Below are 50,579 nucleotides of genomic sequence, written 5' to 3'. Positions count from 1 at the left end.
GCGTATAGTCCAGTGCGGTTTATTTGTTTTTTTATTTGGGTTAATAAGTAACACTTTATTTGACGGCGGCGTCACAAGTCTTCCATAAGACGGTCATAAATATGACATGACACTATCATGGGCATTAATGAATGCTTATGACAGATGTCATTAAGTATCATCCAGCAAATTATGTCACTAACTCCATTTATGTCCAGCTCAGATCTTTAACATTCATTCCAAGGTGAGCTAATTTGCCTGATGACACAAAATGACATCAGGCATAAGCATTCAATAATGCTCATTGCAGTGTTGTGTCATCATTATGATGGTCTTATGACAGTTTTATTGCACCACTGTCAAATAAAGTGTTACCAAATACCACAGCTAGCAATTAATGAAACGATTGGAAAAGTAACTGAAGAAATATTTAGCACAGAAAAATGAATTTTGATTGTTAGTTACATCTGTAGTGCTGCAATGCATGCTAGGAGGCATGTTGGATGACAACAGTGTTAACAGCAGGTGGCAGCACTGGGTGACTGTCTCCCCCCAGGGAGCAGTGATGGTCAAATGAAGCTTCTTGAAGCTTTGCAGCCAATCGGTTCTAAGCTTCATGGTGGTTCATTTGGTCTTAGACAGACTTATGATGCTGCTGTCAAATGAGTTTTACTGGTTAATATCTTTTGGTGTAAATATCCTATAATACAGAGAGGACGGCTGTGGCTTATAGTCCAGTGCGGCTTATCTATGAACAAATGCAATTTGCGTCATATGCTAATTTAAAGGGTGGGGTGGGGCCGGCACCCACTGGTGGCCGAAATAATTCATTGCACTTTCCTATATATGATTTAAAAATTAAGTGTTTTACAGTAAAATATTGTCCATAAAGTTGTAAAGCAATAAAACAACAAAAAAGTACGAAATGAACAAAAAAAGGTATTTTCATAATGGGTCAAAATTATTTTTCGAACAGATCATGTGACTAGCACCTTAGACGGTAATTTGCTTTGCTTAGCCAAAACCACCGGAGGACCGAAGAGGCAAGATGTTTATACGTAATTTTTTCAAACCTAAGCTTTCAAAAGCGACAACAACTACTGAGCAACAACCAAGGATTGAAAATGTGGATCATGAATGCCAAAATGGTGAGCAGAGTTTCAATTAGCCCCAGTAAAGACGCTGATTGTACAACAGAGCCACCACTAGGTGTCTTGCCAATGTAGTTACCCCTGTAAAAAATTGTATCCCCTGGTCGTGGGAGCGTACACGCACACACATTAGTTAGACTTAAACAATTAATTGAAGCCAGAAAAGAACCAAAGTTATATATTTTGGACATCGACGTTTATTAAACTGAAGAAACTCCATACAGGACTTGAATTACGGTAATAACAGATATAGATCATCCTACGAGTAAAACAGTAAAACATTGCCTTTTTTTACGTTCAGTACGTATGTTACGTTATACGACAGAATTTTTTTTTGATTGATGGGCCATGTTGTAAAACCTCGTAGATAACTACATCACCAAAACACGGAAATCAAGCAAATCAGTGCAGTGCAGTGGCTCCGCCCAGGGAATACAATTTTTGACGGTGGTAACTACATTGGCATGACACCGGCTGGCGTGCCATATTCATTGGATGACGATCTTGGCTAAAAGTATAGCTGTCCTAAGCAGCCTGATTTAGAATTCCCCTCAAGAATGATGGAAAACAAAAAACACTCATTTTCAACTCATTTTTTAAAATATTCTTGTAAGTTAATTTTATTGCTGACACTACGTTTTGGGGTCATCAACATGTTGTACGCCCCCTACCCCAAAAGTCAAAACTCCGCCTATGTTTTTCGTTTCAAATTTGGTGGGTGGCAGCTTATTGTCAGGTGCGCCTTATAGTCAGTAAATTACGGTACATTTTGTTCTAATTGGTCTTAAAAGTCTGAAATTTAACTTGATGCAACCATTACAACCCTAAACTACAAACACCCTTTTAATTATGTGTAATTGGTGCAATATGCAGAAGAACAGACCAAGTTATAGTAAGAGCGGAAATGATTTTACTGGCGCTCTGTGTGAGGTGCTGCTGATTCAGTCAACTGTTGGAACTGTACTGGTTGGAGGCCAAATGCCAAGAGTTCAAGATCCTTACCCCACCTCACTCCCTCTCTCCAAACGTCATGTTACAAGAGGGCTGGAGTCATCAACACAAGACTTGGATATGCAGATTTGCAAGTTTTCTTCCTGTGATTTATTGAATGGTGTTTGGTAAAATGGCCTCGGGAGTACTTAACCAGCATGTGACCGAGTCACTGAATGACAGTAACTTTTGTGACGACATTTCAACAGAGGAAAAGGAACCGCCACTTCAAAGTTACCTTATTCTAACTATGTTTACCTGTTTTTGTCCTGCTTATCCTGTCAACATTGTTGCTTTGGTCTACTCTGTCATGGTACGTATGGTTAAAATGTATTTCATTACCATTACAACATGTTCTTTTTTAGCTTTTAATTGGACTAGTATTGTATATATTCTTAAACAAATAGAGAATATATAGTTAATAGCTATCTAATTTTATTTATTAATCTGTGAGAGCTTGGAAATTATGGTGTAATATTTGTTTTAATGGATTGTTTGTAGTGCAACATGGCTGAGTTTATTCATGGTAAATCTGAACTTTTATGGACAAAATAATCTCCAGGTAGCTATTTACCGGTAATTTCAGCCCCGAAAAAAAAAACCCAAGGAAAAATAAATTACTGTAAATTTAACTTTGCCATTTTAAAACATTGATTAACTCTACAGACAAATGAAGCTTTTCACTTGCCTGGTACACCAGACTCACCGCTGTTCCAGCTATTGAGTCTGGCCACCATTCACGCGGATACAATTTCCAGGGCGGCGCAAGCCACAGCAAACAGACAGCGGAGTGGACCAATCAGCGACAGGCAGACGTGACGTTAGTACAATGACGAGGGAAGGACGAAGGTCTTGCGCGCGGAAGTAAACATACGAAGAAAGCGGAGTTTATTCAACATGGCTAGCGCGAGACAGACTGTTGTCATTGACTCGCGTCAATGTGTTTTTGGTAATTTAAAACTGATTTTACCGTGGATTGGAACATATTCTCGCCTCTCCCGTTCACCATCTGTGTTGTTGTGGAGACGACTTTCGACGCGCAAGAGTGACGTTGCTCGTTAAGAACACGTCACGCAAATAAAAGAATCTGATTTGTCGATTGATTTTGTACCTGCTCGAGAGGCCGTTAATGGGCTGGTTCCCAGACTATACTCTCAGTGTTTGAAAAATACAGGGAGAATAGTCTGGCAGAGCCAGGCAAGCTTTTCACATCATTAATGTATGTATGTCTAAACTTATAGAAAAACCTTATATTGGATCGTGGTCTATTACGTTTCTTTGAAGGTTGTGCAATCTACTCTTTTTACGTTGTCCTCTTCACACCCCAATTGAAACTTGGTCCTTCTTCAACAGAAATTAGATCAGCTACTAATTACGGGGGCTTTCCATAGACGGAAAGACATGTATTTCTTAAAAGATAAATGCTGGTATGAATTATAATAGTTTGATATTCAAATCCCTCTTAATGTTTTCGTTTATATAAAACCCACATGTGTTGTCTGTCTGTGCGGTAAAACCTGAAAGGGAAACGCAACCTAAAAGAAAGTGCGGCTGGCTTGACTACGGAATTAGAAAACGGGGCTCACTTCAGAAAACAATAATATAGGGATTGCGTAAAAGGGTTTATTGAACAAACACTCATTGAAAAAACACACAATCGCGAAAAGGGAGACACAAAAAGGGTCCATGACAGTAGGTCTGGATCAATTAAAAAAAAAAAAAAACGAGGGAAAACCGCGGTGAAAGGCAGACGAACGAAAAAAAAACCAAGGCAATGATGTAACTAGCAACGAAGGAATATACAAACTGTCAAATGGCAGCAAGTCAATATCTCGGCAAGCTGCCTAGGATCGGTTTAGAGACACTGCTGAGGAGCTGGAATTAGATACAGATGGAACGTTGGGAACTCATCCCACATCTATGTAACAAAACAATCTGACCAGCAGCAGAATGTGACAAAATCATGCCAGTTGTCATACTAGCTTTGCTTGCTAGCTAGCACAGCTATTCTCCCAGTCCAGACCAACCACGTCATCACCCCCAGCCTGCATTGCGCGCGTAAAACATGGCGCCCTCCGAAGGTCAAAACATGTAGTAACATACAGTATTTCAGTAAAAGAGAACAATTGTGGCTTATTAGAGGCTACAAGTCTTTAAGTCAGCCACTCCCTTTAAACTTTGTGCAACAAAATATTAATTAAACGATAATATTTGATTATTATTACATCTACAAAATGCTTATTAAAAAAAAAACCTAAAAACAACCGCCCAATGCAATGACCGATTTTGATTGGTTTATACTATGCAAATGATATTCACCATTACTTCAGAGACTATTGTTCTGTTTTCTTTGACGTGAGTTCTCTAAAAATAATTTCCACCTGTGTAATTGCTTGAATATTGCTTTTTGTGAAACCCGTTAGAATTTGGCTCACGCGGTCCAAGCATGTATAGGGATGGTGTAAGAGTGGTTAGCACGCCTGCCTAACAGTTTTGAGATCAGTTCAGTCACAGGCTCCGGCCTTCTAGTAAAGAGTTTGCCTTCATGGGTTTTCTCTGGGCACATCCCACATCCCAAAAACATGCGTGGTAGACTGATTGACCACTCCAATTTTGTCCTTGGTGTGATTGTGTGCGTGAGTGGTTTTATAGCAACCGATTCAGGGTGTACCCCGCCTACTGCCCTAAGTTAGCTGGGATAGAATCCAGTACCCCCGCAACCGTCGTGATACTGTATACACACACACACACACACACACACACACACACACACACACACACACACACACACACACACACACACACACACACACACACACACAAACACACATACCAGCACAAACATCTTGCCAGGTTTGCAGGTGGATGGAGCCAATCCTAACTGACTTCGGGCAAAAGGCGGATTACATCATGAACTCATTGCCAATGAGTCGCAGGGCGCATACAGAGATGGACAACCATTCACACTCAAATTCACACTTTCACTGCATGGGTCAGTAATCATAGTTTATTATTAATTTTAAATAGAACGCAGAAATGTTTTAACCATTTTTTTTCTTTCTTGTTCTCAGTCTAGGAACAGCTATTATAATGGTGACTATGATGGCTCAAGGCGATTGGGCAAGAATGCTCTCTATGTCGCCATTGCTTCCATTTTCATTGGCCTACTCGTCATCGCTATCATCTGTATTGTGCATTTCACCACTGTAAGAATTTTACTTTACTGACGTGCAATGCCTGTAAAGATATATATATTTTTCCAGAATAAGGCAATGTTTTTCTTTCTGTTTGTGCTCCAGATAAATCATATGGTCTGAGTGAATAATGAAGAGGGACTTTTCGAGATACTCGAACAGGACATGCCAAACTGGTGATTGTGGGATGACCTCAGCAAAGGTTAAAAAGAACTGATGGTATTAAATTACTGTTTAGTTTTATTAGCTCTGAATCTCTCAAACCTGACCTGTAGGTTTCTCTGAGTAAAAGTTTTATGTTGTCGAATTAATTACACTACCTGTTTATAAACATTAGTAATACTTTGAAGCTGAGCAACAAAGCTTGCAAATTAATGCAAGAGTCCACAAATCCATGTTTTACATATTTTGCCGTGGCCAAATATTATTAAGACATTGCCTGCTTGGAGTATATTATCCAGAATATCATGCTTATCAATTAAAAACACATTTTTTGATTGCATAATAAATTTATATATGTGCATGCACTATAAGATGTTTTGTGAGACTGTACTATGATTAAAAAGGAAAGCACTTCACCTTTTGTTTAAAATGTTGATAGCATTCAATTATGACGATAAGGTAGTTTACATACGGCATATATTTACTGTATATAAACAGTATATATACTGTATATCTGTAAATATAAATGAGTGGGTGTGCGTGTGTGTATGGTTGCCAAACATCCCTTGAAAAGTGGAATGATCCCGTATTCAGAAGCAAAAGTACGTGTTCCGTATTGAGCTTATAAGGGACGTGCTTTGTCCCGCATTATCAGGAAAATCGAAAATAATGTTTTACTTGTAGAACGAACCAGTGCTGGTATGGTGCTTTTAAAGGGATCCACGGATAAAAAGACTTGTATTTCTTAAAAGATAACATTATTATGAGTTAAAATAATTTGATATTAAAACCTCTCCTGGTGTTTTCGTTCTTATACACTTTGTAAAATTAGTATAACTAGTAGGTCGCCATTGTTGTTGACGTCGCATGGCGGTGACGCCACTGGGTTACGCTGCCGGGCTTCAAGAGTATGACTCTAGCGACATAAACATGTCATCTGTTCAACCCTTTCAATCTGAACCCAAGAGGAACATTAATGAGCATGATAGCACTGTCGATATTTCACAAAACGAGCAGCAAAAGCAGAATGAACAGGAAAGACGATATTGTGTTACACCGGCGATATGTGCTACAAGAGGCGAATTTGACACCCAAAGTTCCACCGTGCGCTTTCAGCTTGTTTTGTTTAGATCCTTACAGACAGAACATATTAAAGATGCCTTAAGAAAATACTTAAACGTAGTAATACCAAATAAGGGTGGTTTAAATACGCTACGTGACTCATGTGGTCAACAGATCAACAAACTGCTTTAAAGCTACCACAAGAAAATACAATGCTTAAAAGTATGAGAGGGAAACATGCAAAACGTATTTTGAGGCAATGAAAAAGTAATAAAAGACTCAATAAAAACACAAATAGTAAGTACTTGCTGCTTTTAACCGATGTGCGCATGCGTGCGCAAGCGCACTGCACTGGGCATCGTGTAGGACGTCTCGCTGCGTTGGAAGGAATTGCAGAACACCGGTAGTGTTCGTCTAGTGACAGTGACAAACTACGTCAGCACCCCGAGCGTCCATTGCGTGCATAAAACCTGGCACCCTCCGTAGTTCAAAACATGTACTAAATATTATAGACTTTTAAATCGATGGCAATATTTTATGTGTTTCGAATAACATATTTTCGTAAAAGAGAACAGTTGTGGCTTATTAGAGCCTACAAGTCCTTTAAGTCTGAGGTTCCTTTTAAAGAATATGTAGGGGAACGCATTCCCCCTCCTCTCCTGCTTTCTGACCAATAAACTTACAGAAAATGATAAATCCGCTCATCTCATTGGTCGAGGAGGTAGTCGCTTGCCACAAGAAAAACGGAAGACAACACAAGAGTGTGAGAGATAAGAGGTTTGAGTGAAGCATGACTAAAAAGCATGTTCAAAATGATGATCATTTTGTTTTCTTGTTCTTCTCTGTGTACTTTATTTTCAATAATTGTATTATATTTTTGTGTTCTGTCAATTTCATTTGCATTTCCACATTATATTTGGAGTGATCATTTGTGAAACTGTTATTGCTGATGGGACTTTGAACGCACCTAAATTGTTAAACTCTGGGCAAAACATTTTTTTTTTTTTTTTTTGTAACGTTTGCACATTTAAAAAAAGGATTTGGGGGGAAAAAAGACAAAAAACACAAACAAAAAAGGCTCAGGACCTGAAGGGTTAAATTATACTTTTAAATTTAGCGTGACAGATTAAATTTAGCATGACAGATGTTAATTCTAGTATTTTTTGTACTAAAAATACTTTGCCGATAATCATTTTTTCATATGCTCATATCACTAAAATATGTACCTAATGAATTCAGTTTTGAGTTAAATTGTCATTACATTGTAACATTTTATAAAAATAAATAAATTTAAAAAAAAACAACACTTTTCACATTCAAAATGATTAAAGAGTGACTGTTATCGGGCTCTACCAGTGAAGTGTCCCTTATTTTTATATCAGGTAGTTGGCAACCCTACGTGTGTCTGTTATATAGGGGTGTGTGTGTGTTTTGTCAATCAATGTCATAATTAATTAATTACAATAAAATTCAAGTGATCTTCTCCTCCATTCATGTTGCCTTTGTTCATGTCAAGAGATCCTTTTACCCTCCTTACACTTCCCACGCAGTCAAAGAAAACTGATTCCTCTTTTGCTATTTGTTTAGCGTCACACATTTTGGCAAACTGAAATGGCCAGCCCAGCCCAGAGCCAAACTTGCAAATTTAGCTGAGATATGTTCCGGTAGCTTGATATGTCATAATATATCCTCAGCTAAATATAACTAACCGATCTCCTGTGTGCACAGGAACTGAACTGTCCTGAGCTTAAACCAAACATCAGTCTGATCTAGAATAAAATGTGGCATTAAGGGTGAGTCCTGATGTTGAAAGGGAGAAATCATTTATTCTTATAGCTTGAGATCTAATGGGACATTACTCACAAATGTCAATAATCAGTTTTTAAAAAGTGGAATTTGGTAGTGCCAAAATCAAGAGTGAGTTGCTATAGGACAGCAGTTCTTAACGTGGGTTCGATCGAACCCCAGGGGTTCGATGAATAAGTCTAAGGTGTTTGGCGTAGGTAATGAAACGCAGAGCCCTACGCTTATTAAATCTAGGCAAAGTGGCTTTTTAGACCAGGTTTTGGAATGGTTTGCTCCCAATTTACAGGCTTAATAATAATAATAATAAAAATAATAATACATTTTATTTGAAGGCGCCTTTCTGGCACTCAAGGTCGCCATACAACCATTTAAAAAAATATTTAAACAAACTAAAGATTGAAAACAGTAAAAATAATAAAGTAAATAACGTTTGGGGAAAATTTAAAATACTAAAGAGATGTAAATTAAAAATAATAGAAATAAGTAGCAGAAAACTAAAACACAAAGAAATTAAAGATTATTATGGACAGGTGAGTGAACAGGTGAGTTTTGAGGTTGGGTTGATAAAGGGGGAACCATTAATCCATTTCTTTTAACTGCTAGTCCTCGATCTGATGGGAGAAGGAACTGGTTTGCTCAGTGGAAGGTTGACTCGCAGTTGGTATGAGGGAATACAATAGACCAATGGGCAGCAGGGTCTCAAATTTTGACCTGTTTTTAATTTTGAAGAATTTTGAACAGGGATTTGCTAAATTATTATCTTGCTAGCTAGATAAATCGGTTTTGAATTTGAAAAAAAAAAAAAAAAAAGCTTTATCTAATTCCGAAGGGTTTGGTGAATCCACATGTGAAACTTTTGGGGTTCGGTGCCTTTGGCAAGGTTAAGAACCACTGCTATAGGACAACTCAACAGTAGCCATTCAATGTGCATCTACAGTATAAAACGTAATCATTGAATAGTTGACCTGCTGCACATGGAGTCATTCAAATAGTGCCTTTGGCCTACAAAACAAAAAAGCTTTCATTTGCAGCTGTATTAGGTAAGAAGGTTAATGCAAATTCAGCACATTGGAGTGCAGTCACTTAACACGAAGGCATGTGTGGCTGGATTAAATGACATGAAAGCTTTTCAAATGCTTAAGGGATTAAGGTAATTTTTTTTTTTTTTTTACAGGTGTATGATTTCAATCTGATAAAATAAAACAAATTTTCTTTAAAATGATCAAAGGTTCGCTTCTGTTATCATCTTGTCTGTACATAACGGCAATGTGGTAGTGTGTTGGGACGGCAGCTCTTGCACTAGGATAGTGAATATGAATTATACAGTGTACAGCAGAAGTATGTGCACCCCTTGTGATTTTGCAACGTCACCCACTTAGAAAATAGGTAGAGGTCTGAAATTTCAATCATAGATGCATTTCCACTCATAGAGACATAAACTACAAAAACCCAGAAATAACATTGTGTGACTTTTTAAACTCTTTCTCCCATGACCCCTCTGCATCATTCAGATAGTCAGTCCCTGGCAAACTTCAGACGGGCCTTCACATGTACTGGCTTTAACAGGGGAACCTTCTGAGCAAAGCATGATTTTAAACCATTGCACCATAGTGTTCTACTGACAGTAGCCTTTGAAACTGTGCGCCCAGCTCTGTTCAGGTCATTGACCAGGTCCTGCCGTGTAGTTCTAGGCTAAGTGCTCACTTTTCTCAACATGAGTGATGCCCCATGAGGAGAGATTTTACATGGAGCCCCAGTCCGAGTTAGATTATCAGTCATGTTTAGCCTTTTCCATTTCCAACAATTGCTGCAACTGTCGATTTATTCTCACTAAGCTGCTTTCCAATTGTCCCACTGCCTTTTCCAGCTTTGAGGAACTCAACATTTTTTTTTCTCTGGTGTCTTTCAAAAGATCTCTGGTCTTGCCCATGGTAGCAGTTGGATAATGACTAACTGTGGGATGCACAGGTGACAATAAAGAGCTCAAACGGGTGATGAGTGGGTGGTTACTCATAGGGTAAAGGTGGACTTTTTTTTTTTTTTTAAGGTAGACTGACAACTCTTTGAGTGTCATAATTATTGCTTATGATTACTGGGAACTTACGAACCCCAGAAAATTACAAATAAATTATTGATAAATCATAAAATGTAAATTCCAGATTTTTTTAGATTATGTCTCTATAAGTGGAAATGCATCTGTGATTGAAATTTCAGACCTCTACCAATTTTCTAAGTTTGTGAACTTGCAACATCACAAGGGGTGCAAATACTTCTGCTCCTTACTGTATATACTAGTCCTTCTAAAAAAAAATAGCATATTGTGATCAAGTTTATTATTTTCTGTAATGTACTAATAAACATTAGACTTTCATATATTTTATATTCATTACACACAACTGAAGTAGTTCAAGCCTTTTATTGTTTTAATATTGATGATTTTGGCAAAAAAGTCAAGAAAACCAAAAATCCCTATCTCAAAAATTAGCATATTTCATCCGACCAATACAAAAAAGTGTTTTTTAATACAAAAAAAGTCAACCTTTAACTAATTATATCAGCAATGCACTCAATATTTGGTCAGGAATCCTTTTGCAGAAAAGACTGCTTCAATGCGGCGTGCCATGGAGGCAATCAACCTGAGGCACTGCTGAGGTGTTATGGAGGCCTAACATGCTTCGATAGCGGCCTTAAGCTCATCCACAGTGTTGGGTCTGGTGTGTCTCAACTTCCTCTTCACAATATCCCACAGATTCTCTATGGGGTTCAGGTCAGGAGAGTTGGCAGGCCAATTGAGCACAGTAATGCCATGGTCAGTAAACCATTTACCAGTGGTTTTGGCACTGTGAGCAGGTGCCAGTTCCTGCTGAAAAATGAAATCTTCTTCTCCATAAAGCTTTTCAGCAGATGGAAGCATGAAGTGCTCCAAAATCTCCTGATAGCTAGCCGCATTGACCCTGCCCTTGATAAAACACAGTAGACCAACACCAGCAGCTGACATGGCACCCCAGACCATCACTGACTGTGGGTACTTGACATTGGACTTCAGGCATTTTGGCATTTGCTTCTCCCCAGTCTTCCTCCAAACTCTGGCACCTTGATTTCCGAATGACATGCAAAATTTGCTTTCATCTGAAAACAGTACTTTGGACCACTGAGCAACAGTCCAGTGCTGCTTCTCTGTAGCCCAGGTCAGGCTCTTCTGCCGCTGTTTCAGGTTCAAAAGTGGCTTGACCTGGGGAATGAGGCACCTGTAGCCCATTTCCAACACACGCCTTTGCACGGTGGCTCTGGATGTTCCTACTCCAGACTCAATCCACTGTTTCTGCAGGTCACCCAACGTATGGAATCGGCCCTTCTCTACAATCTTTCTCAGCGTGCGGTCACCTCTTCTGGTTGTGCAGCGTGTCCTGCCACACTTTTTCCTTCCCACAGACTTCCCACTGAGGTGCCTTAATACAGCACTCTGGGAACAGCCTATTCCCTCAGAAATTTCTTTCTGTGTCTTAGCCTCTTGCTTAAGGGTGTCAATGATGGCCTTCTGGACAGCAGTCAGGTCGGCAGTCTTGCCAATGATTGTGGTTTTGAGTAATGAACCAGGCTGGGAGTTTATAAAAGCCTCAGGAATCTTTCGCAGGGGTTTTGAGTTAACTGATTCAGATGATTACGTTAGTAGCTTCTTTAGAGTACCTTTTCATGATATGCTAATTTTTTGAGATAGGGATTTTTGGTTTTTCTTGACTTTTCTGCCAAACTTATCAATATTAAAACAATAAAAGGCTTGAACTACTTCAGTTGTGTGTAATGAATCTAAAATATATGAAAGTCTAATGTTTATCAGTACATTACAGAAAATAATGAACTTTATAACAATATGCTAATTTCTTTAGAAGGACTAGTACTAGTAATATTATTATTATTTTTTGCCTCAAGTCACCTGAAGCAGTTGCACAATAGCCAGTGTGCTGGAGCACTCAATGACTCACTGAAGTAGGTCAGTCACGGCAGCTGTCTCTTTTAGCACAAGATAGAGCCTTCTTGCAAACATATCCTATAACAAACCCCGGCCAGTTAGCAGCGTTTGGTGATGCAGGCAGGGAAATATAAAAAGGATTTAGGTACCTGAATGATTAAGTTACCCACAAAAAACAAAAAATTTTTCAACATTTGTTTTCCCCTCACTTTCTTAACTTGCAGTCTGGGACAGTGACTGCCCATCATTTTGTTTCTGTTGTCCACCCTTGGCAAACATCCACTACAGTGTATTGAATAATGCCAGACTCACATCCCAGGAAACTTTTCAAGTTCCATCTGTCCAGTTCAGTTGTGAGGTGGTGTGACACCCTAATAACAAAACTAAAGAAATGGTATAACAATCACATTGCCTCTGGAAGTCAAGGCTAAGGAAAGAGATTGCTGCAAAGTAACAGGTGATACATGAAAACTAAAAGTGTTCTTAAAGTTTAAGTGGCCACTGGAAAGTGAAGTTATGGAATGTGAAAAGACTGTCAGCACTGCTCACAGCAGAATTGTTTTTTAAGGTGGCATTGGGCGTCTTATGTTAAAAGTGTTTGAAGTGTTGGAATTGAAGCGTGATTAATAGAGGTTTTGTGGGGGAAAAAAATACACATCTAAAGAATACATAAAAGAACAAGTGGGTTTTCAAAAGAACAAGCCACAATGTAAATTCAAAGCAATCTGAATCAAAGCAATGTTCTTGCTGAAGAAATGGAGGCCAAAAGATTCCTGGTGAAGTGCTCGGGAAAGTTATAGAGTAATGTCTGCAACATTAGGTTTTCACATGAGGTAGTAAGAATTAATAATGAATAAAAACATATGCATCTTATCGAGATACCATTAAAAAATCAATAATGGACGGACGGAGCAAAAACAAAACAAACAAAGATAAAAAACAAAAAAACAGAAACAACAACAACAACAACAACCAAAATGCTTGTGTATATTTTATAGACAAGTTTCTGAGGTACTTTCTGCTTGCGACTTCCGTTTTACATTTTCTCCATTCAAAACAACAGTGGAGCTGGATTAGTATTATTCATCAAAATCGCGTAAAAAGACAATTTGGAAATACCGCATCCATCTGCCATCATCATGACAGAGGAGGACACCATGTTCATGTAGGCAGATGTGGAACCAAGCTTGTGCCACCACAAAGACTGGGTGTTTTTGTAGCCATGTTGCCGCTGTGTTATGGAAGGTATGTTTCTCATATCCCTGCATTTTCATGTGTCCAGTGCTCAAAAAATACTAAAGCTAAAATCTTGAAACGACTTGTTGCCTTTGATATTGTTATTACGATGATGATTATAATTATGATTATCTTTAATATTATTTACTACAACTACTGTAGCTGCAACACAGGCTATCTGCTGCTAGCCTGTTGCTAATCAGTACGTGTAGGATGGCACAATTATGTCAACGCATAAATGCAAGTGTTACAAGTTTTTTGTACGTTTGTTTACTTGTAGAAAACGCTGTTAGGCAAGGGAAGACAAGTCGATGTGCCTCACAACAACACTTACCGTACGCTGTTGGACATATATCGAGACTACGCTAATAATTTTATAAATTGTGATTTATTGACCTGTTTTGCACATGCACCAATCGTTAAAAAAAAAAAAAAAAAACATGAAATGGAATCATGTAGTCCAAATGTTTTATTACAATCAATATCTGCAATAAAAAAGAATGACACACTATTTTTTTTTTATGTACATACCGTGTAGTATTTCCTTGTAACAACGAAATCCGTGTCAGCCCTTCTGCATTCAGCAACTGTAATAGTATTTGTAATTTTACCTCATTTTGGTCCTTCAAATGGCCGGCGTATCAATCTACAAATCACGTGAACACAGGCTGAAAGGTTGGTATAATTTTGTCCACGAATGTTCAACGAAGTGATAACAACAAATATACAATCTTTTAAGTGTACCCTTTCGTTAAAAGCACATCCTTAACTTATTGTCTGCAGCTGGTTTCAATTTAAGGCGTATGGCAAGGTAGATATACACTGGCGCTTTGAAGCTGGGCTCTGTTCAACATTTCACATCCAACCATATATATAGGCGCTTCCAGGAGTTCACACACAGCACAGAAAGTATCAGAGTCTCATCTAGTTGTGCTGAATCTAGTTTTGGAGATTCCGTGGGTTCCTCTGGTTTGATTTAGCAGTTTTATCTTTGTCAACACACTGCTTACTTCAACCGCAATTCATGTTGCTCTGTCGAAACCGGAAATTAAAAGCAGAAATTTTCCGAGATGAAGCCACCCATGTTTTGCTCGGGAAACTTGTCTATACAGTATATTATTTTTATGTGTTGTGGGATGTTGTTATTTATCTATCTAATTAACCTTTTAGGGACAGTGGTTGGTAGTTGACAGCTATTGAAAAGTTGACACTTAAATCTTTGAACCCTTTGTAGAGCAAGTGACTATTTTTGGTCATTAAAAAACATTAGCCTTTATTATTATTATTTCTACAAATTAAGGTTCATTATTGTATTTTGAGGGAATCTAACCTTCTAGCCATACTACCAGAATCGCGCCAGCCGAACCGTTGGACCCGGGCTGGCGCAGCTCCAATGACCCAGGCTGGCGAGACTCCCACAATCCGGCCAGATGGCCAAACTCTGCGCATTCACCTTAGTCTTAACCCTTTTGTACTGACTCCATTTGGAAAGGTTTATAGAAGGCTCACTGAAAACAAGTTGACAATTTATTCAGATCGACAGTAATCATGTCTCCATATCACACGTCAACAAAAGGTTTCCGAGAAAAATAACAACACTTAGTTAAACATTCAGTCTTTTGAAGGCTCTCACGTGGTGGGGGCTGTGGGCAGGAAGAAGGGTGTGTTTTTGGATTATTGTCTGTTTGTGGATTGGACAGGAGGATTCGGGAGTTACTGTTGTCAGAGCAATGGGGGTTGTGGATTTTGCCACCTCAGCGTCAAAGGAGCTCTTGGAGTCTTATCAGTCGTGTTATCAGTTGGATGTCGGGTGTTCTCCGGTGTTCCTTGTGTTGGGACAGGGCATCCCACTATTTGTTCTGGACTGTCTGGGAGAACTGATTGTGAGAGTTGGTGGGGCAGACATGGGCTTGTCAGCGTCAATTATGCTCAGTTAGTTGCATGACGCACACGTTGGGCTTCCGTGAGAAGAAGCCGTTGTTTATCTCTTATGCCCTATATTCTGCTTGTTTTCCTTAAACTATGGTATAAGTGCTATTTAGTTTATATTGGGTGTGTTAGAGTAACACAAACAGTTAAACAGTAAATACGAGAACCAATACTATTCCCTGATTGATTATGTTAAGTGTGGTAGAGTAATGCAGACAGTTAGACGGTGCCTTCGAGAAAAGATTTTATCTCCTTCAAAATATTAAATAATTTATATGTTAATAAAATCTAAATTATTGAAATTAAAATAAATAAAAACAGAAATACACCCTGGTTGTGGCCTCAAGCAACACTCTAAAGATGTTATTATTCATAGCCCATTATTGACCTTATTGCATGCCATGGATGGCGAAACATGTCCAATTCATTAAAACCGGGAAGACTGGCTGGCTGTGAATATAATGTTTCATTGCAATTGATGTCCATGAAATGGTTAATATCAATGTGCCTGCAAAGCCCTTTGGGACGAACTTGTGATTCAGAGCAGCATAGATAAATTTAAGGTGACATTAAATAATTAACCAGAGAAAAGCACTGTATTTCTGAAACCAAATTATATGATTACAATTGACCTCACATTATCCCAGATAAGGGTATTTTCAAATAGGTCGCAATTTAGCAATGGCAAAATGTCAAAATCATTTCAAGCTTTTCACTGGCATTTTGTTCTTTAAAAAATATTGCGCTGTTGTTTATATCCTATTTCAATTAAAAATCAATATTGTCTCAATCAAAGGTCTTTATTGCAGTCCTTGTGTCCTTAGACCGCATGATTCGCATGGCATATTTTATTCCTCCCACTCTCTGTCAGCAGCGGCTGCTAGATTGAATAATGATGGTAATCAACCTCTCATTATAGAAACAGTGTTTTCAACAATGATCCATTACATCATGTGGATGCAAGAAGTCTGGCTTGATTAAACTTTGAACCTCATTTATGTGCTGTAGCTTAAAATGTAATTCAACAAGATTTAAAATTGTTGGATAATTAACATCTATTAAATCTTTAAGGTATTCACGATTTATTGTCTTATTCTCAGAAAGAATCAATTGGTCTGTGAATAAATAGTCAAATATGCACTTTGTGTTTTTACTGTGAAATTACAATATACTGATTTTACAGAAAGATGTTAAATAAAAATTTACAAAAATTCTTGCTTCACTCTCACACAATTTTTTGGATTAAATAATGAAAATGCAGGGCAATTATATATAATGGGAGTGATTATAGATCTCACTGACAAAGGTTTAGGAATTGTATCTTTTGTGATGTCTATTCAGCCAACAGGAACAGTGCAGCTCTGCATTTTACCTTTACACAGGCTCAAATGGAAGTTATTTGATAATATTTTTAAAATACTAAAATTATTGAGAAGACAACACCACGATGAATATATGTCATTTTGCCATAATAGGACAATACACCTCTATTTCCTTGAAGAATCAATGAACACTCAAAAGACATAATCATCCTACAGCTATAATGCAATTAAATATAGCTAAAAATAACAAACCACTCCATCGCGATTGGTTCAAAAGAGTGGCTTCACATAGGACTGGGGAATCCATCAGAATAAAACTGCTCCTTCTGTATGCTACTGTACATGCCAATGTCAAGTTCCTGTATATTTCAATGAGAAAACAATGTCACATGTTATATGTGATTGAAATATTGGCCAAAGTGTGGTGGTCCTAGCCTATGTTCCCTCTAATTTTTCATGTGTCTGGGCAGACACAAGCTCTCTGAGCACACTGCGGCCCACGGTGAGCAACATTAGATGTGTACACGGAGGCCACACATCAGTATCACGCCTATTCATAACGTTGGATCATAGCAAGTACATAGCTTATTAAAAGAATGAAATTACAGCAGCAATTTTTATTAGTTTACTTTTAATACAGTATAATTGATTTGGGCCACTTAAAATGAAAAAGACCAAGATCTCGTTGTTCATGAGATGTGTTCTATGTTATATGTGAGAGTCCTGCTTTAACCATAGGAGAGTCCTGCTTTGGCCAGGGTAAGGTTTAATTGGGGCATGGGTGAGTTAATAAATAAAACATAATCAACAACCACAATGTATGACACTATATAACTCCCACATTAAAACTGTTCAGACAATAAAGACACTCAAGATTCCTATTCTCTGTGTCTGACCAGCTACACTGCAAAAACACACCTCCTAAAAACTACTTAAATTCGTTTTCAGTGAAGAAAAAGGTATCACTTTATAATAAGGGTCCTTAATTAACATTAGGTAATGCATTTTTAGAAAATAACTCATGTTTAAGTAACATGACAATAATTCATTTTATCCCTTACCTAACATTTATTAATATATTAATTAACATGAGTTAAGGCATTAAGTTAATGCATTAGTTAATGCATTTTAAGACAATAACTCATGTTTAAGTAACATGACAAAAAATCATTTAATCCCTTATTTAATAAGGGTGTAATGGTACATGTATTTGTATTGAACCGTTTCGGTACGTGGTGCTCGGTTCAGAACGGAGGCGTACCGAACGAGTTTTGTGACGTAATCTAACCCTTACTTTTCGAGGCTGTGAGTTGATCGGGTCACAGTTTCTTTGTGTAGATTATATTTACTCCGTCTTCTCTACTATAATGAGGACCAACACGGTAGGACAGTATAACCCAGAAACGTCAACGGCACGACAACGTGGCCGCCACGAGAACGCAGTGAAACGCGGGCATTAAAGTCAATCAGCCAATGCACACCAGTCGCAGTGTGACCATGTATTAGACGCGTCCCAGAAGCGGCTCAACACGACGCACGCGAAAAGAACGGCAGATTTTATTATTTGACGCGAGACGCGACCCTCCTGCGTCAATACCACTACCGGTAGCTAGGATCGGGCAGACTGGAAAACACTTGTGTAAAAATTAAAGATGCACCGTTACCGATACTAGTATCGGCAGTGGGCGCCGATCTGGCCCGAAATGGTGGTATCGGTATCGGCGAGTACCAACAAAGACGGCGCCGATACCATTAACCGGTCCATTATTATAACATTTGACCGCAGCCTTTTTTTTTCTCCTGGCGCTCACTACACTCTATCTCTGTGTTGTGTGATGACTAGAGCTGGGAATCTTTGGGCACCTAATGATTCGATTACGATTCAGAGGCTCCGATTCGATTATAAAACGATTATTGATGCACCCCACTCCTTTTTTTTTTTTTTTTTTTTTTTTTTTAATGTTTTGTACATTAGTTCCAAAATTGTTCAAAAATACTCTCAGGCTAAACCACACTACTATTTCAGTATCAAGTTAACATATAGCAGTAAACAAATATACAAAAATAACATTAAAAACACAATAACATTAAAAACTCCAGTCCCCATTCTTTATCAGCAGCTTTAAACTACATTCAATTAATTTAATGTTGTGAATCAACCGTTAAATTTGTTAAAATTGCTCCCGTTATTCCATAATTTCCCTTTTGTCTACTTTCGACATGTGAAAGTTTTAAAACTATTTTAAAGATAGATTCAAGTCAATATTTTACCGATTTAGGAGTATTTTAGATAAAAAGTTAATTAGGTTTGCTTGGAAGGTTCGCTACAACAGCCTTGCAGGGAAGTGTACTGCTTTAAGATGGCGGCCGTTTACTAACACCCGCATCTAGCTTTTTGTAGATGTGCTGCTAACACTACCAAATCTATATTGCATCTAGTCCTATATAAATGATATCTACCGTAACATTATATGGATGTACTTTGTAGTAGCTTTTCGGCAGCAGTCAGGTATGTTTTTTTATCTCGTTGCATGAGTTGAGCTAGAGCCGTGAGTTGAGCATTGGCATTACCCGAGGGGCCGGGTAATGAGAAGCATGATGTTTAGCTACTCTCGCTCCATTCCGTCCCGAAGACCGCGCGGCGCGCTGAGTGTTGTGTACTTCCGCTTTACTTGGCATATTCCAATAATCGGAATTTGGATGTTTGTGAATCGTTCTCGAATCTTCCACGGCCGAATCGCGAATAATCTAAGAATCGGAAATTTTGCACACCTCTAGTGATGACACGTGAACACCAAGCAGCTATTGCTATTGGCCTGCTCCAGACCAATGAGAACGGGCCAATAGCCACTCCTGACAAATGACAAGGCCGCTTGGCAGCACCGATATGGCGGCGGTCGGGAAATATTTCAAAATAGAAATCCCGTCAATTAAAATCAATGGCTGCATGTAAGATTTGCAGCCTGAAAGTTTCGAGATGTGGAGTTAAATCTGCCAGTTTCAATACCTCGAACCTGATAAAAAATTTGAAGATGAAACGTGAATGAACACAACGAGTTTGAGCCTGCAAGAGCAGGACTGCTATCCAGAGGAAGGGCACTGGACCGGTGCAGCAATCTCTGGTCAGTTCACTACGTCAACTTTACTTTGTCTTTTATTTAAAGAAATGCTGCAGTAATTTGGGAACTGTTTCCAAAGTAGGGTTGCCACCTTTCAGAAATAGAAATAAGGGAATCCCCCCCCCCTTCAGAAAAAAGGAGGCTAATAGAGAGACTGGATGCTGTGGTCAATTATTATTATTTATAACTGTTAGCGTCCACAAATGCGGAAACAAGGTTGGACCTCAAAGCGGACAACAAGTGGGGGATATGTACAAGGGTTTAATGATTGCAAACAAAAACATAACACGCGATCGCGGGATAGTAGAAATAACAAAAGGAGTCCGTGACAGCAGGTCGACGAAGCTCAATACTACAAACTCGAAGGTTAACGTAGACGATAGGCAGCAAGCCAAAAAGCCAAAATAAAAACACTCAAATACCTGCACAGGGTAGAGGTTACAAACGAGTGCAGCACACTTACAGAAAAAACCCAATGCAGGGGCGTAACAAGCAAATGTAGCGAGACTATAGTGCGAGATGTCAAATGGCGATCAGCAAAGCAAATATCTCGGCAGCCTTCTCTGAGCTCACCCGTGCTTAAATGCGCTCACCCTCTTGCTGCGCGACCGTGGCGACGAGCTTCGTAGTCTCCGTCTGATGATGTCTGCGATCGTGTTGGCATCATATTGATGTTTTCGCCGCTGTCTAACGGCTGTCGACACAAACACATCATGGACCGAGATAAAACAAACTGTGCTGCTTTAGAGATTTGCCCTTTTAACAATGGGCACACAGCAACTATGAAAATGACCGTTTATCTTCTCTGTTACTGCAACCAACCGCCACAAATGCCTTCACCATTTTGATTAATCAATGTTAACGATTGTCAGGAAGGTTTTTGGGTTCGTTTACTAGGCGGTGATTCCTTAGACAAGCAGAAAAACATGCAGTAATAGGAGGAATGTACGTAGCGGTAATATGTAAACACGATGAGCTGACGGACAATATGGCGGCACCAGTCAGGGGGGAGGAGTTGTGACGTCACGTGATTGGGGTCTATAGCAAGAGAGGACATCTGTTGTGATTGACAATTTGTGACCCAACAGAGAGGAAGGTCAAGATTTGTAGAAAGACTGGGGAAAAAATCCTGACGACACTCGAAGTTTAGTTGTGCCAATTGTCTTATGTTCACATTTCTAATTTTGCTTTTATGTTTATTTTTCTTTGTGATACTCATTGCTGTTTTTGCTCTCTGTATTGCAATGACATGGTATGTCAAGACATTGTAAAAATAGTAAAAGTGTACTCTGACTCTTGTCCAGTCCCTTGCAATCAATCTCCCACACACAAAGGTGTAACTTGCAATTTTCACCAGAACTTACATAAACCATCTGCAGCATCAGAGCCTTCCACAAGAGTAGCTATTATATTGAGAGCATCACAAAGCAATTTGTCTTGTCTTGTCTTCACACAATTAAACAAGGACTTGTCATTTTGACAGCACTGACATGTTCATTGACACAGAAATTTAATTCTGAGGGAAAAACTAAGAATTTTGCACAAAAAAATGGTTTTTGCAGGTGATCCATGTTGTTTTGCTACTTGTGCAACATGTTTTGAGAAGCTCACAAACTGTTTTGAGAATTTCAATTCTGATCTGAGAAACGTACAAAAGCAATTGAGAAAAATTATAACAAGCGGCCTGGGCAGCAAGCTGGTGCCAGATGAATATGCCTGTTATAAGGGGTACTTTTGGTCGACTCATGCCAAGTCATGTCTACTCGTTGCAGGATATTTGGTAAAAAGAACTTTTTTTACGGTTTGGCCTATCATCCACACGCACACGCCCATTTAAACGAAGATTCTTGAAAACTGCGTCCGGAGTGAAGCTGTGCGAATTCTGCATTTGTGGCCCATCATGTGGACACTGATAACCGAAGATTTAACTGTGGAAACGTCAATGACTGCGACAAACTTTGTATCCACATCACACATGAGACCAATGTTTGCAGTTAGAGTAAATTAGACAGGTGCTTTTTTTCCTTCCATTTATTTACAAACTCTTGCAGTGCTTCATATTGAAGAACACATGCGAAGGATGGTGGTATGAAGGACAATCATTTTTGCGCATTGTTATGAATGTATTATCAATGCAGTTGGCTGAGGAAGGTTTTTTTCTACAAACGTGCTGGTGTGGACGTAATTATTTTTCCCGATGTATTAGGGCAGGATCCTCGGTTTTTAAAAACCCTGGTGTAGACAAGGCCTATTTCTTGAACTTTTTGAGAAATGTGATTTTTGAAGTGTTGCCTGTTTTCTGTTTTGCCATCAGGACCCCCAACCAGCAAAGCCCTCAGCCACCTGTCATAACCATCACTCCCGCCAGCCACTCAACACCTTACCTTTGTTAAATAAAATTCCTTCACTCCACATCTGTTTCCTGGTCGCACTTTGGTCCACATCAGCTTTGCCTACCTTGCCTTTAACACAAAGTCTGATCTTGCATCAGTACCAGCACACCTGCAACCATTGGAATGAATGAATATATGAATCCATTAAGAATGAATGGCTGGATATGTGACAATTTGACGAGTTACAATCAGACCCAAATGAAGGGAACAAAGGAGGCAAAGCAGGATAACGATGACCCAATTTGATTCGATACAAGGCCGTTCGGTCAATGAGTTGATCTCGATCGTTGTATTGTTAAATACCCAATAGTAAAATGGCTAAATGGACACTTTTAGGTGGTAAGAACTGCCCAGGATTTTATTACAACATAATGTAACGGCCTCGTTTTAAGCATGTCCCAAAAATACGTACTAGGTGAGAGTTTTAAAGCTACACACCTTACTTTCCTATTTTTAGTCAATAGGTATTCAGTGCTAAGTTGTGAATTTAGAATTTCAAAGAAAAAAAACAAAAGAACAGCTAACTTTTATTATGATTACATCACTCATGTCATCAAAACCTTTATTACGTCATCCTAAAGAGAATTCAAAAGAAAGCCGAGGAGGGTTAAACTTACATAAGCAAGTAAAATCTTAATGGATAAATACAGATAAGAAAAGATGAGCAAAGATCAAGTAAGTGACCGGCTTCTGCTGCACTCTTTCAATTGATAAGATAGACACAAGAGTGATAGATACAGTACTTACAACAAAACTTGCTCACTTAGTTATACTCTTTCAATGTTTAAGAAAGTTCAAATAAATCAGCTGATTTTGGACATGTTAGTTTACCTGGCAGTACAATCAATCTGGTCCATGTCAGTTCTGTGTGAGCAGTGTAACTATAGGAATGATCTTGTTTGAGTCGCAATAACACACTTTAATAACAGATTAGTCAAGTGCTTCTAAATTATTTTCTGTTAGGCCCCCCCCTCCCTGGAAGACGTAAACGTTTCGCTCCCTCCCAACTCTGACGCTACTGTAAATCGTACCATTTGTTTATAAAATTATTATTATAAGTACACCTCTGCATAACATTGTCCTTTTTTTATAAATGAAAAAACGTAATGCAAATCAATTTAGAATAAAGTATTACTTTATTAACATTGTTTTGTTTGTAATAGAAAAGACTTAAAGCGCATCAATTTGCCTGAATAAAAGAAAGCTACATCCAAACTGTAAAAATACAGCAAAATAAAATAATAAATACAATTTTTTGACCATTTGATACAGAAAAATAAAATTTAATGAAATCAATCAATAATAATAAATTCCAATGGATTAGCAACATTAATGTATGAAGACAATATGCCAAAAAATTTGACCGAAAAACAAAAATAGAACAAAAACGACAATGTCATTAGACAGAGGGACAGTTTTTTTTTTTTTTTGCTGCAGGCAGGATTAGCTCCTTTGCTATGCTGTTGTGTTATTTTGCTATGAGCATCCTAACAGTGCTCGCGGGATTACGGATGTAACGCTAACAAAGAGGGACGGTTTTTGGCAATATTCGGCAAGTTTTCGATGGAAAAACAATCAAGTGGCTTATCAATGTAATAGGGGTCTACTGTCTTTATGTGACGTCTTAATTGTTTTGGCTTCCCGCTGTACACTGCAAACAATTTTAGACAAATTTCCTCGTCTGAGCTCTTCATCTCGCGAATGTTCTTTGCTGTATGCTCTTGTTTGGTTCAAAAATATTGTGCACACTCTGAAAATGAGAGTGCCACTGCCAGCCACTTAGTGTGTGTACAAGTACACTTTATTCGAGTACAGCAAAAAAAGTATGTATCCCTGAAGTCACATGCGCTACCCCCGGCATTGGTCGCGCCCAAATATTTGAGAAGTACTGGATTTGTCAAAGCAATTGTACCACCATTTTATTTAGAGCTTGACTTTCACGACTTCAAACATTTTATTCATTCAACTTTTAATTCCTGCTTGTGTAATGTTCATATTAATAATGATATTTCTTAACAACCTGCGCTATTACTAAACTAAAAATTAATTATCCTAGGATCTAAAAAGCTATCCCCTTAAAATGTTCATTTTAAACACATTAAAATGTTTTGTATACCAATTACATCAAGTAAGACAAGTAACCTTGTACAAATATGAATTCTGTTTTGTTTTTTCTGGTGATGTGCGTTCACAATGGGCCGTCATAATCAAAGGCACCGGCCAAATCATACAAAGCTGGTAACAAGAAAAAGGTAAGTCACAATAACTGTTGTAATTCTGGATATAATCTGACTTGTAGTCAGGAGTGATATTTCAGGATGTCAACAATACCGTATTGGCCCGAATATAAGACGGTGTTTTTATCATTTAAATAAGACTGAAAAAGTGGGGGTCATCTTATATAGTCTAGACATTATACCCATTCACAACGCTAGATGGCGCCAGATATCATTGAAGCGATGTTCTGTCATGACAGATCTCAGCTACTCTCAAGTTTAACCAGTTTGCATTATTTTATTGCAATGTTTTTCCTTATTCAGATTTGTTTCAAGACTACAGTTACAGTTGGACTTCACTTTGATGGTTAATGCAGTTATTGCAATTTTGTTTTTTTTATCACAATATATTGGTTTATTTACATTTGAAAAACCAGAAGCCATTCATTTACGAATGTGATTGCACTTTAGTTTACAAATTTAAATGTTCAGATATTAAGATTTGAATGAGGCAAAATAACATGCTTTTTCTCTCAAATACATTGTTAATATCATTTGTTTCAGATGTACTGTAATTATTTTCTGTATAAAAATTAATTTGGTGTTCAAAAAGTCTTTTTCAAACTTGAGTCTTGAAAAAGAGGGGGTCGTCTTATAATCAGGTCCGTCTTATATTTGGGCCAATACGGTAATGAAAAATGAAATGACAAATTATAATTTGATCACATCAAACTAATTTCAGGAGGATGAAGATCCAGGCAAACTCATTAAACCTCCAGATCAAGTGGAGCTCACTGAGGCTGTATGACTAACCAAAATCATCCACATCAATCAATGAATGCCTCTACCGAATGCGAATGAGTTTAACATGCTTTTTATGTTCTTGGCTTGTTTCTCTAACATAGGAGCTGAAAGACGAAATCACAAGGACTCTGACAGCAAAAAATCCACATGCTCCCGAAAATCTTGCCCACTACAAATTTAATGTAAGACAATAACAGCCAAGCTATTGTCAATTAGTCAATCGGTATATTATTGGCCTGGTGGAAATGGGTTATTTTGCCGTGACATGTTCACGGCGAAATAACGCTTGGAGGCGAATTACCGGTTACGGCAGAAATAATCACTTCGTATATACTACCAGTTTTCTTAGTTCCACACAGTACATATTCCACGTAATTGATAAAGGCCAACTTACTGGGAGACTTTATGAGGTAGTTGTAGATGTTTCCGAACTCCACTGCAGGCCATTCCTTTGGATTGTTCATCCAGCTATCAGCTGCAACTTTGTATGGGCAGATTTGCAAGCTAATACACGGTAATTTTAAATGGAGGAAGTCGTGAGCACGTCACGGCAAAATTACCAATTCCCACCATGCCAATAATATACCGAGTGACTAAGCAGAGCAGTTCACGGCAAAAGAAAAATAACGCTTTGCGAGTTGCCGGTTACGGTAATAATAACCACTGCCTAGTCTATTGAATCCTAGCAGCTAATTGGGGCAAAAATTAAATTTTACTCACCAGTGATAAAATGTCAGTTGCAAACGTAAATGTGCTTGGATGTAGGTTCCCACAGGTGAAAATAGTCCGCAGAACCGTCTTCTTTTACTGTTCCTCAATTAATTGCTCTCAGCCATTTGTTTCTCCTTTTCTTCTCATGTGGAAGACTGAAGAACTTCAAATGTGGCTCCGAACTCTTCATTGTGTGACAACCCGCAACACAGCAACTTTTAGTCATTCCGACGGAAAAAAGACCGCAAATAAGACGAAAGTTCAACGCGTTTGTATTACAATGCACGACAGAGCAACTGCTTGTGACTCGTCTTTTGCCCCATTTTCAATATGGCGGCGCTTTGTGGCTGGTGACGTCATTAAATGCCCTGATGTCCGACTTCCTCTATTGTATCGCCTCCTCGCGTCTGTCGGCAGTGACTCGTGATAATGGTAAGCAATGTTTGAGACGTTTTTATGAAAAAAGACGCAAAACACACCTGAAATATATGAATTTCAGACGTTTGTCTACGGAATGTTTAGCTGTGCGTTCCCCCTTCGCAAAATGGCGACACGTTGCTAAGCGAGGTGACAACATCGTGACATCACGCCGACTTCCTCTATCACTATGCTGTCCTCACTCCGAAGCGTCTACTTTTTCCCAAGCAAGACAGCTAGTGAACGACACTTTAATAATCAGACTTATTCCTTTTTTTTATCTGATTTATGAAAAGAATGGCCTCAAACCATTGTCCTCTTTAGACCGTCGTAAAACTACAAATAATGTACACAAGCATTGCATTAGCAACAACGTTAGCTTAGCACGCTAGGCAAGTTAACTAAACATAAACAAAAAACGTCCATACAAAAAATATAACATTTCTTGCTATAAGGGATTATATACATTATATTAAACATACATACTTACGGACAAATCTTGTCCAGGGATCATTTGAGCACAACATTACAATGTAGGCGTCAGCATGAGATGTCGTGCAGCCATATTGAATTGGCAAGAAAACAATAAAACCATGTTGCAAAGCGAACACAAGAGTTCGCTGTTGGACAGCACAAAAAACCCTTCTGTAAAATTTACCAAAAGGCAGAATAATCACCGTTTTTTTTTTTTTATCCACAGGATGGTGCTTATAAGGTGACCACCGTTGTAAATCACATGACTGTTCACTTCATCTTGGAGGGTTGTCTTGAACATCAAGACGTAGATGAATGTGAAAGTCAGACACCCACTGAGGAGCTCCCTGAAGATGGTTACTGAAACTATTTGTATTGCTTGGAAATTGATAACCCGTTTACGAGTGTGATTTATGTTATTTGTGCACTTTTAAATCTCAAAAGAAGCATATAAATGTAATGTGTGTCATGATATATTTGCAATAATCAAGATTTTTCAATGTTTCTACAGCATCAGGAGAGGAGGGAGAAGAATCTGATGAGGTAAGAAGAGATGTGATTTGGTTGATACAAAACATGGTTTTAGTTTCCAATACCAGTGTTGGATTTCCATACAGGAGGGCTCTGGTGATGGAGGTGAGGAAGAAGAGGCTGGAGAAGATGACATACCAGACAGTGTTGCCTCCAAAGCAAACACTGAGGAACCAAAATGTACAAATCAGTTCAACTTTATTGAAAGAGCCTCTCAAACCATTAATAATCCACTTGAGGTATGAAGAATAGCTATATTTATGGCGGAAAACACTCAGTTTGGATCAATTATTTATCATCTCAAATAACGGGGAAAATGCGACAGTAACAAAAAAAAAAAAAAAAAAAATACAATTAAGTGATTGTTATGAAGTAGATATCTGTTAGTTTTTTACAGACACCATTTTTTTCATTGTGACATAATTTGTTTAAAAGTTTAAAATATGTGAATGAATAAAGAATAAAGAATGAATGAATAAAGAATTTTGTAAAGTCTTTTATTTAAACAAAATATTAGACATTAATTAATCGTTCTAAGCTAAAAATGACAGACATTTTGAATAATAAATGTATTTAATTACCTTAGTTTTATGGCTGGATTGAAACAAAATCGGTTGCATGATGTCTGTACACGGGGGTTTTCAGGGTAAAACGGGCATATTAAAAATAGCTCGAGGGCTTAATGCGCAATGAATCTGCTATGGCAGCATATAGACATATTGTTCTATCAAACACAACAGTTCTGTTGACTTAAAAGACAGCTGTTTATTTTAAAGAGGGTGCAAGAGCAGAAACTGCTTTTTCAGTCTTGTCTGTGTTTTCTGCCTTATAGAAGTGATCATTATTTAACTTTTCAAATTTTGGGTGTTGACAATATTGATGCAGATAAAAGTATACATTGAACAATTATAAATGGAAGTTCTGTTGTTATTTTCTTTCAGGATCGAGGATGTCAGACTTTACCTCCTCCACGCTGCACCTACTATGCCACTGCTTACCAGGTAGAGAATTCTCGGACTTTAATATTCCCACTGTTGTCCATTCAGCTAAGCAGTGTTTAAATGCATACCTAGGAATGCTGTATTGCTGTCTTGTTTTCATCAACAATGATGATCATGATAATATTTCGCCGCTTAACATTTTTCATGATGATGACGTGACGATGACGAGCTAAAAACGTGGCTTGGGAGACTAGAGCATAATGAGACGAATGCCAGTTTTCGTCCGACGAGACGACAATGAGGCGCAAATGCGACATAGTTTCTGAAATATGTTCACAATGCGTGAGTCAGCGTGACATTTTCATATATTTACGTGGAGTACGTCAACTTGCGTTGTAGTAGTGTTTGGGTCATATCACTCATTTGAGATGTTCTGCGCCTCACTCTCGTCATTGGAGTTTAGGACGTGTTTAAAGCTAGGCTGCACTCCATCTTGCTTCTTTGGAAACACATGGTAAGATTTGCTTCCTTATATTGGCAAGACAGAATACAGTGCGCAATGTTGCTTTAGCCTTTAAAAGTCTGTGCTGAGTGATGATTACACACTAAATCTAACTTTTCGCGTTAGCCTTAGCATCAACTTTAGCGTGGCGAGTATCGTCTTAAAGCAACACTAGCAACACAACTTTTTAGTTTTGGTCGATTTTAGCGCAGTTGGACTAAAGTGGGAGTGTTTTGCCTTAAGGAAGACTGCGTTTCCCATGAAGACCAGTGCACTCTCGCATAGTGTCGTAAAATCATGATCTCCCTGTCGCCTGCAGATGGATTAAACGATATGTGTGAAGGATGAATAATAATAAGGTAATGAATCCAGTTGTGGCTAAACAATAGCATATGACGGTTAGCAACCGTGTGGCTTAGTGTGACTAATCACCCCACCCGAACTCCGAACCCCCTCAACCAACCATTTCGGATTGAGGGGTGGGGTGCCTCATGGCAGCAATTTAAACCCTGGCCAATGTTTATTCTTGAGTGTCCTGGTAGTCTTCCTTTTTTTTCCTCCTCGGTCAAAACTTTGTGTCTCTTTTGTTGTTCTTCCATCTTTGCAGAATTCGCCCAAAAGCGTTCACATCAACTTCCGTCTTTATAATGAATGGGGAAAGGGGGAAGTCACGTAGGCCGTAAAGCAATTAGCACATTTGTCGTTTTATTGTGTGTCCTGCCACCCTCCTCAAAATTAATTAGTGCTGGTGAAAGCGATACAGGCCCCCTCAAGGCATAAAACATGTGTCATTCAACTAGTTATCAGTCGACATATCGTCACAAATGTTATGAAAATATTATATAAAGGTTGAAAAGGTACCTAGTGTTGCTTTAAATGCTCTAACAACTTTTTTTTTGTTTTTACCTAGTTTGTGGTTTGTATTTGGGTTTAATTAAAACTTCAGTGATCCTTTGTTTTTCGCAGTTAATGGGGACCAGAACCCGCCGCAGTAAGTGTGAAATACCGCAAAGTCGCGCCCCTAAGAAAATGTATAAATATATTTTTTGTGTCAATATATTTATTCAGATTCAGCATTGGAAATAGATACATATAAGACATGTTTTTTCACTTTTTCCCCAAAGTATAATTATGTATGTACATATATATATATATATATATATATATATATATACACACACACACACACACACACACACACACACACACACACACACACACACACACACACACAGTGGGGAGAACAAGTATTTGATACACTGCCAATGGGTTTTCCCATTGACTGTGTATCAAATACTTGTTCTCCCCACTGTATATATAATATATACAGTGCCTTGCAAAAGTATTCGGCCCCCTTGAATCTTGCAACCTTTCGCCACATTTCAGGCTTCAAACATAAAGATATGAAATTTAATTTTTTTGTCGAGAATCAACAACAAGTGGGACACAATCGTGAAGTGGAACAACATTTATTGGATAATTTAAACTTTTTTAACAAATAAAAAACTGAAAAGTGGGGCGTGCAATATCATTTGGCCCCTTTACTTTCAGTGCAGCAAACTCACTCCAGAAGTTCAGTGAGGATCTCTGAATGATCCAATGTTGTCCTAAATGACCGATGATGATAAATAGAATCCACCTGTGTGTAATCAAGTCTCCGTATAAATGCACCAGCTCTGTGATAGTCTCAGGGTTCTGTTTAAAGTGCAGAGAGCATTATGAAAACCAAGGAACACACCAGGCAGGTACGAGATACTGTTGTGGAGAAGTTTAAAGCCGGATTTGGATACAAAAAGATTTCCCAAGCTTTAAACATCTCAAGGAGCACTGTGCAAGCCATCATATTGAAATGGAAGGAGCATCAGACCACTGCAAATCTACCAAGACCCTGCCGTCCTTCCAAACTTTCTTCTCAAACAAGGAGAAAACTGATCAGAGATGCAGCCAAGAGGCCCATGATCACTCTGGATGAACTGCAGATATCTACAGCTGAGGTGGGAGAGTCTGTCCATAGGACAACAATCAGTCGTACACTGCACAAATCTGGCCTTTATGGAAGAGTGGCAAGAAGAAAGCCATTTCTCAAAGATATCCATAAAAAGTCTCGTTTAAAGTTTGCCACAAGCCACCTGGGAGACACACCAAACATTGGGAAGAAGGTGCTCTGGTCAGATGAAACCAAAATTGAACTTTTTGGCCACAATGCAAAACGATATGTTTGGCGTAAAAGCAACACAGCTCATCACCCTGAACACACCATCCCCACTGTCAAACGTGGTGGTGGCAGCATCATGATTTGGGCCTGCTTTTCTTCAGCAGGGACAGGGAAGATGGTTAAAATTGACGGGAAGATGGATGCAGCCAAATACAGGAACATTCTGGAAGAAAACCTGTTGGTATCTGCACAAGACCTGAGACTGGGACGGAGATTTATCTTCCAACAGGACAATGATCCAAAACATAAAGCCAAATCTACAATGGAATGGTTAAAAAAATAAACGTATCCAGGTGTTAGAATGGCCAAGTCAAAGTCCAGACCTGAATCCAATCGAGAATCTGTGGAAAGAGCTGAAGACTGCTGTTCACAAACACTCTCCATCCAACCTCACTGAGCTCGAGATGTTTTGCAAGGAAGAATGGGCAAGAATGTCAGTCTCTCGATGTGCAAAACTGATAGAAACATACCCCAAGCGACTTGCAGCTGTAATTGGAGCAAAAGGTGGCGCTACAAAGTATTAACGCAAGGGGGCCGGATAATATTGCACGCTCCACTTTTCAGTTTTTTATTTGTTAAAAAAGTTTAAATTATCCAATAAATTTTGTTCCACTTCACGATTGTGTCCCACTTGTTGTTGATTCTTAACAAAAAATTAAAATTTTATATCTTTATGTTTGAAGCCTGAAATGTGGCGAAAGGTTGCAAGGTTCAAGGGGGCCGAATACTTTTGCAAGGCACTGTATGGGTGCATGACTCCCACAGATACCAGGAACAACGTCTGACGTCTCCATTCAAAAGAGCGCAATCCTAGGGACAGCTAAGATCCTGCGCAGGACCCTCAAGCTCCCAGGCCTCTGGTAGAGGACCCGAGCTTGAAAGGAGAGACCATACTGCCCGTGTGGGCGAGACAATGATTTTATATATGTTTTAATAAATGGTCTTTAAGCACTTCAAATGTAATGATTATGATAAGTTTTAAACATGTAACCGTCCTACCAATTTATTTTTAAACAAGAATAAAGTACTGTACTGTAGTAGAAAAATGCTTGGCTTTATTAAATGCTTCTGCTACCTCCCTTGGCTGTGACTCTTTTGTAGTGACATGTGGAAATTACAAACTGATCAGGATTACTTTTAACATTTGGCGTTTATTGCTACGAACACAACACGTCTGGCTGCCTCGAACGTCACCAAGCACACAAATTCATTCCAGCGCGCGCTTCCTTATGCCCCCGCCCGCGCAACGCGCACATAGAGCCTGTCTGTTCAAAGGCAGCACTTCATGGATTGAGTAGACTCAAATCCTCTCACTTACACACAATGAGTTGCCACAGCAACTGTTTGACAAGTGAAATGATGATTGACACATTCAGCACTTTTGAAGCCTGTGACTCTGGCAAGATCAAACACAAACATCTATCAACGTCATTTACTTTAATAAGCAACTCCAGTGCGTGTGCAGTGCCTGCTTGGGGAACAAAGAGCATGGAGAGGGAGGGAAGGAGCGAGAGTGAGATTAAGCGATCGGCTCGGGACAGCTCATCTGTATCCAACAAAACAGGACAATACCTTTGCACCAATCTGATGTCTTATAATTGTAATCAGTTCAATGCAGTCGGGTGATGCTTGTTTAAGCAGGAGCCTCATTGGTTGAGCTGTCTGTGCTGGATCTGTTGGAACAAAGACTAGGACCCACTGCAGTCCTTTGTGGAATCAGTTTGACAATATGTGCTCGCCTCCCTATATTCATTCGAAATTTTGGATTAAAACTAAACGAAATTTGTATGAGATTTCATCGACTAAAACTAGACGAAGACGAAAGACATTTTGAAATGCCTAAAATATGACCAAGACCACTATTTCCGTCCAAAAGACTAAGACGTAGATACAAATTAAAAGGGCTGCCAAAAACAACACTGCTGTACTGACAACTATTTTGTCTTTGCAGTGGGACATATATGATGTTTACATGGCTGAGCTGCAGAAGCAAGATATGATGAAAGATGGGGACAAATCCAAGAAGATGATTCTCCTTGAGACACCGGTGAGTCACTTAAATATTAATATTACCAAAAATGTTTGGCCACGGGTCAACTGTATTAACTTTATACTTTCATTTTTAAGGGCGTAGGTTTGCATAGGGACTGTGAGGACATATCACGACCAACTTTTCAGGATGTTCAAATTGTCCCCACCAACTTTAGCAACCTTATTTACATTACATAATGAATTCAGTTATGTAAAAATAATGATTACATTTAGATTATCTTTACATATATTGTAAGGATAGACCCTACCATTATTAAGTGAATTATTTTCATTATGTTCAAACTTAGATTTATCCCTTTTCACTTGCTGAGTGTGCCGGTTCATTTTTTTCCCCCTCAAACGCGCGTTTGATTGGCTGATGACTCCCCCCCCCCCCCTCCACTACCACACACACCCTCCTGCTACACAGACACACACGCACACTCACACAACCCCGACAGATTCATGTTGACAACATGCCGCCTCCTCCACCCCTGTAAAAGAGGAGGGATATTAGAAGTTATTAGAAGCCAGTAGCAGCCACTGTAAGTAATGTAAAAAGATGTCAATATTGTGGAGGTGGGAAACACACCACTAATTTTGCTACTGAAAATCAGACCTGCATTAGAGTTGGCATAACATTAAACTGTGTGAACTTGCTAGCCTGCAAAACGACTGCCGTTAAGCTAGCTTCCACAAGGAACAATGAAGTCAAGCTAGCCATCCCTCATTTGGATCATTATTTGCATTATGTGCATCACAGTAATGCAACACGGTGGCTTCAGAGTGCAAGTCCCTTTATTTAAAGTCATGGACCAGTTCAGGGTGTACCCTGCCTACTGCTCATAGTTAGCTGGGATAGTCTCCAGCACCTCCGCCACCCTCGTGAGGAAAAGCGGCATGGAAAATGAATGAATAAATGAAGTAGTCTAGTATGGCTCAGATGTACATCGGTCCTTGGATATCTCTTTTTTTTTTAATTGATTTTTTTCCCTCAAATCACTTTTATGTTACACTACTTTAGTTTGAGTCTTGGGGTGCTCTAGTGTCCCTCAAAAGTGGACCCATTCTTGGATAGTTCCCTGTTTTTTTTCAATAAAGGGACTCGCACTTCAAGGCAGGGCAAGGCAAGGGTGCTTTAGTGGTTTTTCAAAACAAAGGATTGAATTGACCGTTGTTTCACCTGAACCAGTACGCATGAAAGTTAGTATAAGTCAATACAGATTTATTTTCCAACGATCATCATCTCTTATTTCATATTTGTGAGAAATAGCCCTGACCCCTGTTCAATAATCTGTTTGGTCTTAATAATGTCCCGTCCCAAGCAAAAAGGGTACATGCAGTATATGCTGCTATGTCGTCCCTACCATAAGCGAATTTTAAGGGCGGGGGGCAGTGGAGCCAGGCCCCCCTGGTGGCCGAAAAGTGTCAATGGCATGTGATTGACTTTCCTATATATATGTATATATATTTGCTTTGCGTATTGTTTAAAATATTCACATATATTTATATATATATTAGAGACAAAAATATTTTTAAAAATGATTTTTGATTGAAAATATATATATATTTTTTATTTTTTTTTGATTGAAGCAACTTCTTGGGGGATTGAATGATTTACACACAAATGTCCTTATCATAATATGGCCCAAAACAAAAAGGATTGCTTCAATCAAAGAAAACTTTTTCAATGAAGTTAAATTAAGTGTTCAAATGCAAATTTTTCAATCTCAAATATTTTTTCACATTCAAAAACTTTTTTCTATTATTGGTGTTTTTCTTTTTGATTGAAGTGATTTTTCTTTTTGAAAATAAAATTTTTTTGAAGCAACTTATTTTTTGAATGACTAATAAATAGAAAAATGTCCTAGCCAAAATGTGGCCCAAACACAAATCAACATTACTTCAATCAAAAAAGTTGCTTCAATCAAAAAAAAAAACTTGACTTCAATCAAAAAAAAAGAAAAAAAAAAAAAAGAAAAAAGAAAAATTAATCAAACAAAAATAGCTTCTACCTGCATTTTTTTTAAAAAGTTTTTTTGAGTTTCAAATTTTTTTTTGCATTCAAACACATTTTTTTTTTTTTTTTTTTAATTGAAGCGACTGTTTTGGTTGAAAATATAAATTTTGATTGAAGCATTTTTTTTTGATGGAATGATAAAGACAAAAATCTACCTCCATATGGCTCCGCCTATGGGATACATATTTTTTGACTGGGGTAACTACATTGGCACGACACCGGCGAGCATACCAAATTCAATGGATGACAGTGTTGGCAAAAAGTATTGCCTAAGCAGCCTGATTTAGAATTCCCGTCAAGAATGATGGAAAACCAATACGCTCATTGTCAACTTATTATTTATTATAAATATTCTTGTAAGTTAATTTTATTTCTGACACTGCGTTTTGGGGTTATTCACATGTTGTGCCCCCCCTGCCCCAAAAGTCAAACTCCGCCTATTGTCCCTACCAATGTTGAGACCAAACCTATGCCCTTGTTCATTTTATATTTATTTTAAATCAAATTATGACTTTTGTCCAACGGAATAAATACTTAAAGTTTTGGATATTAACAGTTTTTTGGTCTGACATTTATCTATAGAGTGATGACATCACCCAAGTATCGAAGTCAGCGAAGCTGTTAGAACGGATGGTCAATCAGAACACGTATAATGAAGTAGCACAAGGTGTTCAACGTTTATTGAATGTCTGCAGTATTTTGAATTCTAGATAAATATGTAGTATTGCAAACTGATACTATGTTTCCACCTCGACTTGTAATTCCTTTCAGATTTCAAATACTTTGAGGATGCGGCCGATGAATTTAGGGAACAGGAGGGTACTGTGCTCCCCCTTTGGAAGTTCACATACGATAAAGCCAAAATGATGTGTGTCACTGCTCTCTGCTGGTGGGTTCGCTCAATAACACACCAACCATGGCATCAGTTTCCCAACTTGTATATAACCAAGAGACCTAGTTTACATGGGAAAGACACAAAACACTAACACACAAAAATGTGACAAACAATTTTAAACATAATGAAATTGTTTATATGGGCTTATGTTTTCAGTGAAATAGAAATGGCAACCTTGATGATCTCTCACAGCACAATTCTGTAGATGACCTATGTAAAATGACTAGTTATTACCATTATTCACAGGAATTTTATTTATCCAGATTTTTTTGGTGTGGGATTGGGATCATGTAAGTAAACAAAAAACATTGAGAATAATTTATCACGAGCTTTCATATGTTTAACGTGATAAATTCGAATAAAACAATTCCTATTTTCCCATCTTTGTCAGATGACTTCAGTAAACAGGGCCGTGGGATGCTTCTTTTCTACACGTTGAAGAACTCTACCTACCCCGAGTTCATCTATCCGACCAATTCAGGCGTTTTGACCATCGACATCCATCAGAAACATTCCTACCTGGTAGCGGTTGGTTTCTATGATGGCTGCGTCTGTGTGTACAACTTGAAGAACAAGGGACAGGACCCTGAGTACAAGAGTACTGTTAACAATGGCAAGCACACTGACCCAGTTTGGCAGGTTAGGAAAATGAGCAACGGGAGGCTACTTTACCTGTTAACAGCTGTTCCAAAACACTCAGCAGTCACATCAAAAATATGACTCACGCGAAGGCATATTGGCCCTCAGGATACAATATAACCTTTCCTGGCGAATGACACTCGGCTCTTTAAAAATAATTCTAATTTTTGTAAACAGCACAACTATGCCTTAGCTGAAAACCTTAATACATTTTCCTGATGTAATGTATGGTCCCTAATTGTTTTGTCCCATACAATTAGCTATAAAATATTAAGACCTATTCAAACAAAGTGGCTTGAATCTTAACAAAACTTTATAGTGCAGTCAACTACATAACGACATTTTCCTGTAACGACCATAATTATTCAATTCAATTCAATTCAATTCCATTCCATTCCATTCCATTCCATTCCATTCCATTCCATTCAATTTTATTTGTATAGCCCTATAGACCCTACTCACCTACGTCACAAAATGACGTGTCGCTGTATCCGGCCGCCATATTGTCCGTCATTTTTAAGCCCTATTCTCAGTGGTTTCAATTAGTCGTGCAATTTATAGAACAATTCATGGAAGCCCCGGTGTTATCTGACGCTGTAAACCCATTGGATGCGTTGCATAAAAGGCGTTATGTGGAAAAGCTTCAGTTTATCCATTCGCCAGATCCATATTTGATGCCTAAATCGATGTTTTTCGACCCGCTGTCTTCGCCCTCTCTGCCTGACATCTGCTACCCTGATATTTACAACTATCTTGTCCACACAAAATCAGCCTATTCTCACGAAAGTTTGAAAAACTTTAAGAGCTTGGAGGCTTATAAATACTTTGTTGCTGGTTGGGTGAAACAGGTCCTCGTCCACGAAAATTCGGCAGGAATCTATCTTGTGCTCGGGAAGGTGAGTTACGAAATTTTCAATTCAAACTCTTTTGTTCTTGCTAACATCCACTGTCAAGTCTAATGTATTTCATGTCATTTGTCAATGGAACTAGGGCTTTTAATGTTTATATGGTTTAGCGATAGCACTCTCACTACATACATATATAATATGTAATAAATATGAAGTGTGATAGCACTACTCCAGATTGTCCCGAGTTGATTTTATTTTTTGGCTTTTGACCTTAATAGTGAAATTGTAAATTAATTGTATGACAACTGTCTTATTATCCCCTTATAATTATATATTTTCAGGTAGTTCATTCACAACGTCTGAGTGTATGTTGTCGGCGATTAGCCTAGCAATGATCTTTGTTTGTGGTTGTCAGCCCCAAACCCTCTAAATATATATTAAATGCATCTTACCAGATATAAAATGACTACTACATAATCGTGGTAATCATTTGGAGCCCAGTTTTCTCGTCGAATTGCAGCAGTCCATCTCGCTCTCCTCTCCGGGTCTCTCGCAATACGGTAGAACTTCAAGTCTCTCCGTCTATCTTCTCTGTTATTGCAACCGGCCGCCACACACGCCTTCACCATTTTGATTATTAATGTTAACGAGCAGAAAAACACGCCATAATAGGAGGAATTTACGTAGCGGTAATGCGTCAACACGACGAGTTGACGGACAATATGGCGCGGGGGCGTGGTTGTGACGTCATGTGAGTAGGGTCTATATCACAACAAGGATGTATCAAAGGGCTTTACAGAGTCAATTTTATACACAGTCAGATACAGTAGATGAATTAGGTGAGTTAATATCCTCGGCCTCCCACATCCCTAGACCCTCCATCCCACATCCCTAGACCCTCCATTGCGGCAAGGAAAAGCTCGGAAAAAGAGAAACCTTGGGGAGAACCACAGTCAGGAGAGATCCACTCCCACTACGGACAGGCTATAGATTATTTTGTGTATCTTCATGTTTTCTTGAGTTTTTTTTTTCTAACTGACTGTTTCACATTCAGGTGCGATGGCAGAACGACAAAAGCCTCAATTTCTTTTCACTGTCTTCTGATGGCCGTGTTGTGTCATGGATCCTCAGTAAGGTTTGTTAAGAGGAATAAAGAAATAGATAAATAAATAAATAAATAACGTATCCCATCGTTTCTTCAGTCTTGATGAACAGTGGTATGAAAAGGTATCTGAACCTTTTGGAATTTCTCACATTTCTGCATAAATGTGATCTGATCTTTTTCAAAATCACACAGATGTAAAAACAGTGTCCACTTTAACTAAAACCACCCAAACATATATAGGTTTTCATATTTTAATGAGGATGGCCTCTGTCTAAGGAGACTTAAAAAGCAATTAAAACCAACTTTTACCAAATACATTAAGTCAGGTTTGTCTAAAATTAATTGCAATGTCCCGAACAACCATTTTCAGAATACTTTGTGTGATTTGAGACGCTTTTTCTGGTGTGCATTCCGCATTTTTAAGGGAGGGGGAAAAACTGTTCAACTTTTGTAACCTGAAAATAGATAAAGTAAAGGGCACACTGAAATACAGTATTACCACAACTATTTTGAATGAGGCACACATACTCACAGTAACAAAAATTAAATATTTAGTATTAATTTTATAGTATATGTATATACACAATGATACTTTATAACATAAAGTAACTACCATTAGTGCTGTCATGGATTACAGTAAGCAGGCCAGTGCTGTTTCCATATATATTTTTATTATATTATGTATATACAGGATGTATGTATATATTTTCCCCAAGTGGAAGCTTTCACGATCCTAATAAATTTAGTAATAATTAAAAAAAAAAAAAAAAATTATTATTTTATTAAATCAAAATGCACGTTGATACGACGCACATACTGTAGAGGTAACTTCCATTTTAAAAAATCGTTAGAAAGTTGGATGGACTTACAATCCGCTAGCTTGTTGTTTCTTGTCGTCTTCGAAAATTATACTTGGGTGACGGCGCTTCAAGTGTTCGTTCATAGCCGACGTGCTACCGTGGTATGCGAGCTCAGCTTAGCAAAGAGTACACACAGTGGCACCCTCAATATTTTCCTTGAAATTATTCCAGGCTCTGGCTATTCTGGTCCGCTTTTATACGACGCACATACTGTAGAGGTAACTTCCATTTTAAAAAATCGTTAGAAAGTTGGATGGACTTACAATCCACTAGCTTGTTGTTTCTTGTCGTCTTCGAAAATTATACTTGGGTGACGGCGCTCCAAGTGTTCGTTCATAGCCGACGTGCTACCGTGGTTTGCGAGCTCATCTTAGCAAAGAGTACACACAGTGGCACCCTCAATATTTTTCTTGAAATTATTCCAGGCTCAGGCTATTCTGGTCCGCTTTTTTGGCTTTATGGCACTTTCACGTGTCACCAATTCTGCCCTTTTTGTCAATTGGTGGTGTTTTCAACTCCTCGCCGAAGTGAGGAGTGAACCGGCGATTCACTTGGCTCGTTGTCGTCGGTTCATCCGATTTCCTCCTCAGGAAGGCGGCGGCGTGCACAAAAACACCGAGAGGCGTTGGATGGCTCTTTACGGATACTTTTATTGACCAAAACAGAAACGTAGGGGAGGCAGCCACTGAACTCCGCACTACCGGCGCACTTTCCCAACTCATCGATCTCACTCCCTCTCTCTCGCTCCCTCTCTCTCGCTCGCCCACTTTCATCCTCTTTGCTCAATCTGTCAATGCCGGTCACATTGAAATAACAGCGGCCCCCTTGGGGGTGTTAGTAACAATCGCTTGCATCACGAGCGCCCGCCATTCTAAACTTTTTCCGCATGTATTTTTTAATTTTTTTTAACCCGTCATTACCCGTCGACGGTATGTTTTGCCCGTCGACGCATTTACGTCATCGATGACGTTGACAACAACGACTAGACAGCTCTAGTCTAATCACTGATGAGTGGTTTAAAGCTGCCCTGCCCACTATAAAACACACATGTGGTAAGAATTGTCTTGATGAGAAGCATCATCTGTTGTGCATCATGGCTCAGTCAAAAGAGCTGTCTGAAGACATGCGATTGTTAATTTGTATAAAGCAGGGAAAGGATACAAAACCATCTCTAAAAGCCTGGATATTCATCAATCGACAGTCAGAGAAGTTCTTTACAAATCGAGAGAGTATGGCACTATTGCTTCTCTCCCAAGGAGTGGCCGTCCACCAAAGATGACGCCAAGACTTCAGCGCAGAGTACTGAAATAGGTTAAAAAAAAAGAACCCTAGAGTGTCTGCTAAAGACTGACAGAAATCTCTGGCACACTCCAATATCTCTGTACACACATCAATTATATGTTAAATTATGGCCAAGAATGGTGTTCATGCGAGGACTCCACGGAGGAAGCTACTGCTGTCTAAAAAACCATTGTTGCTTGTTTAATGTTCGCAAAGGGGGCACTTGGAAACTCTACAGAAGTTGTGGCAAAATACTTTGTGGACTGATGAAACCAAAGTTGAATTGTTTGGGAGTAACACACAACGTCATGTGTAGAGGAAAAATGGAATAGCTCACCAACATTAGCACCTCACCTCACCGTGAAGCATGGTGGAGGGAGCATCATGATTTGGAGCTGTTTTGCAGCCTCAGGGCCTGGACAACTCGCAGTCATTAATGGAAGAATAAATTCAAAGGTTTTGCATGAAAACCTGAGGCCGTCTGTCAGACAGTTGAAGCTAAAAAGAGGATGGATGCTGCAACAAAACAATGATCCAAACACAGGAGTAAATGAACAAAATGGTTTCAGAAGAACAAAATACACGTTCTGCAGTGGCCAAATCAAAGTCCAGACAGACAGATGCTGTGGCATGACTTAAAGGGAGCGATTCATGCCAGACATCCCAGGAATCTGACTGAACTACTGCAGTTTTTTAGAGGAGCGAATCATGCCAGACATCCCAGGAATCTGACTGAACTACTGCAGTTTTGTAGAGAAGAATGGTCCAAGGTTAGTCCTGATTGAGGTGCCCGATCTGCAGCTACAGGAAGTGTCTGGTTGAAGTTATTGCTGCCAACCGGGGGAGGGGCACAAAATATTAAATGTGATTGTTCACGTATTTTCCCCCTTGTATATAATCCTCATTAAAATATGAAAACCTGTGAATGTTTGGGTGGTTTTAGTTAAAACAGACATTTTTTTTAACTACGTGATTTTTATAAAGATCAGCTCACATTTGATGGTGATTTTATGCAGAAATGTGAGAAATTCCAAAAGGTTCAGATACATTTTCATACCACTGTATGTGGTACTATATTAAGTAAAACTAACAATCATGTGCTGAAAAGTGCATCAAAAGGAATTTGCAATGTCTGTAGAATGAGCTGCTCTTCTCAGATGCTATCAAGCTCGCATTGGATTATACTGCCCCTGATGGCCCAGAGGGTATTCAAAACCTCACTGCTGGTGAGTTTTCAATCTATGTATTGCTGGTATGTCATTGTACCTTTTCAATAGTTCCTCTCATAGTATAGCTGACCTTTGGTAGCCAGACCATTTTCAGTCAATACTGTTTAACCTCTTGCCTACAGCTAGCGGCACATCCTTTGACTTTCACAAACAGTTTGAGGACATCTACATAGTTGGCACTGAGGAGGGCAAAATACACAAGGTATGATGGAAAGGTTTATTCCACCACCCAAGATTTGGCTGTCAGTGGACTGTCAGTTGCTTGAAATACAGCTGCTCTGCATGCTCACAATCCATAAAGTTGATTTAGTTTTGAGAGTCTGGATCTTATTTGTCACTGGATTTGGAGCTTCACTCCAACCAATGAGATTGTTCAAAGAATTCAGATTTATTAGTGTGGTCAAAATATTCCGTACATATTTTTATGTTCTGTTGGTACTTTATTAAACAGTAATGCATAACTTCACAGTTGTTTCATTTGTTTTAACTGACTTAAGATAAAAAAAATTAATAATAATTAAAAAAAAAAAAAAAAGAAATCATATACTGTGGAACAAATACAAGTTATTCGCAAATCTCTTTGCTTTATATGGCTTTACTTTCACCAAGGTATGTTATGTATATATTAAAAAAACAAAAAAACATCAAAATTACAATTGCTCCCATTGTTTGATTCCGTAGTGCTCAAAGAATTACTCAAACCAGTACTTAAAGACATTTGATGCCCACAACATGCCAGTGGATACGGTGAAGTGGAATCCGTATCATCCAAAGGTTTTCCTCTCTTGCAGCTCAGATTGGACTGCCAAGATTTGGGACATGGATTACAGGTAAAACAAACCATATACAGTGCCTTGCAAAAGTATTCGGCCCCCTTGAACCTTGCAACCTTTCGCCACATTTCAGGCTTCAAACATAAAGATATAAAATTTTAATTTTTTGTCAAGAATCAACAACAAGTGGGACACAATCGTGAAGTGGAACAAAATTTATTGGATAATTTCAACTTTTTTAACAAATAAAAAACTGAAAAGTGGGGCGTGCAATCTTATTCGGCCCCCTTGCGTTAATACTTTGTAGCGCCACCTTTTGCTCCAATTACAGCTGCAAGTCGCTTGGGGTATGTTTCTATCAGTTTTGCACATCGAGAGACTGACATTCTTGCCCATTCTTCCTTGCAAAACAGCTCGAGGTCTTTGAGGTTGGATGGAGAGTGTTTGTGAACAGCAGTCTTCAGCTCTTTCCACAGATTCTCGATTGGATTCAGGTCTGGACTTTGACTTGGCCATTCTAACACCTGGATACGTTTATTTTTGAACCATTCCATTGTAGATTTGACTTTATGTTTTGGATCATTGTCCTGTTGGAAGATAAATCTCCGTCCCAGTCTCAGGTCTTGTGCAGATACCAACAGGTTTTCTTCCAGAATGTTCCTGTATTTGGCTGCATCCATCTTCCCGTCAATTTTAACCATCTTCCCTGTCCCTGCTGAAGAAAAGCAGGCCCAAACCATGATGCTGCCACCACTATGTTTGACAGTGGGGATGGTGTGTTTAGGGTGATGAGCTGTGTTGCTTTTACGCCAAACATATCGTTTTGCATTGTGGCCATAAGTTCAATTTTGGTTTCATCTGAGCAGAGCACCTTCTTCCACATGTTTGGTGTGTCTCCCAGGTGGCTTGTGGCAAACTTTAAACGAGACTTTTTATGGATATCTTTGAGAAATGGCTTTCTTCTTGCCACTCTTCCATAAAGGCCAGATTTGTGCAGTGTACGACTGATTGTTGTCCTATGGACAGACTCTCCCACCTTAGCTGTAGATCTCTGCAGTTCATCCAGAGTGATCATGGGCCTCTTGGCTGCATCTCTGATCAGTTTTCTCCCTGTTTGAGAAGAAAGTTTGGAAGGACGGCCGGGTCTTGGTAGATTTGCAGTGGTCTGATGCTCCTTCCATTTCAATATGATGGCTTGCACAGTGCTCCTTGAGATGTTTAAAGCTTGGGAAATCTTTTTGTATCCAAATCCGGCTTTAAACTTCTCCAAAACAGTATCTCGGACCTGCCTGGTGTGTTCCTTGGTTTTCATAATGCTCTCTGCACTTTAAACAGAACCCTGAGACTATCACAGAGCAGGTGCATTTATACGGAGACTTGATTACACACAGGTGGATTCTATTTATCATCATCGGTCATTTAGGACAACATTGGATCATTCAGAGATCCTCACTGAACTTCTGGAGTGAGTTTGCTGCACTGAAAGTAAAGGGGCCGAATAATATTGCACGCCCCACTTTTCAGTTTTTTATTTGTTAAAAAAGTTTAAATTATCCAATAAATGTTGTTCCACTTCACGATTGTGTCCCACTTGTTGTTGATTCTTGACAAAAAAATTAAATTTCATATCTTTATGTTTGAAGCCTGAAATGTGGCGAAAGGTTGCAAGATTCAAGGGGGCCGAATACTTTTGCAAGGCACTGTATATTAACTGTAGAAGAATGCACAATTTTATTTTTGATATTTAACTAACACTAACTTTTAAAGTTTACAGTTTTTACTTATTCATTTTTTAAAAGTTTTGTTTTTAGAGTTTGTCATTGTCATTAGATTTTTTTTTTTTTGTTCACATCTTGTAGTAGGGGAATAGAATCTTGACAATCCTTGAGGCAGAACTGTTGTGTGACTGACATTTTTGCATCTTATTATGTATGTTATGTGCAGCTTATTAAATCATGGCATATAGTTGGAAAATGACAAGGATGCTAGATGTGTTTCCAGGAGACATTAGCGGGGAATTTTTTTTCAGATTTTGAAAGTGGTTGCAATTGGATTGTATTGTTTTAATTAAGAGTGAGCTGAATGACTTCAACCCCAAAATACCACAAAATTGAGTACACCCCTTACATTTCTGCAGATATTTTAGTATATTTATTCATGGGACAACAGTGACAAAATGACACTTTGACACAATGAAAAGTAGTCTGTGTGCAGCTTATATAAGAGTTAATTTATTTTCCCCTCAAAATAACTTGAAATATAACTATTAATATCTAAACCCCTGGCAACAAAAGTAAGTACACCGCATGGGAACTATGTACATCCCAAAATGTCCAAATTGAGTACTGCTTGTCAATTTCGCTCCAAAATGTCATGTTACTCGTTACAGGAGTACTGTAAGCATTGCTGCAGAGATTAAAGTGCATGTGACACGAAAAAGCATGTTTATTTAATAATAAACGCGGTATTTTATGCTCCTGAATGATATGGACCGCTTGGATGTGTGTGGAAGCGATCGCTATATTTATTTTTTTGTATCCCGCGCCATGAAAATGAGTGACTTCCGGCTTCGGTCTTGCATTGAGGAGGAGGGCGCTGTGACGTGTACGGTAGAAGACGTCCTCTTCCCTATAAAGCGTGCTGTTGTGTATGAGGGCGAAGGATTCAGCTGATTTTGCGGATTAATACGTTTATTTTTCGCATCATGCCAGCCAAACGGCTGCAGAAAAATAATTCTGTATGAGGCAGAGGCATATGCACCTTTTTGGAGTTTCAAAAGGTTCCCATTCACCGTGGATATTTACTGTGGGGCCATTGGACTTACGAGGACGTGAGTAAACATCTTGTTTTGTATTATGTCAAATACAAATGCACCGATTATAAAATAAACACTACAAACTTTCTTTAAATAAAGGACTACTTACGTTTGATCATTGATATGCATGTAAAAATCTCTCGTCATGCACATTAGCAGCACGTTAGCTGCACAACAACTGCAGCCACCTTCCTCTGGGGAACGAACTGTAAATTGCTCTCCGCCGGGCGGTTTGCCGATCCGCGAAGACAATCGACAATCCAGTCGTCATGTCAAATAATCCAGGATAGTTATGTGTGATTTTCCGCTTCAAAGACTTTGAAACATCACTCGGTTCGGGTTAGCATGTTGGCTAGCTGTCACGCCTTTTGGTTTGTTTACATTCTCCGAAGCCGGGGAAGGGAAATGACATATGTCCGATTTAGGTGTCATAAAATATCGTTCGGGAGGTGCGACAGTAAAGGTGAAGTCGACAGTTTTGACCATGATAGAGTAATTTTGCCATGTCGTCCTGAATAAATGCATTTTTATTATTTCATATTCCATTTAGCACAAGATTGTTATTTGTCATGACCATGCCATTTATTTAGCAGTTGGGAAAAATACATGGATAAAAAGAATATCCTGTAAAAATATTGAAGTAAAGAGACAGAAACAAGGACATTTTGCAGCTCTCTTTGTCGCGTTTTCCTTGTTGTGAATAGTTCCCCCTCGACGGGCTGACTGGTCCTTCTCAAGCCATTTATATAGCTATTGGGGAAAAATACTTGGATAAAAAGAATATCCTGTAAAAATACTGGAGTAGAGAGACTGAAACAATGACATTTTGCATCTCTCTTCGTCGCGTTTTCCTCATTGTGAATAGTTCCCCCTCGACGGGCTGACTGGTCCTTCTCAAGCCATTTATATAGCTATTGGGGAAAAATACTTGGATTAAAAGAATATCCTGCAAAAATATTGGAGTAGAGCGACTGAAACAATGACATTTTGCGGCTCTCTTCGTCGCGTTTTCCTCGTTCTGAATAATTCCCCTTCAATGAGTTGAATAGTAAAACCGATGAGCCCAGTCTACCGCTGACGTCATCTGCCTGTTGGGGACGCTAAAGCCCTATAATGGTAGGCGTGGCTAACCGGCAGATTAAAAGACTAATTTCTCGTCATCTGCGCTTTGCTAAACTGTTGTATATAGTCGAATCGTCTCAAAATATGATTCTAATTCACATAATAATGCCATTTCAGACTTTTTTTCTCCTGTCGTATGCTCTTTAAAGTGGTGGGGGGGTCAGCCTGTTAGTGCTCAGACCATACGCTGTACTCTACATGAAATTGGTGTGCATGGCTGTCATCCCAGGAGAAATTCTCTTCTGAAGACGTTACACAAGAAAGCCCGCAAACAGTTTGCTGAAGACATGTCGACAAAGCACATGGATTATTGGAACCATGTCCTATGGTCTGATGAGACGATGATTAATTTGTTTGGTTTCGATGGTCTCAAGCATGTGTGGCGGCGACCAGGTGAGGAGTACAAAGATAAGTGTGTCATGCCTACAGTCAAGCATGGTGGTGGGAATGACCCCCTCACCTCCTCAATCTCTGCAGCAATGCTGATAGCACTCCTGTAACAAGTCACATGACATTTTGGAGGGAAAATGACAAGCAGTACTCAATTTGGACATTTTGGGATGTACGTAGTTCTCACGCGGTGTATTCACTTTTGTTGCCAGGGGTTTGCATACTAATGGCTATATTTTGAGTTATTTTGAGGGGAAAATAAATGAACTCTATTATATAAGCTGCACACAGACTACTCATTGTGTCAAAGTGTCGTTTTGTCAGTGTTGTCCCATGAAAAGATATACTCAAATATCTGCAGAAATGTGAGGGGTGTACTCACTTTTGTGATACACTGTATGTATTGGACAACAGTTTCCCCTCAGATGAATTCTTCTTAATAATTTACAATACCAATTCAAATGAACGATGCCTTCTTTTCCCTCTAGCACTCCTATGTTCACATTTGAACTAAATGCATCGGTTGGCGATGTAGGATGGGCGCCGTACTCCTCTACTGTTTTTGCTGCTGTAACCACAGACGGATTGGTGAGAGTTACTTACTGCAACAGTATGGTCTCTGGGTGAAAAAGAACAAAAAAGAAAATATAGGGCACAAGAAGTAGATACATACTCTAAATTGTAGACAGGTATGAATATGTTCCCTTTCTTTGGATCCAGTGTTTACCCCACCTGTCTCCCAAAGTCGGGTAGAATAGGAAGCTAGCTGACTCAAATGAGGATGAACTCTTTTTTAAAAAAAATGATGAATTGCTTCTAATTTGCAGTCATCTATAACACAAAAACTAACACAATGTAAGATGCACTGTTTGCCTTTCTCTCTTCAACATACTGCTTGTAGCTTGGTCATCACAGAGTAGAAACACTGAGGTATTTGAAAGAGGTCCCCTCAGAGGAAAAAAGAGGCGTTTAATCGTTCGGATGCAAGTTTGAAAGATTTAACGTCATCCCACATACCGTAATTTTCAGACTAAGCCGCTATTCCTTTCCCTCATTTTGAAACAAGCGGCTTATACTGTAGTCCATTGAAGGTTATTTGTTGATTTATTTGGGTTAATAAGTATAACTTTATTTGACAGCGGCGTCATAAGACTGCCATAAGACTGTCATAACTATGACATGACTCTCATCATCGGCATTAATGAATGCTTATGACACATGTCATTAAGTATCGTCTGGCAAATCATATCACTAACTCCATTTATGTCCAGCTTGGATCTTTTACATCCTTTCAAAAGTGAGCTAATTTGCCGGATGACACAAAATGACATCCTTCATAAGCATTCATTAATGCTCATGGCAGTGTCATGTCATAATTATGATCATCTTAAGACAGTTTTATGGCACCACTGTCAAATAAAGTGTTACAGAATACCAGAGCTAGCGATTAATGAAACAACTGGAAGAGTAACTGAAGAAATAATTAGCACGGAACAGTGTTTGTTTTCGTCAACGATTACTCTAACGAAAATATTTCGTCAACGAACAATTTTTTCATGACGATGACGAGACGATAACAAGCTAAAAACGTATCTTGGGAGACTATAACTTAAAGACAATAATGTCAGTTTTCGTCTGACGGGACGAGAACGAAACGAAAATGCGCCATAGTTTTCGTTGCATGTTTCACAATTTGTGACATTGTATGTGTCGTTAGCCTGCCTAGTTGTGTCACTCATGTGACGTGCTGCAACCCAATGTCCTCACCAGTCCCCCCATTGCTTGTTTTGAGACACACACGGTAAGATTTGTCTCCTTATCTCGGCAACATAGAATAAGCAATATTGTTTTAGCCTAGTAAGGTCCGTGCTGAGTGCTAAATGTAACTTGTAGTGTTAGCATAGCATTCACGTTCAAGTTAGCATTAGGCTATTGCTAACGGCGAGCGTCCTACAAAACTAAACTTTTTTACATACAGTTCATGGCGTCCAGGTTGGTATAACTAATTTAAAATAATATAGCCTATTGTTTTACTGCTGCGTTTGTATTATTACGTGATTTGTAGATGCTACAATATGTGATCATCTGTCACTGTCCATTGGAAACCTTTTCTGCTTATTTTTGGAGTGAAACTTTTGAATTTTACAGATGAAAATATTGAGTTAACGTCGACTAAAACTAGACGAAATTAGTCTGAGTTTTCGTCAACAATAACTAGACCAAGACAAACACATTTTGAAATGACTAAAATATGACTAATAAGTATTATCGTCCAAAAGACGAAAACTAAGACGAAAATTAAAATGGGTGCCAAAAACAGCACTAGCACAGAACATAAATTTGGATTGTTGTTTACATCTGTAGTGCTGCAATGCATGCTAGGAGGCATGTTGAACAACAACAGTGTTGACATCAGAGGTTGACTGTCTCCCCCAAGGGAGCAGCGATGGCCAAATAAAGCTTCTTGAAGCATTAAAGCTTTGCACCAATTGGTTCAAAGCTTCATGATGGTTCATGTTGTCTTATGACAGTCTTATGATGCTGCTGTCAAAGTGTTTCCGAATAATATCTTTTGGTGTAAATATCCCAAAATACAATGAGGACAGCTGCAGCTTATTATCCAGTGCGACCTATCTATGAACAAATGCCGTTTTCGTGTCAAATTTGTTGGGTGAAGGCTTATAGTCAGCTGCGCCTTATAGTCCAAAAATTACGGTAAATACATAATATGCATGTTGTTTGTTTAACATACTCAGTAACCTGGTATTATTTTTCAGGTTCATGTTTTTGACCTCGCCATCAACAAGTATCAGGCTATTTGCCAGCAGCCAGTGGTGAATAAAAAGAAGACCAAACTGACTCACATTGAGTTTAACCCAAGCAATCCTGTCATATTAGTGGGTGATGACAGAGGTTCTGTTATTAGCCTCAAACTGTCCCCTAACCTCCGCAAGAAACCAAAAGTAAAGTATCAAGAATAGTACCAAACTATCCAATAAAAAAGGCATTATGTTTGTAGCTTATTTTATTTTTGTGTTATGTGTGTGCAGGGGAAGAAGGGTCGCGACTTGGTTGAAGGTCCCGAGGCGGAAGTAGCCAAGATGGAGAAGCTACTCAGTCTGCTGCGAGACCTTGAGCAAAGCCCAAAGTAGCCACAATTTCTCTCATCAGCTCTGTAAAGTAAAATAAAATATTTGCTTTGAAAACAAATTGTACATTTTTATTGATAACATTTTCCTCTATTTTCAGCATTGGTATTAAAAATGCACTTCTGTGGTGAGTGTGTAGTCACCAAAACAGCAAATATCCAAGAGTTAAAATTTAAGTGTTACTGTTTTTTTTTCCTAGGAGGAATTAGTGTTCTATTCATATTTACATCCGCATTTTCATTCCTTTGTTCTGAGTTGAACGGGAGACTTTAAGGGGATCCTCTATTTTTAAGACAAG

General features: G+C 38.7%; 2 protein-coding genes across 5 annotated transcripts; both read left to right on the top strand.

Annotated features, from left to right (window-relative positions):
• Window positions 1–2,171: 2,171 nt before the first annotated feature.
• LOC130921492 (transmembrane protein 233-like) lies at window positions 2,172–7,760 on the top strand. Its single transcript, XM_057845469.1, has 3 exons — window positions 2,172–2,433; window positions 5,192–5,326; window positions 5,420–7,760. The coding sequence occupies exons 1-3, from the start codon at window positions 2,239–2,241 to the stop codon at window positions 5,435–5,437; spliced, it is 348 nt and encodes a 115-aa protein (XP_057701452.1). The 5' UTR covers window positions 2,172–2,238; the 3' UTR covers window positions 5,438–7,760.
• A 15,154-nt stretch (window positions 7,761–22,914) lies between these two features.
• LOC130921490 (dynein axonemal intermediate chain 1-like) lies at window positions 22,915–50,330 on the top strand. Of its 4 annotated transcripts, XM_057845461.1 has the most exons (20): window positions 22,915–22,988; window positions 24,527–24,565; window positions 25,272–25,331; window positions 25,435–25,515; window positions 27,162–27,291; window positions 27,447–27,478; window positions 27,553–27,705; window positions 28,408–28,467; window positions 33,076–33,171; window positions 35,758–35,842; window positions 35,947–36,064; window positions 36,317–36,360; window positions 36,462–36,709; window positions 38,612–38,692; window positions 41,942–42,029; window positions 42,155–42,234; window positions 42,714–42,862; window positions 47,621–47,720; window positions 49,910–50,095; window positions 50,183–50,330. In XM_057845461.1, the coding sequence occupies exons 1-20, from the start codon at window positions 22,974–22,976 to the stop codon at window positions 50,282–50,284; spliced, it is 1,947 nt and encodes a 648-aa protein (XP_057701444.1). In that variant the 5' UTR covers window positions 22,915–22,973; the 3' UTR covers window positions 50,285–50,330. The 4 variants fall into 4 exon arrangements, with proteins under 4 accessions (XP_057701444.1, XP_057701446.1, XP_057701448.1 ...); XM_057845463.1 differs by lacking the exons at window positions 36,317–36,360; window positions 36,462–36,709 and having other exon boundaries at window positions 38,612–38,687; XM_057845465.1 differs by lacking the exons at window positions 22,915–22,988; window positions 24,527–24,565; window positions 25,272–25,331 and having other exon boundaries at window positions 27,553–27,571.
• The last annotated feature ends 249 nt before the right edge of the window (window positions 50,331–50,579 follow it).

This window comes from Corythoichthys intestinalis, chromosome 9, assembly GCF_030265065.1.
Source record: "Corythoichthys intestinalis isolate RoL2023-P3 chromosome 9, ASM3026506v1, whole genome shotgun sequence".
Classification (NCBI taxonomy): Eukaryota; Metazoa; Chordata; class Actinopteri; order Syngnathiformes; family Syngnathidae; genus Corythoichthys; species Corythoichthys intestinalis.
This window is presented reverse-complemented; position numbering and strand designations above follow the sequence as displayed.

Excerpts from the sequence above, each read along its gene's own strand:
- LOC130921492 (XM_057845469.1), top strand. The coding sequence starts at position 2,239 with ATGGTGTTTGGTAAAATGGCCTCGGGAGTACTTAACCAGCATGTGACC. Across the intron at positions 2,434-5,191 it reads CTTTGGTCTACTCTGTCATG|TCTAGGAACAGCTATTATAA; the intron begins GTACGTATGGTT and ends TCTTGTTCTCAG.
- LOC130921490 (XM_057845461.1), top strand. Across the intron at positions 24,566-25,271 it reads AAGCTGGTAACAAGAAAAAG|GAGGATGAAGATCCAGGCAA; the intron begins GTAAGTCACAAT and ends AACTAATTTCAG. Across the intron at positions 42,863-47,620 it reads ATTTGGGACATGGATTACAG|CACTCCTATGTTCACATTTG; the intron begins GTAAAACAAACC and ends TTTTCCCTCTAG.